The sequence below is a fragment of the Colias croceus genome, chromosome 8 (assembly GCF_905220415.1).
Source record: "Colias croceus chromosome 8, ilColCroc2.1".
Lineage (NCBI taxonomy): Eukaryota > Metazoa > Arthropoda > Insecta > Lepidoptera > Pieridae > Colias > Colias croceus.
Genome location: NC_059544.1, coordinates 2,789,456 through 2,861,544, shown reverse-complemented (window position 1 = coordinate 2,861,544; position 72,089 = coordinate 2,789,456). Strand labels below are relative to the sequence as shown.

General features: G+C 31.5%; 5 protein-coding genes across 5 annotated transcripts in view; all 5 read right to left on the bottom strand.

The window, feature by feature from the left end:
• Positions 1 to 1,264, bottom strand: part of LOC123693945 (facilitated trehalose transporter Tret1-like) — a 12,199-nt gene extending 10,935 nt beyond the window's left edge. Inside the window, exons 1-2 of the mRNA XM_045639212.1 lie at positions 977 to 1,264; positions 549 to 658 (exon numbers count right to left, since the gene is read on the bottom strand). Coding sequence (XP_045495168.1) covers positions 549 to 658; positions 977 to 1,040 — 174 coding nt within the window. The 5' untranslated portion in view covers positions 1,041 to 1,264. The remainder of the gene's footprint in view (positions 1 to 548; positions 659 to 976) is intronic.
• A 2,889-nt stretch (positions 1,265 to 4,153) lies between these two features.
• On the bottom strand, positions 4,154 to 12,547 carry LOC123693604 (nose resistant to fluoxetine protein 6-like). Its single transcript, XM_045638781.1, has 12 exons — positions 12,266 to 12,547; positions 11,810 to 12,161; positions 11,180 to 11,362; positions 10,451 to 10,530; positions 9,981 to 10,174; positions 9,283 to 9,400; positions 8,839 to 9,053; positions 8,015 to 8,305; positions 7,167 to 7,353; positions 6,433 to 6,575; positions 5,640 to 5,748; positions 4,154 to 4,501 (listed from the first exon to the last, which is right to left on the bottom strand). The coding sequence occupies exons 1-12, from the start codon at positions 12,453 to 12,455 to the stop codon at positions 4,353 to 4,355; spliced, it is 2,211 nt and encodes a 736-aa protein (XP_045494737.1). The 5' UTR covers positions 12,456 to 12,547; the 3' UTR covers positions 4,154 to 4,352.
• A 3,775-nt stretch (positions 12,548 to 16,322) lies between these two features.
• Positions 16,323 to 27,069, bottom strand: LOC123693646 (O-acyltransferase like protein-like). Its single transcript, XM_045638831.1, has 12 exons — positions 26,892 to 27,069; positions 26,391 to 26,661; positions 25,815 to 26,000; positions 25,280 to 25,356; positions 24,794 to 24,898; positions 21,201 to 21,415; positions 20,611 to 20,801; positions 19,730 to 19,865; positions 19,034 to 19,220; positions 17,180 to 17,322; positions 16,660 to 16,765; positions 16,323 to 16,366 (listed from the first exon to the last, which is right to left on the bottom strand). Exons 1-12 carry the CDS (start codon positions 27,067 to 27,069, stop codon positions 16,323 to 16,325), a joined length of 1,839 nt encoding a protein of 612 aa, XP_045494787.1.
• A 6,039-nt stretch (positions 27,070 to 33,108) lies between these two features.
• Positions 33,109 to 55,572, bottom strand: LOC123693645 (O-acyltransferase like protein-like). Its single transcript, XM_045638830.1, has 13 exons — positions 55,383 to 55,572; positions 51,819 to 52,104; positions 50,523 to 50,702; positions 49,897 to 49,976; positions 48,849 to 49,042; positions 48,420 to 48,534; positions 36,243 to 36,457; positions 35,638 to 35,831; positions 35,063 to 35,198; positions 34,500 to 34,686; positions 33,981 to 34,123; positions 33,486 to 33,594; positions 33,109 to 33,245 (listed from the first exon to the last, which is right to left on the bottom strand). Exons 1-13 carry the CDS (start codon positions 55,570 to 55,572, stop codon positions 33,136 to 33,138), a joined length of 2,139 nt encoding a protein of 712 aa, XP_045494786.1. The 3' UTR covers positions 33,109 to 33,135.
• A 4,442-nt stretch (positions 55,573 to 60,014) lies between these two features.
• LOC123693643 (O-acyltransferase like protein-like) lies at positions 60,015 to 71,726 on the bottom strand. The gene is made up of 13 exons (XM_045638829.1): positions 71,540 to 71,726; positions 68,085 to 68,346; positions 67,358 to 67,549; positions 66,684 to 66,763; positions 65,702 to 65,895; positions 64,813 to 64,927; positions 64,414 to 64,628; positions 63,962 to 64,155; positions 63,465 to 63,600; positions 62,925 to 63,111; positions 62,381 to 62,523; positions 60,391 to 60,499; positions 60,015 to 60,124 (listed from the first exon to the last, which is right to left on the bottom strand). Exons 1-13 carry the CDS (start codon positions 71,724 to 71,726, stop codon positions 60,015 to 60,017), a joined length of 2,124 nt encoding a protein of 707 aa, XP_045494785.1.
• Positions 71,727 to 72,089: the final 363 nt, after the last annotated feature.

Here is a 72,089-nt window from a genome sequence, read left to right as displayed (position 1 = left end):
ATTATTGTATCAACGGTATATACTGTAAATCAATCTGGCAAATTTACAGGAAATAATCCATGCCATGTTTTCAATGACTAAGATCTAGGATAAAATTTGTTTAAGTTGTAGAAAGTAACTGTCGACAATAAATATTATTAAAGGAATACATAATAAATCGGATTCGTCGAAATTTTTATAATTTAGTGACTTTTGACTAGCTTCATTGTTACTCCTAAGGATCGAATTCAGGCTAATAGTATACTTATTACTTACTAGCTTTCCGCCCGCGGCTTTGCCCGCGTTTTCAAAGAAAAACCCGTTCCCGTAGGATTTCCGGGATAAAACCTACCCTATGTCCTTTCTCGGATATCAAAATATCTCTATACCAAATTTCATGCAAATTGGTTCAGTAGGTAGGCGTGATTGAGTAACAGACAGACAGACAGACAGAGTTACTTTCGCATTTATAATATTAGTATGGATTACTCTATCAATGAGACAGCAAGTTGAACAGTATCCAAGGCTGAATAGGTAGTGAATAAGTTTTTAATATGAATCTAAATTACCTCAAGGTCTGTGAGAGGGGTGCCTCTGAGAGACTTATCTGACTGCAAGAGCAGAGTCATTGGGGACATCCATCCTATACTCGCTCCGTATGCGAATACGGGTAGGTTTACTAGAAATATATAAATTTTTAAAAGATTTTATGAAAGATAAAGTAGATGTAGATTGGTAGTAGTAACAAGAGACTGGAAGTGTGAAATAAATATTCATTCAGTTTATAATTCACAAAATATATCCAATTGATTATTCATGTAAACATCGATGTGATTTACATTTTCTTTTATCTTTTATTTTATCGAAAATTAACACGAACTGTAGCTATTACTTAAATGATTTTTTTTAAATGTCTAATTAATATAGTTTTTAATTGGATTAGAGACACAGAACATAATTGCTTAGAGGACTGAAAATATTTAAAAAAAGTACTTACTGAAAAACGCGCATATTATTTGATTGACCTTACTGCCTTCTTTGAATATTCCATACACTCTCATATTTATCACATGTAATTACTACGTATAAAAGAATCAGATCACTTATTCGCAACGATATTTATTTTTATAATTTCCTTACATATCTACGACCAATTTATTCGTGTATCGAATGGAGCCCAAACAAAATGATACTACGCTTCAATATTAAGAAGTTAAATGATCTTAATGAACACAATAAGGACGTATACACAATAGTTATTTGTCGTACAATTTATTTGGTAAATCTCATCACACGTCTATTATCAAAACACGTGATTGAAGATTCATATAAATGCAATGTTTAAGTTACTCGTAGGTATGCACTATGCATAAATTTTATGTCAATCCATACCTACTAATATTATAAATGCGAGAGTAACTCTGTCTGTCTGTTACTCAATCACGCCTTAACTACTCAACCAATTTGCATGAAATTTGGTATGGAGATATTTTGATACCCGAGAAAGGACATAGGCTACCTTTTATTGCGAAATATGTACCACGGGCAAAGCCGGGGTGGACCACTAGTTAATAATATATTGGCTTGTGTAATAAATAGGTATCAATCTGTAAGATACAACAATAAAATACTTATCTAATATCTAATATTGACATGCTTGTATAGCATGAATGTTTCAGGAAAATTGTTTCCTAGTTCACAATCCTGCTCTAAACTACTTTATTTAATGCGTCATGTACAAAAATTAACTATATTAATTTTTATAAGTATTAAGGAAAATTAAACATAACATGCATTTTTATATACTTAATCTGTCAAACAGAATCTGTTAATTCACTTTAATAGATTCAGAATAACTATAGGCATATGTAGCCTCTTAATATTATCCTAATAATAATACCTATACATAGTTAAAAATAACATTGTGAACACATTCATAATAATATTTGGCACTTTTCAACAATGGAAATAGAACACTGAAACTGTAACAATTGTTTAACTTTAAACAGATGTTTTATTCAGTACTGTATTTAGTGGGCATATACCTACCATAGAAATCTAAATAAAAAGACACTGGAAGTCGTAAGCACGCGTGACCTTGTCGCCACTCAGGTGACTTCCAACTCCAAGCCACCAGGCACCAGTGCGTTCGTCGCTATTCAGTTGCTCTCGAGACGTGCGTGTGTAAACATAGTGTGTTTCATCATTTCTCATTGCGGAAATTAATCCTGCTATACTAATAAAGTAATAACATTTCATCGGTAATAATAATTTTTATTAGAATTTAGAAATAATGCTGTTTTTCCTTAAAATTAATGAATATTTACAAGTAATACGAATGTCACCATAGTATTAACAATGAATGACACATTCGACCGTTCTGATTATCACGTTTAACAAAAATTTCAACCTTATTTTCTATGTGTTTAGGTTCAAAGTTATATGTATTGATAATTAACGCCCTCTGTTGTAGAAAAGCCGAATTTGTATTTTTCTGAGCAAAAAGAAACAAAACATCTCATGTACCTGGGGATGTTATTCGAAAATAAACCGTAAAACCGTGTGTTAGGGTACTTAATAAAATGCTGTATTAATATCGGTTTAAATGTGTTGATTTTGGTGACAGTGGTTTTCATACTAATTATGACAATATTATAGCACTTCTATAGTGTCTTGTTATTTAGATTTCTTTGGCATATACTTCAGGTGACCCTCAATAATTTATGAAATGAAGAAATACATTAGTATAAATTGATTTCACGTAATATATTAAGCGATTCTTTGATATATCTTACTTTATATCCATTGCATTAGACTAATACACAAAGTAAGTAGGTTTCGTAAAATTATTCGTTGATTATTTTTTAATATCAAGACTAAAACAAGAATCCTAAATTGGTGAATAGGTGCATTCGTATTCTTTCCCTACATTTAATCAATGCGAAAGTAACTCCGTCTATAAGTCTGTCTGTCTCTTCTTCATCCCTTAACCACCTATCCAATTTTCATAAAATTTGATACAAATATAGAAACTGAGAAAGGACATAGGATAATTATTATCTCGACTCCCACGAAAACGGGAAATATTTTAAGAAATGAAAGAAATTTTACGCATATATTATAATCATTTTAATAGTGAAATCTCACAAAATATTTTATAAACACAATTTCACAAATAAAGTTATCACTATTATATCTATTATAACCAAATGAATGTATGATGTTGCTCATTTGCATTACTAACTAATAGGCTGGTGAAATAATTAATATTTTAATGTTTTGAGATCTACTTACATTATTATATTTACTAGCGGTCCGCCCCGGCTTCGCCCGTGGTACATATTTACATCTCTACATAAGAACAATCCTCGTACTTCAAGGAATGTAATAAGAAAAGAATTATCGAAATCGTTTCAGCCGTTCACACGTGATGCCGTGACAACGTAAAACGGGTTCCATTTTTATATAATATACCTCAATAATATACCGGGTATTCCAGGAAATATTATTGTCATGCGTTGGCTCAGAGTTAGAGCACCCCTCGAACTACCCGAATCTTATGCTATTTTTATTGTTTAGAAATAAATCTTTTAGAAAATTTTCTCTTATTTTACAAGTCAATTTTAAGCATATTGAAGTGGTTTCATTAAAAAAAAGCAAATTCTGAATCAATTTAAAACGTTTGGTTCGTTAATTCGATGTACCATAAATAAAAAAATCAAAACTTATAAACTAGGTACGAAAAATACATTTAAACAAACAAGAGGGTAATTTGGGTAGCCCAAGGGGCGTCCTACATTTGGAACATTCTGTATAATAATTATTATTTGATTTGATGAATTACTACACTATAATAGCTATTATTTGCAATTTACTGTTTAGCTAGTAAATCTTTAAATAATTGAAACAAAAATGTATAGTTTTCGTCAGATATATTTGCATCTCTTATTCGATATTATTTTCAGACAATTTTTTTATTTTTATTTATTAATTTGTCAAATTTATGAGTGTTATCATCTTCATAATATTTATGTTATCACTCATAAACGTTATTCAAAACTGGAGGTTACTTTAAAATTACTTAGGGCTGATTTTTCAATCCTTGGCTAAAATTTATTTATCGAACGTATTAAACTACCATTTCTAAAATGTATTCTAATTGTCCGTATTTGACAGTTTACAGGTGACATTTTAATATTTTCGTGTAATACTTTATTGGACGCATAAAAAACCAAGGATTGAAAAATCGGCTCTTAATATTGTACAATCAAAGGTTTCCTCCTTTTTTATAGTTTTAACTATAATATCTAAATAAATTAAATTGCAGCAATATTATTTCTCTTCTTTTTTCCTCTTTCTTCAAATAGAAACTTTCAAAATTTACTATTTTCCGGTTTCGCCTTTTCTGCGTCATCTGGCACAAAACCATCATTACTTGTTCCATTTATGTTAATATGTTTTTCATCTATTTCGTTATGAGGTATAATTTGTTCTTGTGGTTTTGTTGGAGGTTTCTTGCCGCCTGTAAAATAAATTTTTCACGTAAGACAATGCTAAAATAAAAGCGTGAAAATAAGAATTTCTTAAGAAATACATTTTAACATTGACAATATAATATATTAGGAACTAGCGGTCCGCCCCGGCTTCGCCCTTGGTACATGTTTACGTTTCCTCTACATAAGAACCATCCTCGTACTTCAAGGAATATAATAAAAAAAGAATTATCGAAATCGGTTCAGTCATTCTCGAGTTATGCGCTTACCAACACATTTTGCGATTTATATATAAAGAAGATATTTAAGGCACGCGTAAAATACCGTTCTTATAATAATATATCAATATTATACTAAATTCAACGTTATTACCTAAGGTTATTACAAAATCTTATAGTTACAACTCTAAGTAAAGTACGGAAAAATGAGCTTGTTTCGCAGTTAAAACAGTTTTGATGTTGACGTGTTTCAAGCACATCAATATCATAATATTACATTAATTTATAATAACAATAAATCTCAAATGCATTTCATTCATGAATAAGGAGCTAAATTTTCTGTTGTAGGAATTGTCGGAATAAATGCGTAAATAAAAAAACTTTTAAGTCATTTAATTTCATTCATTATTATCAATCATAACACAAATCTACGTCAGACAATTTAACTGATTACATATCTGATAATGAATTAAATAACATAAAATAATATTAACATTATCATAATATTTAAATTACTTGATAGCTCTATGATGCACTCCTGACCAACTTTCTGTTATTGTTAATCGATATTTAAAACAACTTCGATGTATTTGATCGGATAAATTAACTCTTTGATAGAAAAACAAGAAAGACATCTTTAGATAAAACCTAAGTAGGCAATGGCATATAGCTGTGAAAATCAATGAAGAAAGTAAAGTGAAATGTCCCCTGGTACCCACCAGGGGACATTTATAACCCTATAAGGCGGATAAATTATTCAGACATAATATTATATTTCCCTGATCGAAGTTCTTTAAGGACAAGTGGGTCATCAGTCTTCTGTATCCTGCCAAACACGTCCTCGTGTCCGGGATTCGAACCCAAGACCCCACGGTTCTAAGGAGGCGGTAAATCAATGAAGCAAATAAGTAATTAATTAAAACATAAAATGAATATAAATAGGTTTTACCTCCTTCCACTATTATTTTGAAAATCGCAGAAACTGGCATATCTATAAGCGCAGTGATCAGAATAGCTAGTACTATGGTTATAAAGAGAAAACCGCAGAATCTGAAAAGCTGAAAATAAACAAATATTAGAAACAAACAAGAGCGTGTGTGTCAGAAGTGAAACTTCTTTGGCAATATTCAAAGATACAAAAATTGTCGCCTTACTCCATGACATGACGGTATTGCCATGACGCGAATTTGAAATTTAACTCTCCACGTACCTAAAAATGTTATACCTTAAAAACTACTAAGTATACAAATTTTAGTGCGTGATTTCTAATACATCTAATCTAATACATCACTATTATGTACCTACAAAAAGATAAGAATTTTATACAAAATTTCGAGAACGATACCTATTATAATTAACAAAAAATCTTTTAAATATTGATAAGCAATATAAATATTTATAATCAATACTGAGAAGTGTATACTTGTGTCACTCACTGTACCTCATGAATCATTGATCAAAGTCCAATAAAAAACCTTTTTAAATTAATAGACTGAAGTATACCATATTATCATATAGATATTAGATATGTTAAGGTAATCAAACAGTAATACAAAATTAACTTTTTCTAACTTTTCCATAACTTAGACGTTATCTTATTTTAAAAGCTTCTATTTTTCATTATTGTATTGATTTACTAATTTTCTGTGTAGATCCATTGCATCAATGATTTTGTTTCAAATTATTTTTTCCATTTAAATAAAATTCTTGAAGCAAATAAACATTATCTATATATATCTTACCCCTGAACCAATACTGAAGTAAACTGGTTCAACTGCAGACGCATAATATGCGACCATCAAAGAGAAATGTACTAAATACATTCCATAAGATATTCTAGAAGGAATCTTCCAAATTCCCATGCTCAGAATGTAATTTATGGGACCTAAAAAAATTAAAAGTTTTTTAATTATATATTGATAAATACTTGGTATAAGTACGAATTATTAATAAATCTTCTACTGCTAATGAATATTGTAAACGTAAATTTAATGTAAATCTTAACGGTATAGATCTGTGGTATAGATATTATAATTTTTGACCAATGTACCTAACTTACTAACTGTCAAAAGACGCTTTAAAATGTTGATCTTATATCAGACTAGCAAACCGGGCGAACTCCGTTTCGATACCAGAGACACCTTTTCTTTGCTATAAACCTCACGGAGCCCGAGACCTTTCCAACGAATGCAAAACCGTGGATATCGGTTCGTGCATTCTGGAGTTATAGCGTCAGGAAGGAAAACCCGACTTATAGATTACCGATAATATAAACCGATATATTATGATGATAAAATATTAAATCAAATTAAAGATCTCTTATTTCTAAACGTTCAAGATTAGTCATGCAAATCAATCAAGATAACGCGTGAAAACCGAGAAATCCAAATGACTAATAAAAATAATCGTAACAATGATTTGCCTCTACATTGATTTAAAAATGACTAATAAGAAGATAATATTAATTAACATTTACCTCCATATCCATTAACACATACAAAAATAATCCATCCTAAACTCGCACACCATACAGAACGAGTAAAAGAATCTATCAAATTGCCAAAAACTTCATGGTCCCAGTCGGATAGAGATTTCAAGAAGTTCAAGTATAAAACGACGGATGTTAATCCAATAGCGATTATTGTGACGATTGCACTGAGTATCTGAAATTATAAAAAAAAATATTGTTATATCTGAAATTGAAACAAGGTGTATAACGTTAAAATATATTACATAGTAGTAAGATTAAGTCAGGTGAACTCTACAGGGTTAGTTTTCAATGACCAGCCAAAATTTAAAATTAAGATCTAGATATTAAACCAAAGGCACATATTTTGAAATATTATTGTCGAATAAAAAAAATATAAAATAATAGTATTCATTTGAAAATTTCCTAAATCGTAAACACGCGATATTCAATGCACTTGTGTGCGTGCGCGCATCGCCAAATGTATGTGTGTTCTACATAATATCTAGGTTTTTGAACTGAATTATTGTGCTTTTGTAATGTTCACACGTTCGCTTTTTCGTTCGCTAACTAAAAAAAAACGTTTTTTTTTTCATTAGATCGAAAATGTTATCGATTCTGAACCATTTCTGAAAATTTGGCCGGTCATTGAAAACTAACCCTGTATACGGACTATGAAAACACTTTTTTGTGTGATAAGTCGTCTGGTTTTTCTCAAATCTAGTCTACAATAATTATTAACGCACACTTATCTAAAAGAAAATAGACATATAGTTCTGTAATTCGGGCTAAATGGAAAATATTTTATTTGATTTCCATTCTACAATACCTATTAAATAAAAAAACAAATAACTTACCGCGGACATTTTGAATTCCTTATTCCTATAAACACGCAAGAAGTATCCAACTATCATTCCCACGAAGAACGGTGGGGATCGAGTCAAAACATTCACATAATAATAAGTATAATAATCTGTAATATCCGCGCAGAAAATATAGCAGATTGTTATAGTCAAAGATACGATCATGCCAAATGTAAGAGCTGACCAAGACGATCTTTTGCCGGTTCCTAACATCCAATATAAAACTAATGGAGATATTATATGCAGTTGCATGTCAATTGCTAAGTACCACGTTACTCCCAGACACTGAAAGAAAAAACGATGATATTTAATTTGAATATATCTTAAAGTAAGCAATTATTTAGATGAAAAGGAGAATGGCGAACTAATTAATTAAGAGATTAATGAAGTAATTGAAGAAGCAACATGAACTATAGATGATAAAGATAGATGCTAGAAAGATTAATATTATTATTAGAAGGAAACGTTTAGAGGCTAGAACATTTTTTGTATAAAATTGTGGAATATTAAAATGTCAGTTTATTTTTATAAAGTATACTAGCTGCGCTTTGCGGTTTTACCCGTGTGGCAGTTTCTATTGGTCTTAGCCTTCCTCGATAAATGGGCTAACACTGAAAGAATTTTTCAAATCTGACTAGTAGTTCCTGAGATTAGCGAGTTCAAACAAACAAACTGTAACTGATTGATATCTGACGATTAGGATTTTCCTTTCCATCTTCGAGAAATACCTACTATCCCACAATAATGATTTTTCATATCGATCATATTATTTAAAATATTTTCAATCATATTATTCAAAGCAATAAGTAAATACTCACCGCCTCTTGTGGATTAACAAAGTTCTGTACATACAATAACGTCGACCACCAAAATGCTCTACACCTGTGGACATTAGTTCCAGCCAAGTCCCAAAAAGGACCATCTGATATTCTGTTATACAACGAAGCTTCAAAAAGTACCACCGTAGCTAATATTGGAAACATACGTACTAATCTATTTAAGTAAAATATATGGAGATTCTTGAGTAATGCCACTGAAAAGAAAGATTTTTTTAATAATAATAAAAGAGTCCAAAAGACTTCAAAAAAGAAGAAATTGAATGGAGGCGGATTTACAGTTAGACGGCTAGGCGTTAACTCGGTTTGGCAAAAAGACGCGCGTTCGAATCACAGCTCGTGAATATTTTTTTCTGTGATTTCAAAAATTTTTCAATAATCAAAGAGTTAAAAGATAGATTAGTGTTTGGGATATCTAATACTTACCACCATTTTTAAATTTGGCGACACTTATATAAACTAGTAGGAGACCACTGAGCATAAAGAATGTGTCTACAGTATGAAGAGCCCCCGTTATCCAAATACCTTTTACATTTTCTTGCCACTAAAACATATTACATTTAAAATAATTAACCACACACTACATATTACATAATAATTAAATGACGTATTTATAAAATGTTTGAAAATATATTTTTACATATTTCCATAATTAATGATCTCATAGATACAAAAGTAGTACCAAGCTGATAAAATCAAAACTTTACATTGAACAGTGAATCGATTGTAATGTTTTGATTTTATCAGTGATTACTGTTACAGCATTAATTAATTAAAATTAAAATTCAATTTATTAACCGACTTCAGAAAAGGAGGAGGTTATCAATTCGGCCGGTATGTTTTTTTTTATGTATGTACACCGATTTCTCCGAGTTTTCTGAACTGATTTACGTGATTCTTTTTTTGTTCGATGCGAGATGGTATCGAATTGGTCCCATAAAAATTTTATTCGTATAGACCCAGTATTTTTTGTTTTATGAGCATTTTTGTCTGTATTTGTAAATGTTGCAAGTGCTAGTTTGAAGTCGGTTGTTTTTAACGCAGTTATCACTTGTTTTTTTTATTATTAAGATAACATCAAATAATTAATGAATAAAACAATTGTAATATAGCTATTAATTTACCTCAAGCAAATCTAAAAGATTAGCCCCTACTGGTGGTATAATGTAGTATGTATGTCCAAGAAGTACCCAAAGCATAGCCATAGCCCTGACTCCATCTAGACATTCCAATTTACCTGGCTTATCGGGAGTGTCTAATAATATGGCCATATTACTATACGCAGAGAATATTCGCAGTGGATGCATTTGTTTTGGATCTGCAATGTTTATAGAATACATTGATGTTAAATACCAATACAAAAATCCTCATGTGAACATTTATTCAGAAAATGTTTAGATATTATTGTTGTGGCAACTTTGTTTAAAAGCTTTCGCTCCTCGAGCGAGAACTTTCAACATGCGTTTTAGACTTAACAAGATGTTGACGGTAACTTTGGAACATATTTAATTGAATTTGTTGTCAAATAAACGTTCACAACGCATACGGAGCAAATAATACTTATATTTAATATTGAAGAAAACTGGTAACTTACTTTTCTTGAGATAAAATATGTGGTGTACATCGTAACAAGTGCTGACCAAAATTATGAATCCAAGAATTGAAAAAATTGCTCTGAAAATAATTAAACATATATTTTATTTTATTTTTTTACTGTTATTATTCTATCCGTTTCTAGGATATAGATGATAAGATTAAAAGCTTAATTCTATCCAATTAATGATCAAAGATAATATAAACTACTACGAAATGTTTGATTTACACTTTAAAGTAATATTATGTGTCGATTACAGAACTCTTCATCTGAGGACTGAGTTACATTGTGTATTTTACTATTGACCTGTTTGAGAATAGCTTCCGTTTAAAAGGTTTTAAATATTAATATTCAGAACTTTTACAATGATTGGTTCCCTGGCCCGGATGAGAGATAGATAATAAAAGGTATACCTATTCATAGTGAAACTACATAGAATTCATTAGAAGTCCCAAATACATATTTTTTTCGAGAAAGTACTAAAGCTGACTGTTATTTATTGATTCGAAATGTATTACGATCAATGTTCTTCTTCTAGTACGTCTGAACGTTTTAGTATTTCTGTAGTATAATGAATGAAGAGTTGAGAAATAACGATTAAGACCATGTAGCAAGAGTATCCAGTATCTGCAGTTGGAGTATCTTTCAAATTCCACACAATGTTTGAATTATGATTACCGAAGGTTTAGGATCAATTCTATATACCGTAAAATGCTCGTCAAAACTTACATTGCAACATAATCTGCAGTAACCCAATTCTTGTCGTTTGGAAGACGACATAAATCCTTGTTAATCTGAATAACGCTGCTTATATTCAAAATGCTGTTAACTGCTTCATCTACCGTACAGGCTTTTGGTATACATATTCCCAATGTAAACTGTAAACCAGTTAGGGCACCGGCATCGCCAAGCCTAAAAACAATGGAATTAAATATTATCCTGAAAGACTATACCTGACCGCCTCCTTGATGCAGTGTTTGACGCGTGAGCGTAAAACTAAGGGGTCCTGGGTTCGATTCCGAGAGACGAAGAAAAAAAAATGTCTCGGTTTGGTAGGACACAGAAGGCTGATCACCTACTTGTCTCTAAAGAAAAATCGATCAGTGAAACAGATGTATGCATTATGCATGTGCCCACCCCACTTGAGGATTACTACGGGACGTCACTCGCACTGAAAGACTAAAAGATTACAAAGTAAAAACAATATAATTGACATTCCAGCAATACCATTGTAAATTATAATTCACGAAGCATAACATTTGGAAGAAGTAATCACTTGTGTATCGCAATCAATAATTATAATTATGTAGTGTTTTGTTGAAATATAGATATCTACGAGTACATAATACATAAACATACCTGGAATCACGATTATTTCTTGTTGATCCTTTAAGGTCAGGTCCAAAAACTAAATAATCTCTAAGACTTGAATGTTTTTGTTCTAAATCTTTTAAAATTCTTTGGTCATCTAATAAAAGGGTTTGAGCAAAAATTTGCCATTCTTTCGTCCTCTCTGGCAACCAATCAATTTGTGGCAGAGAAATAGTATTTGCATTCTGTTTTAGACCAACGTTAATTGTGCAATACTTTCCTTCAATTGTCCTAGTATCATCCATAGATCTACTGATTTTCAAGCATTGGTAAAAGTTTCCCAAACTTTTTAAATTTCCAGTCAATATACCCTTTGGTATTCTGGGCCCAGCATCAAAAACTAGAATAACGAAAGGCGTTAATCAGCACAACGGAGATTAAAAAATAAATGAAATTTACTTTGATGCAGAAAATACATAGAAATGAATCAACAAATAGACTTACATTGTAATAGTAATGCAGTATCATTAAACAGTATATGATTCAATTGTTGTCTGCACAGTTCTGAATCCAAAACACTTTCATGTAACTCTCTGTCGAAGGCATAACCACCAGGATAGTCACTTACATATAATTTAGCGTGAGATTGAGAAATAAATAATAAACTAAAGGAAATAATGTGGAAAGCCTCCATCGTACGCGAATTATTCACAACTGGATTAATTGGCGATGCCCCCGTATCGAACGAGATAAATTATTTATTGAAGTGCTTAATTTTTGTATTGCGACAGTAATACTGACCATATCTTATCTTTCATAATCGCATGGTGTACGGCTGCTACATTTTTTAATTTTTTGTTTGAATTACATTGATTTTATCATACTCAATGAGGTGTTTCCTCGATAATTTATTAACTTAAGAAGGTCAAATGTAGTGATTTATACAGACTAACCTAATGGGAGCTAAATATTAACATAATTCTTTAACGAAAATATTTATTTAAGACCTGAAACACAGGTCTGTTTTGATTTGAATGTAATCCATCATCCGGTGCAGTGAGGCGGCTTGAGACGTGTTCCGCTCATGCCGCCAACGGGAGGGAAGAGCAGGCAAACAACCTTTCCTGTTCTTGGCTTGTGTCTGGCCTGGAGACGGGCTGCCGCCGAGGGGTTCGCGGAAGAATTCCAACCAATACACGCGGCCCCATCATTAAAGCGGCTCGACGGAACACAGTGGGGTATTAGTCGGTAAGAATCCGACATTACCCACGCCTCCTTCCCTGGGGGCCGTGGGTATATTTGGAAGATTTCCCCACTATAAAAAAATGTCTGTTTTGAGTTGTACATAAATTTATCTGTCTGTAACATCATTACTCTAAATTTTGACACTTATTTCTATCCATATAAATTTTATAACAATATTGTAATTAATAATAATTATTGCGTAATTATAGTACCTTTGCATCAGCATGAATTGTAAAAAATCTGATGTTTTCTATGAAATTACTTTTGTATTAGAAACGAAATAAAGGTAATAATCATGTATGTATTATGTATTTTAATGAATTAAAAAGTTTAAGTAATTGACTTATGTTTACACATTACATACAATTTTTTTACTATCCATACTTATATTATAAAATATGCGAAAGTAACTCTGTCTGTCTGTCTGTTACTCAATCACGCCTAAACTAATGAACCAATTCGCATGAAATTTGATATGGAGATATTTTGATACCCGAGAAAGGACATAGGCTACCTTTTATTGCGAAATACGTACCACGGGCGAAGCCGGGGCGGACCTCTAGTGAAACTATAAATTAATGGAAAAATACAGTGACTAAAAAAATAAATATTTTATTTAATCATTTAGTTCTGATTGTCCAATTGATAAAACTAAAGTAATTATTAATCCTTAGATAAGGCAGTGATTCTTTGTTAAAACTAATGTACTACCGGATGTTATTCGGTTATTTTTTAGTTAACGATATATAGATAATCGATAACTGATTTACTGGAAGACAAGCTTGGACAGTGTTTTTATTTCATTGCATTTATTAAGAAGGGAAAATAAATTATGGAGCTAGGCCGTACTTTTTTAATGGGTTCAGTACCTAGTATTTGCGAGAAAGAGTAACAAACATACACATACACACCTCACATCCTCACAAACTCTCGCATTTATAATATTAGTGGGATGGAATAGATTAAGTAGAGGATACATATTGTAAAATTTTTAAAGTGAATCTTTTTATTCAATTTAGGAAAAGAACAACAAATGTATTAAAGCAATTCTATAGATATGAATGAAGTTTCATTTTACATTCTGTAGGATATATTTTTTTAATTCTTGTGAATTTTGATATATAAAATAAACTGAATTATAGGAACTACCAAAATATTTGACTTTATAAACAAAAATAATGATTAAAATAATGATAAGATTTGTGTAAGTCAAATAAATTGATTTAGTCATAATATATTATAAAATATCGTGTGACCTACCACAAACTGAAGCTATTGAACCTATCCACATCGACACATCATTTTTAGATATAGACCGGACTCTCAGTGGAGTTTCGTTTGCAAAAATAGCGGACCTAAATCTGACTTCAGTTCTGATATATATTGTATAGATCCCAGACATCCTATAGACAGATGTTGCCAACCAGTTTTGTGGTCCCCCTCCCCCCACCCCGGTAATTAAATATGGCATACAAAGAAAAAAATAATAATTTAAAAAATATATTCATGAGTTTTCAATCTATAGCGGTTTAAAGTTAACTCAAAAATGGAGCATTTTCGTAAATTTTCTAAAAAAATCTTAGAGAAAGTGTAAGCAATGTTATAGTATGCTATATATTCGTGATCTTCTCAATAAGTTCTTTCATTTGATACCCCACACGACATGTTTTGGAAATTTTAATTTTTTTCTTTATATGCCATATTTAATTACCGGGGTGGGGGGAGGGGGACCACAAAACTGGTTGGCAACATCTGTCTATAGGATGTCTGGGATCTATACAATATATATCAGAAGTCAGATTTAGGTCCGCTATTTTTGCAAACGAACATCTCCTTGGAGCCTGCTCTAATAGTATATAAGTAGGTATAGTCTTAGATCAATTCAATTGACATTTTTATTTTTGACCAAAAAATTACAATTTATAAAAGGCAATGAATAATCCAGTAGTATGTTTTTATGATTATTTCACATGATAATAGCCATTCATTCGTCCAGTAGGCGCAGTTTACACGTGTTTTTGTACTTGTAGTCAAGTATTACTGATAAACAGTAATGTAAAGATTACTTCAAGGGGCCAGTAATCGCTAAATAGAGCACCTCTTTTAAAGGCTTTGTATAAATTTAAGTACCTACTTTTTTCCGCCAGATACACCTATATTATTTTTAAAGTTACTTTGGAAACAATGTAAATATAATATTGATTTTCTATGAAGTTGTATTCCTTCAAAATTGCTCTTGGTATATCAATCTTCTAACGATGCATTTAACGAACATGGAGCTAAAGCTGGAGCAAGAGCATTCTTTCGTGATCTTTTAGTGTAAACGAAAACTCGTATTCAGTGTTGTTCAGTGTTGAACATTGCATAGAATCGAACTCACTAAAGAACAACGAAAGAATGTTCTACGCCTGTTTACACTAAAATAATTATTACACATCATGGGGTTAGAATGAGCATTCACTCGTTTGATGTAAATGCCGCGTATTAAGACATACTTTTTTATAATGTCGATTATTTTGATTCGAAATATTTTGAATAATTGAAAATGAAAATGAAAATGAAAAATTTCTTTATTAATAACAAGAAATGTTACATAATATAGTTACATGTGCTGCATTGAACCCCACACTAGGATCCCCTGTGTTGTGGGGCTCAATCTCTTTCGCCGTATTAGGTACATACAAATATTTCAAAGTTTAATTGCCATTTAAATATTAAGTGTGCATATGTGCGTGTGTGTATGCGTGCGTGTATATGAGTGTGTGTGTATGTGTGTATGTGTAGATGTTGTATGAGTGATTATTTTAATAGTCAGTAAATGTTTAAATTTATATTTTAATCAAGATATTATTGTAACGAGATTTTCAGTTTCTAAGTAGTCTAGATTTAATAGCCAATTTGTAACATATTTTTTACAGCGGAACTTGGTCATAGGAAAGATATTTAGTTTTTTGTTCATTATGGAGTAAAAGTGAGGTCCCATGAATATAAACGCCTTGCTACCGAAAGACATATTACAGCTATGTTTCCTCCATGCAGGATTTCTTCGAGTGCGTTCGTTCGTTATAATTGTGTTTGGAGCTATTTTATGGAATTTTAGAATTACTGCTAGTATGTATAGCTGACGCACCGTTAGTATACCAGCCTCTTGATACAATTCTTTGGTTGGATATCTTAAATTCTATGTATAAAAAAAAAACAATAGGTATCTGTCTCATAAGAACAGGGTGTTGGTGTTGTTGCAATAGCATAAAATAAAGACAATATAAATAAATATAATTTTATTCAGTCAGCAGTTTTATCACTTTTGGTGGAGTCAGGTTTCAACGGTACGACATCTTTTTTCTTTGGCGTAAGTACCTAAAAATTTATAATTAGTTTTCTTATAAGTAACTAAAAAAATATGAAATAATAAAATTTCCATTATTTTCAACATGAAAAGGCAGGCAATAGAAATACCTACATAACAAATTATATTGACGTCAAGAAATCTCAACTGTAAGATATTCAGAAATTCCATAGTTTGATAAAATATGTTTTATGAAACTCTAATCGATGATATTATAAACAGAGTTTTTGAGCCTTAATTACTACAATCACAGACTAATTGGTAATAATATACTACGTATACAACTACAATGTTATGAACTTACCTCTTAACATAATTCTGAACAAAATAGAAAAAGGCAGATCTACAAGAATACATGCGGCAATCGTGACAAAAGCACACACAACTAGATAACCACAGAAGTAGAACATCTGAAATTATAAAGTACATAATATTATTGTATCTGATTTCGTGTTTCTTAGAGGTATATCACTTGACACCTTTAATTAAATAAAAAGTACTTTGAAATCTTCGTTAAAATACCGTAAAATTTAAAAATCATTAGAATACAGAATACAGATCCAGAATAATTATTGGATATTAATTATTTATTAATTAAGGAATTAAGAATATAATACATATTATCGTTATCAAAAGTATAATATACATTAATTTCTTTATAATATATTTTATAAAGCTATCGAATAAACAATTTAAATATTTAAAGTGAGGTAAAGAAACATTGCTCATATTTTTTTTCAAGAATTGCAAATCTTTATAATTTGAATTTATAAATTTAGACCTATTATTTTATTTTACAAATATATTATATAAAATTAACTTACAATATTCCCAACTGTGAAGTAAATGGGGGCAACTCTGCTAGAATTGATAATGACCATAATGGAATAGTGCATTATGTACAAAGCATAGGATAAACGGGCTGGTATCTTCCACATTTTTAGAGATAGAAACCAATTTATTGGTCCTGGAACATAAAATTATAATGAATAAAAAAAAATACAAGATGCATTTATCTCATCTACATGTCTTTTTGAGAAATAAAACTACTTAATATTATAGTAGGAATTATACCCTTAAAATATAAATTAGAATTTGGATATTGTATCAATCAAACTAGATTAGCGTCGTATGGACATGCGCAGGGCCAGACTCCGACGACAGGCAACGGAGGCATGGGCCAGACGGCTAGCGAACGCGCAATATGGCATGATGTCTATCCATGCCATTTTGCCTGTATTTAAGGAATGGATGACAAGGCGCCACGGCTCGCTCTCATTCCGTACGACACAGATTCTGACGGGGCATGGTTGCTTCGGTAAGTATCTGTGTCGAATAGGAAAACAGCCAAATGCTGCTTGTCACCATTGTGACTGTGAGGAGGATACGGCTCAGCACACCTTAGAGTCGTGTCCAGCGTGGACAGCAGAACGCGATGCACTACGTCCTATGGTTGGATCTGACCTCTCACTTCCGATCGTAGTTGGTGCCATGTGCGAAAGAGAGGACGTGTGGATGGCAGTGCTGTCTTTCTGTGATGCAGTGATGTCACAGAAAGAAAGTGCTGAGCGTGACCGGGAGCGTAGGAATCCCGTGCGTCGCAGAGCACGCCGCAGGGGACGTCGGGTCACTTAGTAGACCCGACGAGCTCCTGCCTTTATCGTTGCAGAGTGTGTGCGGTGGGGGCTGCGCTCATTCAATAGGCGCGCGAGGGGTACCGTGAGCGTTCCCACCGGAGATCCCGGGATCCCCTCTTTACTTGCGCGGAAGTAGGCCACCGTGAGGTTTTAGTCAGTATGAGTCTGACATAACCGTGCTGCTGCCCCCGAAGCAGCCGGTATTCATGAGAATTTCCTCACGTTAAAAAAAAAAAAAAAGATTAGCGTCGTCGTAAGATTTTTGAAATTTAAGTTTGAAATCGGTCCACCCGTTTACGCATGATGCCGTAACCAAGGAAAAACGGGTTTCATTTTAATATATTATACATATATATACTAGGTTTCCGCCTACGACTTCGCCCGCGCAGTCAAAGAAAAACTCGCATAGTTCCCGTTCCAGTGGGATTTCCGGGATTACGTCATTTTCCTGGGATAAAAAGTAGCCTATGTCCTTTCTCGGGTATCAAAATATCTCCATACCAAATTTCATGAAATTTGGTCCAGTAGTTTAGGCTTGATTGAGTAACAGACAGACAGACAGAGTTACTTATACAGGGTTACTTGTAAAACACCGGCAACCTCGCAGGACAAGATAGGTAACATCATAAGCACCAACATTTGTTCTACGACTTTTGATAATTTGTTAGATTTTATTTTCATACAAAAATAAATATTCATTTAATTTTCCGTTTGAATATTATAAGCTCTACGCCTCCCAAAAATTACGTAAACAAGAAGCGAACGAGAGGGGGAAAGGGGTGTCCCGTCGTCCATCCGATAATGAATAGAACATAGACTTACAAATGTTAGAAGAGTACAATAAAAGTTTAAAAAATCATTTAGAAATAATTTATTGCGTTATGCCAAAAGTCGTAGAACAAATGTTGTTACTTATGATGTTAGCTATCTTGTCCTGCGAGGTTGCTGGTGTTTTACAAGTAACCCTGTATATAGATTGTAAAATATTAATACTTACTAAACAATTCAACCTATATACAAAAAAAAACTATTTCAACTCACCTGCATACCCATGAACACAGGAAAATATAACCCATCCCAGTGCCAAAGCCCACGCGGGTCTTACAAACGAATTGATCAAATTATCTGCTGTTTGATTATCCCAAGTTGACTGCATTATGGGATATGAACTGTAGACTGTTAGTGCTTGTACAGCTAATACTAAGAGCCAGATAATTATGTTCATTATCTGTGAAAGAAGAGTTATTTAAATTAATAAACATAGAAATAAAGAGAAACGTTGATTTTCTAAAGGTTAGATTTGCATACAACCTAACTCAAGAAAACATTCTCTAATGTAAACCTCAATTTGCTGTCGAAAATTAACCTAAAATGTATCATTTAATTTTACCAAAAAATGTTTAATTAGGCGCTTAAGAAAATCATAAAAGTTTTTTAAACACAATAAATTAGATGACCTAATTAAGCTTTGAAAACTTCTGAAAGGTAAAACTGGAAATAAGGTCTATGCAATATAATAATCATTTGGACAAACAACAAAATTACTAAAAAAATCTCTGAATCACCCTTAAAATTTATCCGTCCAATAAAGTAGGTACACGAACATTTTAAAATGTCACCTATAAACTGACAATTAGAATACATTTTTGAAATGCTAGTTTAATACGTTATTCGATGAATAAGTTTTAACCAAGGATTAAAAAATCAGCTCTAAAACAACTTTTCTCAATTATTTACCTTTGATATTTCCACTTTTTCATTCCGCCACACATGGAGTAGATATCCAAACACCATTCCCACTAAAAATGGTGGTGCTCTTGTTAACGTATTGATGTAATAATATATTGTGTAGTACATAAATTCGTCTGTACGACTGAAAAGTAAATATAATATTATAAGAAAATAGTTTTTTCAAGCTAGCTGAGTTTCGGGTGTAAGGCAATCCCTAACTATTTTATATTGAATATTTAACAAATTATTAAAATAACACAACTTAAAATCTCGTTTTTACTGTAAAAATAGCATAATATATTTTATATTTTTAAAACCAATAATAATTAAAAGAAGGTAATAAAAAAAACGATTTCAAGGGTAGCAAATTATAACATAGGTCAGTAAATTACAAGTGGAAATTATTCATTTCTTATATAATTTGCCAGTTACATACCAATCGATTCTTTGACTATAAACAAAATATTTGATCAATATATTTATCAAGCAGCATAACAATATTAACAAAAAAAAGCATTGGTGGTTCAGTGGTGAGGACTGAGGACTTCAAATCGATAAGTAGAGTTCGAGACCAGGCGATCGTGAAGGAAATAGATTTTTATCTGCGCATATTATAGATGATGATAGCAAAAATAATTGACAAAAATTATAATAACACTAGCTGTTCCCCGCGGTATCACCCGCATTGCTCCGCTTCTGTTGGTCTTAGCGTGATGATAATATATAGCCTACAACCTACCTCGATAAATGGGCTATCTAACACCGAAAGAATTTTTCAAATCGGACCAGTAGTTCCCAAGATTAGCGCGTTCAAACAAACAAACAAACAATCAAACAAACAAACTCTTCAGCTTTATAATATTAGTATAGATAATAAAATTCCATACTTAGACATCATGCTAGAAGGAAAGTTCTTAACGAAGTTATAAATAGTGGCCGCTGTTATAGAACCAAGCAAACCAACGGTTAGACCAATCCATGCTATATTACGTTTACCACTAAGTACCCAAAATAGTACGAGAGGTGATAGTATGTGTAGTTGAACGTCTATCGCCAAGTACCATGTTATTGAGACACACTAAAAGCGAAAAAATACTATTTTAAACTAGTTACAATAGAAATAGAAGTAGAAAAGATCTTTATTGAAAAAGTTTAAAAATAATACAATTTATATTAAAGAGTAGAGTTAATATTTGTGTGTTGGAAAACTTAGTGATCGTTGAAATTCTAGTAAATTCGGAACATCCTGAATTAAGTTACATATTAACATTTATTTTTTAGATTACAGATAAAAGTTTTAAAAGGACGAACTGTTACTGAAAAAAAATGATAAAATCATTCTAATCTTAAACATCACATGGTACCTATGAAATTAGGCAAAAAAAATGTAAATAAAGTACCAGATCATAAAAAATCACTCCATAATCCATACCTACAATTTTATTATAATATATACATTCATATCAAGAATACTTACAACATTTTCCGCGTTCAAATAATTCTGTACATACAAGAAAGTAGACCACCAATGCGCTCTACAATTTTCCGCACTTTTAGCCACAGATTCCCAAAATGGACCATCAGATATGTGATTAAGTAATGTGGCTTCGAACAAAATCGTCAAAGCGAGTAATGGAAACATGCGCAAAAGACGATTTAGGTAAAACTTGTGGAGATTTTTCAAAAGACCGACTGAAACAAAAACCTTATCATAAATGGTACAAAAAGAAAAAAAATATAAATAATTATGTACATTGTACGTATTTTATATTAAATTAAAACGTAGGGAAAAAATATAAAAAAGCACCGTGTCACTGATTTATTGTTTGATTTAAAGTACAATCACAGAAAAGGATTAAAGTATTAGAACTTGCAACATTTTTATCATGTGCATTAGGGAGTGATTCGTAACAATTATTTTAATTAACTTATTGCTTATCTAAGAATGCTGTTAGTCACTAGTAAACTATTAAAAAAAATGTTTTCAAAGACAAAAATTCTTAAACACAAATCAAGAAATTACATGTTACAGTTACACAGTTTTAAACATGTAATTTCGTGTTCATAATAAAGACTCATTTAATCACTGAAAATATAATTATTATCTAAGTTTTAAATATTGTTCAACCTACTAGAAAACAACATACAGTAGCCATAACCAATATCAGCTCATAAAATAGTCACTACAATCTCAAGGGCAAATTAACGAAATCACAAGAAATTCTCTTATCTGCGATTATACATTCACTTTAACACCTTCCTACTGAAATTTCCAAAGTCTATCGAGATAGTGAGGTAATAAAGATTAATTATATGACTTTTAATACTAAATCGACAGCAACATTATAAAACTATATATTACGTTTAGTTAAATAAGAAACTGTTGAATTACATAAAAGTGTTATAATAATACTTAATATTATTGTCTTCGTAAATTTTCTGCGTCAAAAGGATGCATTCTTGATGCTTTTCTCATTTAAAAACTATGGAAAAGATTGTGAATGACAAAAATGTTATTTATTGAAATTTTGTATGATTGGGAAAGAAATGAATATTAAATAAAATTAATAGAAAATAAATACATAATTCATAAATTAAATGACAATTTGGTTCCTAAAGATTCTACATCAGAATGAAGACCTACGCTTTCCATAGACTTTCAACATTAAGTACCTTTGTGATTCCGTTAAAGATTGGATATAAATAAAGGTATACTTACAACTATTTGTTTTACCAACAATGCAATAAACCGCAAGCAAACCACTGAGCATAAAGAACGTATCTACAGCAAGATGCCCTGCAAATACCCACAATGATTTCGCAGACGAGATCCACTGCAACGAAACATTTTGATATTTAGTTTTATAGCATTTATATGTATTTTATACGCTTTATAAATCAGAGAGCAGAGACAAACGTCGAAACGCAAAAGAATAGAATCCGCTATCGATACTTATTGACGTAAGTGTATGATGTTTCGCTAAAGATTTGGTTATCCTACCAACGACGACGACGCCTACGAAGAAAATTTTCATGGAGTCGAAATTTAATAAAATTAACTATTTCACGTAAAAAGTCCACTGTGTTGGTAACTGTCAAATAACATCATAACAAAACGAAAGTGTAGGTAATTTGGATTAGTATAATACCCGATAAAAACTTAAATACTAAAAGAATTGCCAATCCGCGTGGACCCCCAAGTTTTTAATATAAATAATATAACGTCATTCAAACATTAGATTTATCTAAGATAATTTCTATGACATCTAAATAGCCACTTATCCACAACGAAGCAAAATCATGTAAAAAACAGGTAAGATCCTTGCTTTATACAGGGTGTCCCAAAAAGTAGTGATGAACGGAAGCTGGGAAGTAGAGGACCCAGAGGGCTATCCGAATCACCCCCATGTATGTTATGCGATTTTTCGTATTTTCTGAGTTATGGCGTTTTTTTTAATTTTTCACCTATCGCCGAGTACGATGATATTTTCACTCATGGTGACGTCAATTATTGCGCTAGATGTTTGATTTTTTTGTGTGCTAAGCTGAAAGATAGGCCAATTCACTATGGTTACATTTACTATCGTTAGATCTTCGAATGAAATTAAAAAAAAAGAATTAAATGCCAAGAAAGATAAAATTACCCAGTATGTTCACAACTTCAAGGGCCCGTAAAAAAATAAAATCACATAAAAAAAGTTTTCCATTTTGCTTTTAAAAACTTGCTCTATCTATCAGAGAGCTACTCTGAAAATTTCATTTTATTATTCAGAAGGCTTCAATCGAAAAATTGAAATCTAAATGTGGTAAGTGCGAAAATTGAATTAACATGATGATTAATAAAAACAAATTAAAACCAATAATAAGGTGTTTAATTACCAGAAATTTTTAGAAGGACCCCGCTGTTGCTCAGTGCAAGTGCGACATCACTGTAAAAAGATGTCTTTTAAATGTCTGAATGCCCTTTTATCATTTTTAATGGTTTCTTCTGCTACTATGAATTTCCGGGTTATTTCGTCCAAATTGTGGCAGTCTCTCGTCTTTGTAGTATCCCCACGGAAAAAATCAATAGGTTTTATGTCTGGGGACCATGGAGGCCAGGCTAAAGGGCAAAGATACCCTGAAAGATGGATTGGTCCTTGCAGCCTGCGCATGCGTCGGTGACGACTGCCTTAAAAGCTCGACCTAAACCCCATAGATTCGTTTCAATGGAGATACTAAAAAGAGCTCGGCTACTTAAAAGAATGCCGCAATTTGGACGAAATAACCCGGAAATTCATAGTAGCAGAAGAAACCATTAAAAATGATAAAAGGGCATTCAGACATTTTTACAGTGATGTCGCACTTGCATTGAGCAACAGCGGGGTCCTTCTAAAAATTTCTGGTAATTAAACACCTTATTATTGGTTTTAATTTGTTTTTATTAATCATCATATTAATTCAATTTTCGCACTTACCACATTTAGATTTCAATTTTTCGATTGAAGCCTTCTGAATAATAAAATGAAATTTTCAGAGTAGCTACCTGACAGATAGAGCAAGTTTTTAAAAGCAAAACAGAAAACTTTTTTTATGTGATTTTATTTTTTTACGGGCCCTTGAAGTTGTGAACATACTGGGTAATTTTATCTTTCTTGGCATTTAATTATTTTTTTTTTATTCTATTTGAAGATCTAACGATAGTAAATGTAACCATAATGAATTGGCCTCTCTTTCAGCTTAGCACACAAAAAAAAATCAAACATCTAGCGCAATAATTGACGTCACCATGAGTGAAAATATCATCGTACTCAGCGATAGGTGAAAAATTGAAAAAAACGTCATAACTCCGAAAATACGAAAAATCGCATAACATACATGGGGGTGATTCGGATAGCCCTCTAGGTCCTCTACCTCCCAGCTTCCGTTCATCACTACTTTTTGGGACACCCTGTATATCTATTATATAATAAATTAGTAAATAACAAAATTATACAAACCTGACCAGCTTCAAAAGAATTCAAAGTAAACGGTTGTGATGAAAATGAATGGCCCACAAGTACCCATAACATAGATAATGCTCTTATATACCATCTACACATTCTAAAGAGCCAGGTTTGGTGGATATATCAAAAAATGTTTTGGCATTTTTGAGAACTGAGAACGAAAGCAATATCTCATTTGATTGCTTTGAATCTGAAAATGGTAATTTTAAATGAAATCTGAATGTAATTCATACAATATTTACTATTCATACACGTAGAATTTCAAACTTTATGAATCATTCCTCTTTAACCAATAGAATACATTATCATTATATTAATGCTTATTTATATATAATGAGCCCTAAACCTGTAATCCAAGTTGATCTATTTATGTTTTAGTATACAGAATTATCTTTATATCTCAATACTACTATCTTATATTCAATAAATCGATCTATATTATAGGTAAGTATTACATTCTACTGTTTTTCAGGAAGTCGTCATTAATGTATAGAAAAAAATATTTGTATTTAAGCGGAAATTATATAGTGCTTAGTAGATAAAATGTTGTTTTGTTTCCTGTAAGTCTTACCTGCACTTTTTTGTCTAGTCACAATATCGTAAGTTGTACTGATGATTGTCAATAAACCAATAAGGCTAAGAATTGTTCTGGAAAGATAAGTTAAACACTAAATAATAATCACACAAAACAAAAACATATCATAATATACTTCACATTAGGTGCCCCTTTGCTTGCTCCGACATAAAAAAAAATCTTGGCATGTCAGGTCGAAATTAAAAATATTTGTAAACCTCGAAAACAATTTTAAGTAAAACCAAATTAATTAACCGACTTCAAAAAAGGAGGAGGTTATCAATACGGCCGGTATGTTTTTTTTATGTATGTACACCGATTACTCCGAGGTTTCTGAACCGATTTACGTGATTCTTTTTTTGTTCGATGCGGGATGGTGTCGAATTGGTCCCATAAAAATTTTATTCGGATAGGCCCAGTAGTTTTTATTTTATGAGCATTTTTGTCTGTATTTGTAAATGTTGCAAGTGCAAGTTTGAAGTCGGTTGTTTTTAACGCAGTTATGACTTGTTTTAATAAATTAAATACATACACTGCAACCGTATCTCCTGTTACCCAAGGTTTATCATTTGGTAAACGGCAAAAATCATCTTCATATTGAAATCCCAAAGAAGTAATATTGAATAGTAACCCATCTATTGCCTCTTTTGTTGTGCACGGCTTTGGTATACATAAAGATAATCTTAACCTAGTGTTCGTTAAAATAGATATTACATTCCTGAAACAAATTTAGTTTGTATAAACTTTTTCTACCTTTTTTACAGTATGAGTGCAATTGTAGAAGGGAAATTAGAAAGGCTTATAAACCTCTCAAGTAAATGTTGAATTAGCCATTACATAATTATTTCAATAATTTGTATTATAATATAAATTGATGTGCTTGTAAAATAGACTACTGGTACCTATATAATGGAATGGAATCTGTGTTTAAACTCAACACAATTGTTAATTATTAATTGTTATATTATTATTTATATTTTCAACAATATCAACCCCTTTTTTCTTTGCTTCTTATTCATCTTCTAACAAATTAAGTTTAACATAGTTCATATTTAGTAATCTGTAGTTTAAATAAAAGCAATAAATGTAATATCAATCTACAAATTACCTGTTATCAATCCCATTACTCATCTCATATTGTTCAATAGGTTTCCATTCATTTTCACTCAATCCATGTTTTATAGGATTAAGCCATTGTGGAATATTCCTGTTTCTTTTAGGCTCCAAATTTGGAGTTGTTCGTATGACACAGTATTTTCCACTTATATCCATTTCATTATCTACATTTTGATTTATTTCGAGGCATGCAAAATAATTTCCCATGTCTAGTGTGTTTCCTTTTAATAGACCTCTTGGAATTCTTAAGCCAGCATCTAGAACTGAAAATTATACGAGGTCTTGATAATTATCGTTAGCGAATTTCCTTGTGTATTAAATTTAGTTCTAATAGGTGTTCTATTAACGTTATCTTCTTAAGTTTAAGACGATACAGATATATAATTACCTACTTTCATTTTTACACCAACTGACCTATATCATGCATAACATTAAGCAATTCTTCACTTTAGTTATAAAAAAAAAAGTTATGAAAATAGTATCTAGGACTCACATTGCGCCAACAAAAAGGAATCGTTCGTAACCAGATAATTTAACTGCTTCTGACATTCTTCCGAATCCAATACTTCTTCATATAAATGTTTATCAAACCCCGTTGTAGGAGGATCTAAATTTAATGATATATGACCACTAACAGAATGCGATATTAAAATTAAAAATATAATTAACATTGTGACACAATTATCACTCAGTATTGTTTTCTACTTAATGAGAAGCATTGATATATTATTATGCAATTACCGTTAATAATAAAACCGAATTTATCAGGCTATCGATAACCATGTAAAGAAAAATTCCGCAAAGATTAAATCCAACAAGACAAAGGGTAAGTGCACTTCGTAGATAATAAAAAAACGCTAAACAATCAGTAATTCATACTTTTCTTTCATTACATCAACGAAAACGACGTCTTTTCCCCCACATAGAGTAAATAAACGTCGGGTTGAATTCCATAAGTAGGTATGTACAACAATCAAAATAATTAAAAGTAGGTAGGGTCCTTAGTATATCTATCCTATATCACAGCCTATATGTAGGTTCTAAGGATAGTAGTAGTAGTAGTAGTAGTATATACCTAGTAGTAAATAGTAATATATTTTTACATTTTTAATACAAAAACCAGCAAAGGAGACGGCAGACGGCTTTATCGTGATCATCGTAGCCTTTATGCAATTGCAACGTCAGGGAACATTACCATTGTTTTGCCGGGCTTTGAGAGATGCGTAGGCTCTTTTTTTTTAAGGTATCCATATTATCGTCTACAGATGGAAACACCCACAATGGCAAACTGGTCTACAAATCAAGAGAAGTCAGTAGGAGGCTCGTCATAGAAAGAAAGAAAGAAAGAAAGAAAGAAAATACGTTTATTTGGCAATCAGTAAGACACAATCATCACAAGACATTAATAAAAGCAAAACAAAAACATACAAAAAAGAAATGGAAACAATAAAAAAATAAAACAATGTAATATGAAAGTGCCCCGGTATCGCCAAAAAGGATCAAGTTCAGCATGTGCCAGGCATATTATGCCTGGCGCTGGTTTTCAACAAGATCCCTTTAATTGTCTCTTAATTTGTCATAGAGTGAGAAGCTTCGCGTAGCATTTAGCTCGGTCAATGTGGACGTGCCTTCGTAATCGCTGCCTTGGCATAGTGGTTAAAGCGTGAGCGTAGAACGAAAGAAGCAAGTTTGAGGTTCGATTCCCGGTGGAGACGAAGTAAAAATGCCTCGGTCTTGCAGCACACACTAGGCTGATCATCTACTTGTCAGTCACTTGAAACAAATGCAATACATATAGACACGGGACTTCACAAAATGTGGACGTGCCTTGGTCGAGGAAAATGACGACATGTGTGCCGTCATTTTCGTATGACTTGAGTTTAAGAAGAAATAAGTACTTTCCGGGCTGATGATGTTCGTCATTACTTTACAGTGTACTGATGGCGTCTCATATAATAATATTATTTATCAATTAATTATCACGCGATCATACGATTAAATTTCGTTTCCAGGGGCGTGGTATTTCCCAAGAGTATATTGTTAATACAGTAGCACCTCTATAAGTCGAACATCAAGGGAGACGCCAAAAAATTCGAGTAATAGAGTTTTCAACTTATGGAGGATTTCGACTTAGGCGGATTTTAATTCGACATAAAGAGTTTGAAGTTTGTATAAGAATAAACTTTTGAGAAAAGAAAATTTTGAGTTAGAGAGGTAAAGTACATTAAAATTCAACTTGCAGAGGTGACAAACATGTTTTTATTTATTACAAATCAACAGTATTTCAAATCATTTTAAAATAAAAAATATGTCATTAAAAAAAGTCAGTATATTTTTTTGCTTTAGATAATTTAGTTGTTCTCTATATAGAGCATTGTCTAATCTATAAAGAGCAGAAAATTCTTCTTCTTCAGAGATACTGGTTTGCTCTATAAAATTTCGTAAGGTATTCAATGCGGTTCTGGCCTCTTTGATGGAAACCTATGGCGCGCATGTACTATTCACGTCTTCTATGTCATCTTAATCATTAGTATCGGTTTTCTGAGCTACTGAATCGATAATTTCGTCATCAGATACTTAATGCAAACACGTGTTTACGTGAGTCATAAATTTATTAGCGTATAAGTACTCCTAAAATGTTTTCTAAGAAACAATAGTGAATAGTGTACTTACGTTATCGGCACGTTCTTAAAGTCGGTAACTTATTTTTGTTCGAACAATAGAGGTAATAAATTCCTAATTATCAACTTGTAAAGGTTGTAAAATAAAACTTTGCTATGTGCGAGATACAGAGGTCAAATTTAATTTTTCGAGTTATAGAGTGAAAATATGTACCAAAATGGCATTGAGGGACTCGGTGATAATTTCGACTAACAGAGGGTCAAGATTTCAAGTAACGGAGGTTTTCAGGTTTGAAGGGAGGGGAACAAAACATTTTTTCGAGATTTGGAGGTTTTCGACTTGTCGAGGTTCGACTTAACGAGGTGCTACTGTAATAATAATCATCATTTTATATAGATAGTGCTAATGCTTAATCACAATGCGTAGATTTTTATTTGCTTGTTTGATATTAATTGATAAACGGGGTACCTACGAACCTATAGACGTAAAGAATGTTATGAATACACGTAAAACTTAATCTGATATTCGAACGAGTTTAAAGTAATCTGCTGAAATCGTTCTGACATAAAAAAGAAGTTAACAATTATTTCTACTTCTCAACATTGTTATCTTAAAACCAAAATGCAACTCCAAAACAAAAACAACACATTGATAAATCAATCATCATTTATTTTATTATACCTTAGGACCACCTATAATTTATGGGATTTTAAAAGAAGTCGAGACAAGGAAAATAAGATTCTGAAGATTTCGTATTTGAAGAAATGTAAAATATTTAGGTACTTACCTACTTACAACTTACAGGTTACAATCCTGGTTTTCCATTTTCCAAAGCTTGATTTCGTCATTTTAATTTCCCAGTTTCCAGCACCTATAGGTATTTTACATTATAATAATAGGTATAATATTCTGGTGTATGTATTAGTTATTACCAACTAGCGGTCCGCCCCGGCTTCGCCCGTGGTACATATTAACGTTTTCTCTACATAAGAACCATCCTCGTACTTCAAGGAATATAATAAAAAAAGAATTATCGAAATCGGTTCAGCCGTTCTCGAGTTATGGAATTACAACGAAAAGTGGCATTGATTTTTATATATTAGAAGATATAATAAAAAAAGAATTATCGAAATCGGTTCAGCCGTTCTCGAGTTATGGAATTACAACGAAAAGTGGCATTGATTTTTATATATTAGATTATTATTACTGAGGTTAGATTTTACGATAGCTCCTACGCGCTTACAAAATTAAGAAAAAAAAAGTTACCGCCAATCAGAAATATGGCGCCTGTGTATGGCGCCTATTATTTTTTATGCCAGGATTTATGTTATGTAGGTAATGATACAAAAAAAGAGACAATATTATTTCAAAATTATTTTATTGCCATAAAAATAGCATTCATAAAATAGGGGAGCTTTATATTGTATATAATATCTAGAAAAAATATAAATAAGTACCAATAATTATTGTAGAACTTAGCAAGAAATTGGCATTATTGATTATAGATAGGTATTTTAGTTCTTAAAAATATTAGCAGATGTCATTATACACAATAACTTAGTAAGAATATTCAATCACAGATGGCACTTTATACAAAAATAATAGGTGACTTTAAATAAATAAAATATAATAATACTAGCGGTCCGCCCCGGCTTCGCCCGTGGTACATATTAACGTTTTCTCTACATAAGAACCATCCTCGTACTTCAAGGAATATAATAAAAAAAGAATTATCGAAATCGGTTCAGCCGTTCTCGAGTTATGGAATTACAACGAAAAGTGGCATTGATTTTTATATATTAGATATACATAATTATAAAGATAAGAAATCGCTATTACGATAATATTTGAAATTATTCTAATAAATTAAATGTATTTTAAATTAAATAACACTTTAAAAATAATAAATTACAATAGTTTATTCAAATGTCAATAGATGTCGCTTAACTAAAAATGAAATGATAGTTACAGCGTTACACCAGAGATGGCGTTGTTATCAAAAATAAAAAAGTACCGATTTTTTAAGGAAAGAGAGAAGCACTGTAAAAAATACTACAATGTATTATTAAAATAATGCTTTATTTAACAATAACAATAATAAAATAATTATGGACGTATAAAATATTTACAATAACTCATTGAGATTACCTTAATTAATTTGCTTCAGTATACGTAGGTACATATTTTAGGTACCAAGTAATAAAAATAAGTAATTAGGTATCTATTTATAATTCCTATAACAACTAGAAGTAAGTTTATTGAATAATATGCAGTTTATTTCAACCAAATTTCAACGGAGAATAATGAGCTTATGTTATAAAAATGTGAATGAGGTAGGTAACAGGAGGTAAGTACCTAGGTAACTATGACAATAATAATAAAAATTTCTTAATACATTCAAGTGCTATTGACAGAGAGCATGATTGAGCAAATTTTCCCTAAATATTACATTCAAGAAGCTTATAATATCTAATACACTGGAGATTTCGGTATGAACATTGACGTGTAACAAGAAAATATTGCCCAGTTCATGTTTTTTATCACTTTCACACCTAACTTGGTATTGCCACTGTTAATACGAAGTTTTCCCAAGGCTACTACCTATGTATGCTGTAATATTCTGTGCAAAAGGTTAGTTTTTGTATATGAGTTTGTTGATAAATTGCCAACAACGTCATTCAGAAGCATTGTTGGATGAGACAATTATTATTTATGCTAAATAAACTAAGTATCTGAACCAATTATTAAAAAGCGATACTCCCTGATTATGGGTAGTCACCATAATAAAATTGTAGCAACTCTCACTTTGTCAATATGGCATGTGTGTCAAAAAAATTGCGTCGCTTCGAATATTTAAGTTAATATTGTTGCTTATTTAATGAATATTTTCCGAATATAAAGAATGCATTGTATTGTGCAAAATTGCAGAAGTGTTTGGACACCAAATTCTGGCATAGAATTTCACAGGCAAGTGTATATTTACGTTATTTACAATATTCCTCAATACTCCTGCATTTACTTGTTTAGAATCATTTCAATGGCAAAAATTGTCTAATTTAGCATCATTTTAGTAAGCAGTCATGTTAAATTTGTTATTTCCCTAATACTTTATCATTTTTCAACAAGTTTTCAATAAACAGATTTAACAAGTAAGGTAACCATGATGACGAGTTTTTATGGATAGCGAAGAGAATATATTGTAATAACAATATTATGATGAAAATTTAGAACACCATTTTAAAGATTGTTACGAGTAATGAAACAACACATGACATCGGTATTGCACTCACATGTAGTTATAAGATTGTTCGTTTTTACATTGAAATTTATACTTTTTTAACTTACCTCATATTTTTTTGTTTTACGTATTTCAGCTTTCCAAAAAGTAAAATAAAAAGAAATATATGTGCCCATCAAGGTTACTGAGGATTACGACCCAGAAAAAAATACCTTTTGAAAAATAAACTTTGTAAAGTTAGCTGAAATTTGTGCAAGGCTGCTATAAACAGTTTTTCTTTGATGATTCTGGCTTGAAATTGACCCGTCGAAGCAACGCGTTTAAAAAGAAGATCTGAGTAGCTAACAATTTGGTAAACAGCATCTGATGCAAAACACAACTTTCCTCTATTTACAAAGGATGTTAATGCTAAATATCGGTTCATATCCAAGCTTTGTAGCCAAAAGTTATTTATAACTATCATTCTATACCAATTAAAATTGTATGTACCTACCTATAAAGTATGACCATAATATTATAATATAAATACTGTTAAAAATATATGTCGTTATTATTTATAGACCATGATTTTTAGTTTTTTCTATTTTGAAAAATCCTGAATTTACAAACCAGCGTGGTCACTCGACAGAAAGAGACAAAAAACATGACTGACGTCATTGAATGTCATAGTAATTTCTTGTTTCAAGTTAATGGTCATAGTGCAATCTCCAGTGTAATAGAGGATATAAGCTTCTTGATTACAATATTATACAAAATATATTTAAATTGTTAAATAAAATATTAACCTAATAAGTACTTATTTCACTATTATTAAATTATCCGTAAGATAATTATTTATTACTTGTATAATACCTAGTAATTTTTTAATCTGTACATTTTATATTCGCGTAGTTTTTTTTTCTGTGGTGTCTGCTTCTGCTCCATTTTCAATTTGGACTTCAGCTGTGGGTTTGACCTCTGGTGAAGGAGGCCTTTTCTTCTTAGGTCCTAAAAATAAATTAAAATTTCTGTATTCTTATAGTTTACAGTGAAGTAGGTACTACTCTACTTAATAATATGAGTGTTTGATACATTTTCTCAATACTGGTTTGATAAATGACGGTAAGAACACCTTATGTACCTACCGTGTTAATCCATTTTGTACCTATGATTGTAAATATTTTACTTGGTGTGGTATATTAAATTGATAAATAAATAAATAAGTAAATTATTATCGAATTTAATTACCTCCTCCCATGATGAGTTTTGTGACAGTTGAAAATGGAGCATCGATGAGCACAGTCACGCAGAAAGATACCACGAAGGTCAGTGTGAAGTGGCCGATGAAGTCAAATATCTGAAATTATAAAAATGTAAAAAAGAATCTAGAACAAATAGAGCTAATTCATATTATTCTGATAACATGATAGGTATTATCTACAATATATAATATTATACATATATATTTGTAATTCGCGGATAATTACATTTTCAAAATATGTCAAATTATTGTACATAAATAAAATAAAAAAAAATATTACGAACTTAATAATTACCTACGAAGACAACTAAAATTTAAGTAAGACTAACACTTTCCAAGTTAAGCTTAACAATATTAAATTTATAAAATGAAATTGAAATCGGGTCAGTAGTATTTTCGTGATACAGAATACACATATTATATCCATTTCACGAACTATCCCATTTATAATATTAGTAGGAAGGATTAAGGATAAGACATACCGATTGTGCTGGGCTGAAATATATCGGTGATAATTGCATTCCCGCAGCTATGAACATGAAGGAGTAGTGGTACAGGTACATGGCGTAGGAGATGCGGCTGGGCAGCTTCCACATTTGATGCGAGAGCAACCAGTTTACGGGACCTGGTGTTTATTGAAGTGATTAGTAAATAAATTAAACAGCATAGTACCTACAATTAATTAACTTTTTGAGCAGTTTTCCATATTGAATAGAATATTTGCGGTCTCTACAGCTTTTATTGAAGCTTCTTTCCCAATGAATTTTTATTTTAAGAAAAATAATTAAATTATTAAATAAATGTTCTCTTATGTTTTACACAACACCACCTAATCATATAAAGTAGATACCTATTATGAAACTTAAGCTCTGATAAATTAATTAATATGAACAGTGAGCATGAATGATGAACAGAAAAACATGTTCATCAAAAATATTGTTCAAGCTATAAAGGACAAACCAACATCAAAATATGACGTAGGGTAAATTTATATATCTAACCTCCATATCCATGAATGCAAGCGAAAATAACCCACGACAGCGCTAAAGCCCAAATCGGTCTTCCGAAAGAGTTGTAAAAGTTGTCAACCATTTGGTCATCCCAGTCCAGTTGCATTATCTTATACGTTAAGTAGAAAATTACACCGAACATCGCTACAGATAGGATCCACATTACAATGACGATCACCTGAAATGTTGAAACAATAATGAAACTGTAAGATATTGTGGATAAGGTGATAAAGAGTGATAATGTAGAGCATTGTGTGGTGCAAGATGAAATAATGTTCAATGTCATATTGTGATATTGAAATTAACGACTTTAAGAAATTGAGATTTTTTTCTAGAAAGTAAAAAGTGAAGTTCATTACAAAGTATAGCATACCACATGTAGGATGTACCTATATTACACATAATGAAATTGTATTTAAATTGTATACGACGAGAAGTTTTCTTACAAATTACTTGACCTTATAATTTGGCTATTACATCTCGCTAATAATTTTATTATTGTTAATTACCTATATTAGTTATATTATTATTAAAAAAAAATATTATGTACTCACCCAGTTAATTTTTATTTTCTTTCCCTTTGTAATAGTCAGCAAATATCCAAGTGCCATACCAAAGAAGAACGGGGAAGCTCTTGTTAGAGTATTTTGGTAGAAATTGTTCATGTAATAGCTTTGTTCATCTAAACGACTAAAAAAATGATAACTTTATATTAATACAAATACTTTATATAATTGTAAAAGGTTTTGATTAAACATTTTACAAGAGGAAAATTATTAAAACCAAGAAAGTTTGGCATTTAACTCTACATCAGAGTTAATAATATAAAACAAAGTCGCTTTCTCTGTCCCTATGTCCCTTTGTATGCTTAAATCTTTAAAACTACGAAACCGATTTTTATGCGGTTTTTTTTTTAATAGATAGAGTGATTCAAGAAGGTTTTAGTTGTATACGTAGTAAATTATAGTCTGTGGTTTTAGTATATAATTTATTAGGTTTTAGACAAAGCGGGCGAAGCCGCGTAAGCTAGTTATTTAATATAATAAAGGAAAAAAATTCGTTTTTAATTGTTTTCACTCAAATATCAACTATTATAATATTATGTATAACAATATTATTAAATACTTACACAATACTGGCATTAGTTGAAGGCATATCCTTGAAGAAGTTAAATATCGTGGACGCCGCCAAGATAGTCAAAATACCCCCAAACAGAGCTGTCCATGCAACCTTCTTTTTGCCAGACAAAACCCAGTATAATATAAGTGGTGATATAATATGTATTTGCATGTCTATCGCCAAGTACCATGAGTGGGCAATGCACTAAAATATAAATAATTATTGAATTTAAAAAGTTATATCAAGAACACATGCAATAATATTCATAGAATTATTTATCACATATTTTCCCGCCCGAGTTAATTCAGCTTAACGTAGTTTATCGGCTCGTATTTAATGGTGCATTTACACATTCTTGCGAATAAATAGCGAGGTGAATAACGAACATGCGCTACGTTAACAATGCATTCGCTATTCGCACAAGAGCGGTTTTTAGGGACAGTGTTTCGTAAAGACACACGTCACACATATTATACGAATATTTCGTATAGTGACGAGGCGAAACACAAAAGTGTAAATGCACCATTAGATAGATAGATGAATTATTTTAATAAAATCTATCTATCACAAGAATAGTAATCTTGTTTTTAACTAATAAATTACTCATATACTTACAATATCATCAGGATTCACATAATTCTGTACATATAGCAGTGTCGACCACCACCAAGTCCTGCATCTCTCTGTATTTCTAGCCACAGTCAGCCAATACGGTCCATCTGCTATTCTATGGAAGAACGAAGCTTCTAGAAGCACGATTGCCGCCAAAAGTGGGAAGAGGCGGAAGATACGGTTCAAATAGAACGCGTGTAGACCTCGGAGGAATGATCCTGTGAAATATTATAGGAATTAATTGTATGTTTTTTATTAACTATTAGGTTTTGTTCGTTATCAGAATATTTATCTTGTTAAATATTTTCTAAAAGAATATTTTTTTGTAATTTGACTAGAGCGATTTCACGCGCGGACTTTATAAGGGGAATTTTTTTTCAATAGTTTATAGGTTACTCTGATACCTATTATACATTACCTACTGTCAAATATTATCAAAAGCCGCTCAATAGTTTTCGCGAGAAAAAATAACAAACGTATTTACAACTCTACATTTTTAGAAACTTTCGCATCTTAGAATACCACCAACGCAAGTTAATAAATAATATATTCAATACACTTATACATTTCTGTTCTCATTTAAAATAATATCTATAGATAAATAATTCTGAGATAATTAAAAAAAGTTATTTTTTAAAAGCATCTTAATTTTTTTTCGGAGACGTTGTTATTACCTATACTTTACTGAAAACATTTTTTTTTAGCACCAAATATGCATTTTGCATCAAAGTTGTTGTCATTATCTATATTTATTTTAAGGAAAATCTATATTTAATAAAATCCTTAAATATTTTAATCGTTTTATCAAAACATGAGAATGATGGTGTTAATCCCTTTTATCTGACAAGAAATAATGACGGATAATCTGCATTATATAGGTATATTTTAATTATCTTATTTTACGTTTTGCCCCATTTTGAAAAGTTTATTCAATAATTTAGTAAGTACTATCTAAATATATATATATATATATATATATATATATATATAAATACCAACTATATATATATATATATATATATATATATATATATATATATATATATATATATATATATATATATATGGAGATATCTATATATATATATATATATATATACAGGGTGGCCCGTTTACAGTGGTCCAAAAATTTTTTTCAGCTTGAGAGCATCATGAGTAATCATTTAAAACAAACTTTAGTTAAGCGAAAACTTATGGTTTAGAAATTATGAATTTTTTTTTAAATAATCCGAAGTTTCAATGTTTTTGACACAAAACTACTCTGTTATGAAAACTACTGGACCGAATTGAATGAAATTTGGTGTAGGTATAGCGCAATAACCTACCTATCGCGCTATAGGCTCATCTTGTGTAAATAATTACACTGAATTTTTTTAATTTAACTTTTTCTGTAGTTTTTTGAATTTCTCGGCAAAATGTCGATTTTTCGAAAAAATCCTGTGAAAAAAAAATGTACCACCAAGGTTTTGCTGGTACTGCTAAAAACTTCCTTAACATAAGGTTATTCTTTACACAAAAAATCATAGTTGTCCTTCGATTGTAACATCTTCAAAAACAATATCATGTGCATTCAACACATGAAAATCGAAAAATTACGAAATTTACCAAAATTCAATTTTAATCATTTGGAACGGCCAATTTTTGGTTAAAGAACCATTTATTGCCATAAAAGTCGTTACAAATCAGTATTCACATGGCTATAAAAGTTAAAAAGAATGAAATAAATTTTTTACCTACTAGCCAAGATAACTTTACTTTATTCTAATGTCAATTTATAGAGTTTTTTTTTTGTTATTTAGTTATTAGGTTTAAATCTTAATAAAAGGTTTGGAGAATCAATAAAACAACATAAATATTAATTAACATATTGTTTATTTTTTACAAAAGGTTTTCGAAATGCCGTCCGCCTTTCGCTAAACATAATCTGCATCTGCGTAAGAAAATTTATTCGCAGCCTATTAAATGGCTGCCGGCTTTCTTTAATGGCTGTTATAGCCACTTGAATTTTCCTCCAATTCTTGCTCCGATGTGCTCTCCCGTGCGTACACAATCTCCTTAATGTATCCCCAAATGAAAAAATCAACGGGGTTCAAGTCGGGTGAACAGGCTGGCCAGTGGATGGTGCCACCGCGACCGATCCTCCTCTCCGGATAGGTATGAACCTATGGTATTAAATGGTATAATACCATAAACTGGTATACAAATGTATCTATGTATAATGAATTTATGGTTATTTATAGGCATAAATTCAAATGGCTATATCAGCCATTAAAGAAAGCCGGCAGCCATTTAATAGGCTGCGAAGAAATTTCTTACGCAGATGCAGATTATGTTTAGCGAAAGGCGGACGGCATTTCGAAAACCTTTTGTAAAAAATAAACAATATGTTAATTAATATTTATGTTGTTTTATTGATTCTCCAAATCTTTTATTAAGATTTAAACCTAAAAACTAAATAACAAAAAAAAAACTCTATAAATTGACATTAGAATAAAGTAAAGTTATCTTGGCTAGTAGGTAAAAAATTTATTTCATTCATTTTAACTTTTATAGCCATGTGAATACTGATGGCAATTACTTTTATGGCAATAAATGGTTCTTTAACCAAAAATTGGCCGTTCCAAATGATTAAAATTGAATTTTGGTAAATTTCGTAATTTTTCGATTTTCATGTGTTGAATGCACATGATATTGTTTTTGAAGATGTTACAATCGAAGGACAACTATGATTTTTTGTGTAAAGAATAACCTTATGTTAAGGAAGTTTTTAGCAGTACCAGCAAAACCTGGGTGGTACATTTTTTTTTCACAGGATTTTTTCGAAAAATCGACATTTTGCCGAGAAATTCAAAAAACTACAGAAAAAGTTAAATTAAAAAAATTCAGTGTAATTATTTACACAAGATGAGCCTATAGCGCGATAGGTAGGTTATTGCGCTATACCTACACCAAATTTCATTCAATTCGGTCCAGTAGTTTTCATAACAGAGTAGTTTTGTGTCAAAAACATTGAAACTTCGGATTATTTAAAAAAAAATTCATAATTTCTAAACCATAAGTTTTCGCTTAACTAAAGTTTGTTTTATATATATATATATATATATATATATATATATATATATATATATATATATAGATATCTCCATGGGCACTATGTTGATCAAACGTGCCATATAGTTAGTAATTATTTGATCCGTTTTCACTTGTTGATCCGGTTGGTATTTGTGGATCCATTGCCACATCACCGTCCGTATGTGGATCCGAACGGAGCCACAAGTGTCACCATCAGTAATAATAATAATTACGTGCTTTTTATACAAATCCACCTTTTTTGCGTTTTAGCTCTTGTTGATCCGATTCAAATGAGCCAATCAGAGCCCACCGAGCTCATCCATTGGTCGCTTGCGGCCTTAGCCACTTGAAGGTTTAAAGACATTTATTCCCGTTATAGAAACGTATGTTGCCGTTCGCCTTCCATAATTTGTTCGGATCTTCGGGAGGGCAAGATAGCTAGCTCGTCTATTAGGATAGTGAGGACTATTAGGACTATCTATTAGGACTTGACAGGTGTCAACAGCAAAGTTAACATCAGCTGTTAGATTTTAAAATATAAAATTATTTAAAACTAATTGTATATAGTGCTTAAATAGAAAATATTATTAATTATTAACCATTACATTGATGTACAAGTGAAAATTATTGTGAAACACACCTTCTATGGGATCTACGCAACGTTTAACTTTTTAACGCGGAGGTCAACGTGTCAACGGTTATCCCAATTCAAATATCTTCGATAAACCAGGGGAGTACTAGTTTTATAATTTCATATTTAATTATAAACAACACCTATATTCATTTGTATTACCAACACCGCTCATATTTAATGAGCTACGTCACAATAAATACATTGGCACAAAAGTTACCGTCTCACTTTGCTTGACAAGTTGGAAGCAATTTAGAAGACAAAAACTTATCGCCCCAGACAATATTATTCTTTACTCTTTACTACATCATACCGTTAATCACTTATCAACATTCAGTACTACCATAATAGTATTCAAATATAATTATCTCATACATTTTCTTTCATCTGTTTCAGCAACTACAAAATACAATATGCTGACCCGCAAGGCAGTAGCTAAGGACATGGAGAATAAATTAAAAGCTACACTCCATGATTTGAAAACATCACAATCTTTATGTGAAAAACTCATACAAGAGCGGGATGAAAGTGAATTAGAGATTCAAGAAATAATTAAAAAGAACTCTCTTCTAAAGGCCGAGCTGGCAGAACTACACATGAAATACATTTATAGTGAAGACAAGTGCAAAGCCCTCCAAGACATTGTGGACAGCTTCCAGCAGTGCTCTAGTGACCATGAGATGGCTCTTAGCCGTATCGCTAAGTTGGAATGTAGCCTAATGGAAGTGCAAGAGGACAATCCCAAGCGGCAATGCAACACACCAAGTAGTCTTCATGATGAATTAGTTGAATGTGGACAGTTAAGTGGCTCTGTAAACTTTAAAAAAATCAATTTCTCTTCACATAAGAAGTTGAAAAAATACCTTAGATTAAGTAAGTTTATCAAGCGTACCCAATCAATTGTTAGAAAGAGTTCTTTTAAAAATGTAGTTCAATTAGAGAAAGTCAATAAAAATCTGGTTCAAGAGTTAGACAAATATCATAGGGATCTAGAATATTATAAAATCTTGTATGATGTAGAAACAAATGAATTAAAGGAGAAGATAGACTCTTTAAGTCAAATGTTAAATGATGTCAACCAGAAGTATTCTGCTGCCCAAATGCAAATAAACGAGCATATACAACAGGCAGATGACTTAATTAAGTTGAGTAATGAAAATATGGATCGCTTTGAGTCGCTGACCAATAAATATGTATGTCAGTGTTCAAAAAGTGACAATGAGCAAACGTCGCCCCATAAGCTTGACTGCACAGACATACATAGTGTTAAACCCGTGACAACAATTTCAACTAGTAAAACTAAACACCTTTCCGAGCAGGAAATTATTGTGTTGTCAGATAGTATTGGTCAGGGTTTTGGCGCTATGCTCAACAATTTAGGGCTTAAAGTCACTAATATTTGCACTCCTAACAGTTCATTTAATTATATAATCAAATCACTTGATCATTTTAGCTTTAATAAGAATAATATTGTAATTATACTATATGGAGATAGTTTAAATATAAAAAATAAGGATATTGATGTAGGATTTCAAAAAATGTTGGAAATTAGTAGTCAGACTAAATGTAAATTTATGTTGTGTACATTGCCGTACCTACCTGGTTTGACACAAGAACAAAATAGATTAATTCATAATATGAATTTAAAATTGTATAATGTAACAAATCATCATCGTGATGCATTTCTTTACTTTGACATTAATTTGTGTATTAAATCTTTTACTTTGACAAAGAATACAGTGTATCTGCCATCTAGATATAAGCGAGAACTTGCTATGTTAATAGCATATAATATTAACCAGTCTGGTACATGTTTGTTATCAGACCCTGGATCTACTATAATTTTATGTAGTAGTAATAATAATTATATACACCAACCTTGTGTTGACAGAAAATCTAGCCCTAAGCTAGATTTAAACTAGTATATAAGACAACAGCTAAGCAGACTTTTTCTATTGTACATCAAAACATTCAAGGCTTGGCTAGCAAATTATTAGAAATAGAATTATTTTTAAATCATAATAGAATTAAGGTTTTTTGTGTAACAGAACATTGGCTTAAACAATGTCAGTTGGTAATAAATATTGATAATTATACATTAAAAAGTATATACTTCAGGACATATGCTATTCATGGAGGTTCTCTTATTTTTGTACACAATAGTGTAAAATGTAAAGAACGAACTGACATTGTTAGTCTTTCTGTAGAACGGACCATTGAACTGTCCTGTGTTGAACTGGAGCGTTACATTATTGTTTGCGTTTATAGACCCCCTTCCAGTGACTATAATATGTTTGAGACAGTCATGGAAGAAATATTAAAGCGTTTAAGTAGGAGTAAAAAAAAAGTTATAGTATGTGGTGATTTTAATATTGATATACTTTTACAAACACAAACGGCTACACGAATTGTTAATTTGTTTCAGTCATTTAATCTGTATAAACTTTTTAATGAACCCACACGAATTACACCTACTTCTGCAACCTGTATTGATAATATATACTGCGACTGCTTCTGTTTAGAGAAAAATATTCTCAATACACTCACTTCGGATCACTGTGGCCAGAAAGTAGTTTTTGAATGGGATTGCTTACCTGAATTTAAAAGAATTAATGTTAGGCCTATAAGTAAAAAAGGCATTAATAAATTTAGAGATAATATTAATAAAAACCTGCCCGTACTGAATGATCAATCCTGTAATAATAATCCTTGTGAAATGTTTAAAAATCTTTTCAATTTAGTTCATAATGAATTTGAAAAAATATTTAAAGTTAAATCTTTAAATATTACCAAGGATTTACCATTTAGTAAATGGGCGACACCTAGCATACATAGGTGTAGGATCGTTCTTTATGAGTTATATGGTATGAAGCAATATAATAAAGACCCATCTTTTCTTAGTTATGTTAGAAATTACTCAAAAACTTTTAAAATTGTTTGTTTTACTGCGAAGCGATTGTATATCAGAGATAAAATACGCGAATCGGATAATAAAGTTAAAACAGTTTGGTCTATTATTAATGGTGAAATGGGTAAAAGCAAATCAAGTAATACTATAAAACTTGTAAATAATGACAGGGTTATTGACAAAAGTGCTGATGTTGCTCTTGCTTTTGAAGAATTCTTCAGTAGTGTCCCTGTTACTATTACTAATAGTTTAAATTCGTCTTCAGCACTTGCAGAAACCTTTTTGAGGGACCATGTTGCGGGGTGCAGTACATTATTTGAATTACGACACGTAACTGCTAGTGATATTGTTACTGCCTTTAAGACGCTTAATCTAAAAAATACTTGTGATCTTTGGGGAATGTCCGTAAATTTAGTTAATAATATCATAGAAAATATTGCGAAAAATTTAGCTTTTATATTTAATAAGTGTTGTGACTATGGTACATTTCCTAATTTACTAAAGCTTAGTAAAGTTATACCTCTATTTAAGAAGGGCGATCAAGAAGACTGTAACAATTATAGACCTATCTCTATTTTACCAACATTAAGTAAGGTATTCGAGAAGTTAATATTAAACCAACTGAGTAGTCATTTTGCATCTAATGATTTACTGCACACCAAACAGTTTGGTTTCACAAAGGGGCGCTCAACCACAGATGCTGGGGTTGCACTTCTAACACATATATATAAAGCATGGGAAAACTCAAAAAATGCTCTGGGGATATTTTGTGACCTCTCCAAGGCATTTGACTGCGTTGAACATTGTACTTTGTTACGTAAACTTAATCACTATGGAATTAAAGGAAAAGCACAGAACCTCATAGCGTCATACCTGCATGATAGGATACAGACTGTAGTTGTTAATGGAGAACGTTCTAGCGGTGCGTCAATTAACATTGGTGTTCCACAGGGGTCAATTTTAGGTCCCTTCTTGTTCTTGGTATATATCAATGATCTTCCCTATTATTTGCAGGATAGGTGTGAAATAGTTCTGTTTGCAGATGATACCTCATTAATTTTTAATGTGGATAGGCATGACCCAAATGTTGACGAAGTGAACAGTGCTCTTTTACACATATCTGAATGGTTTAATGCCAATAATTTATTATTAAATGCCAAAAAAACCACTTGTGTTGAATTTCTACTTCCTAACGTAAAAAAGTTGAACAGAGATATTACCTTGAACGGGGAGGTATTGCATCCTACTGAGTCTACTGTATTTCTAGGGTTAACATTGGACGAGAAACTACAGTGGGGAGCCCATGTCAACACCGCTGCAGGTAAGCTCAGTTCAGCTGCATATGCAGTCCGAAAAATAAGGCAACTCACCGATGAAGATACGGCTAGACTGGTTTATTTCAGCTACTTTCATAGCATTATGTCCTATGGAATTCTACTGTGGGGCAGGGCTGCAGATATAGAAACTATATTTATCTTACAGAAAAGAGCCATTCGCTCTATATATAATTTACGTGCTCGGGATTCACTAAGAGATCATTTTAAGAATACTGGTATCCTTACTGTACCATCACAGTATATATTTAATAATATTTTGCATGTACACAAAAGCTCCGACTTACACACAAGAGTAGGAGATAGACACGATTATGGCACAAGGAACAGGAATAGAATTGAAATGCCATTTTTCCGATTAGCTAAAGTTAAAAATTCATTTATGGGTCAAGGTATACGCTTTTACAATAGAATTCCTCACAATATTAAAGAGTTTAGTAGTTCTAAATTTAAAACTTATATAAAAAATGTATTAGTTCAGAGAGCGTACTACAGTATTCAGGAATATATGGACGATAAAAACCCATGGAGGGTTGTCGCGTAAAAACCACAAGACAGTTCATTGGCATATTATGTAGTTAGATATAAGTTTCATATATTGTAATATTTACATGATTTTAAAAGAGCAACTATGGAGTTTCTTGCCGATTCTTCTCCATAGATCACTGCTTTCCGAATCGGTGGTAAATGTTAAAATAATTATGTAATGACGATTCGAAAGTGCTACTAAATAGTAGTCTAATTGAATAAATGAATGTTTGAGTTTGAGTTTGAGTTTGAGTGGCGATTTGATGTTGAGAACATAATATTTGTATTTATGTTTTTATGTAGCGCTTTGCGGATGAACATACACGTATTATAAAAGTATAATTGTTTTAAATTCATTATTTTAGTGTCGTCGTAGATTTTTTTTAGTTAAAAGAGGATAGTAAAAGATAGTTTTAATGATTTTATTTTGTAAAATTTGGAGTGGCGCTAATTTATTTTTGTAAGCACTCCCCCATACTTCTATTAAATACATTAGGTGCGGCTTTACTAACGTGTTGTAGATGGTGTGGCGTAATTTATGAGGAATGCAAGAAGTAATATTACGCAGAGATCTAAGAAGTGCTGATAATTTATTTTTTAGGTGGTCGATGTGATGATTCCATTTTAGAGAGCTGTCGATTCGCAAACATAGTAGATCGGGAGTCATTGACACAAAATTTCGAGTCATTTGTAACAGGATGGCGGTTCTACAGGGGTCTTAGTACGCAATGACAGAAAGAAAAATGATGGTGTGAACGCTGGTACCGGCGGCTTAGTCGCGTGGGCGTTAGTCAAACTCGTCGGAAAAATAGCGAAAGTCAAACGATTTGTAACACAAAAATTTTAGAATTTACCGATAGCCCATAAAAAAGATGTAGACGGTAGTGTCATGCCATACTTTTCCGGTGTGACATAAAGCCCGCCATACCGACGCGAATGCGTTGATTTAAAAAAAACAATTCAACCATTGTATTGTGCAATTCAAATCGTATACTTTTATTTTCTTAATCATTTACTTTGTATCCTTTATCATTAGTCACTAAAATTTATTTTGTTAACTTGCCAAATATAATGTAACATGGAATTTGCAAGGGAAGGCACTGCCTTCTGAGATATAGGAATTACCTAGTTCAGAAGGCAGAGCAATATTGTAATGTTATATTTGAAGTTACTAATAAATTTTATTTTATTTATTATTTTATTGGTACCAGGCTAACTTTTGCACAGGTAACCATCGTCGTGCAGCCATTTACGAAAATCGCCATGCATCGCCATAGTTTTCAGACGATTCTAAATGGTCGCCATACCGCCGAAATGATTTTGTTTAATTGAATGAAATGTTGAAATGAATGTTTAATTGAATGAATTTTGTTTACTATTTGTTCATTTGAGCATACATATTTTTCAAATAATGTACTAATACGGCTCAACTCCGACCGAATATCCTTCATATCATCATTACATCGGCAATCTTGTTCTAGCGGTTGTTTCCGTTTTCTATAAGTAATTTAAGTATCAGTTGGCGTAGAACTCGTAGAAAATGAACTTAGCTTCGATAGATCGGGATGCGATCCACCGGCAGTACCCACTGCACCACTGCTGGTTAAACGTGTTGGCGATCTGCGTACACTCATATTTACTCCGCAATGGATAATTTGTGCAAGAATATGAGTCGTCATTTGTTTTTGACCTAAATCTAACATTTTAATTATTTTATCAGATTGATATCAGAATCAGGGCAAAGGCGAACGCTACACGTCAATAAATATTATGATAATTATCTTGATATTTACTGATGTATCTTGGGAGGGATCACAGCACACCCAACACCATCAATACGTATCGTGTCAGTACTGAAACGTTCTTTGTATGAGCCAGACGTGATGACGGCAAGATAAATATTGCGATGTAGGTCCTGGGATCAGATCACAAGGAGTTCCAGAAATCCAGCGATATACAGGGTTAGTTCTCAATGACCGGCCAAATTTTCAGAAATGGTTCAGAATCGATAACATTTTAGAACTAATGACAAAAAAAAACTTTTTTTTTTTAAATTAGATTTCATTCCTGTCCACCACTAAAAAGCGAACGTGTGGACATTACAAAAGCAACAATTCAGTTCAACAACCTAGATAGGTAGAAGTTAGCACACTCATAAATTTGGCAATGCGCGCACGCACACAAGTGCATTGATTCTGGGGGTGTTTACGATTTAGGAAATTTTTAAGACATTTTCAAATGAATGCTATTATTTTTATTTAATTTTATTCGACAATAATTTTTCAAATGCACCTTTGGTTTAATATCTAGATCTTAATTTTAAATTTTGGCTGGTCATTGAAAACTAACCCTGTATTGTGATCCGTCAATACACTACCCTACACGTCAATAAATATCGTAATCCGATAGTAAATATTGACGGATCACAATATGGATCTTACGTGTAGCGTTCGCCAAAGAGTTGCCCTGATTCAAGAGGTAGTTTGTTATTTGTAGGCTGCATACTACTTGAGAATTATCACCGTCACTGTATGACGAAAGGTTCGTCCAAATCTATCTTTTTAGGGTTCCGTATTTTTAGTTTCACAACGTTTTCTATAAGTTTCAATTGAATTACGGTCGACTTCTTCAACTTCCATAAAACTCAGGAGATTTTTTGCTAGCCCTAATTTCATATCCCCATGTCAATGTCATGCAAGTGCATATAAATGGAACAGATCAACATACGACTTATGATTTGGTATATAAAACGGAGTCAAGAAGTGTTTGAGCATTTCAAAATTTGAACAGTTACGGAGTCGAGTTCGTCTAGTCTAGGCGGATTTAGCAATGTATGGAACATTAACTAACTATAATATGTTTGTGTACGGAGCCAACAAATACTGTAGAGTTTACGGAAAATTAATCTACGTTACTTAATATACAGTTTTGTTTTGTCGGATCAAATAAAGCTGTAATTTTGATAATATAAACGAATCTGATCAACATACGACTTTGGATTTGGTATATAAAACGGAGCCAACAAGTGTTTATGGGTTTCTGAATTTCGGCCGTTACGGAGTCGATTCAGTTCAAGATCTTAGCAATAAAAAGGTTGAGTATATCAATTTCTCCATGAATACGTTTGGCAACGTCGCTCAAATATTTGCGCCGTTGCCACTCCGGGCAAGATCTATGCAACCGGAGTCGAGTAATATCGGGGAAAAGGTGGAGTCAGGAATGCACGGCAGTCGGGCTGGATCAACTTAGTGCCCAAGTTGGTATTTATATATATATATATATATATATATATATATATCTCTATGATAAAGCGGTTTTACACGAAGAAAAAAATAGAAGCCTATAGATATCTATCTATAGGCTTCTATTTTCTTCTTTGTGTTCATATTGATATTGAATTTCATATTCATATTGAATTATGTTTAATATCTTTTCAGTACATTTTTCTCGTTTAAGACAAAGCAGATAACTAATTATATAATCAATGTATTACGTTGTAGATTATGTACCAGAATAACACCTACATATCTACCATAAAAACACATAAGCTGTAGAAATTAATATCTCTCTTTATTATAATATTATCTCTGAGCTACCGCTCATACCCATAATTTTGCCTTTGGTGAAAATTTATCAAACAATCACACTTCATGATATTGCATTGTAAAACTAGCGTGTAGAACACCTAAAAAGGTAGCAATACTTACTTGAAGTCATTTTTCCAACTGAAGTGTATACAAGAAGAATGCCCGACATAGTGAAAAATGTATCAACTGCGAAGACACCAGTTTGAATCAAAGTTGCTGGCTTCGAAATGAGGAACTAAAAATAAATAAATATAAATAGGTTTAGGTAAAGTTGGCGCCGTGATGAACTTTCGAAGCCAGTGATGTTGAAGGATGTATTGAGAGCCGAAGGTATCTTCATCGTAATTTTAAAAAACACGCATATTAATTGAAGGTAAGTGTATAACGATATACAATAAAGAATAATCAATACTCATAACTATAACACCGCTGTCAAAAAAATTCATTCATTAGACGTGTTATATCAAATTTTGAAGTAAATAATTAACCAACTCTAACACTGTGTTATTTATTATCTCATACAATAACCACAAACAATATAATACTTACATCTAAAACATCTAGAAGGTTCGTGAAGTGGTTATACATGGAAAACGTATGGCCAATGATGACCCACATCATGGATATCGATCGTATACCATCCAGGCACTCTAGAGCATCGCTGCTTTTAGTAAATGTGGTGAGTCGACGAGCGTTTGTGTACACGGAGAATATTTTGAAGTTTGGGTTCATTTGCTTTGGATCTGAAAATGAAAATAGAATTAAGATTTCGAATTTTTGTTATGAACATTAACTTTACATGAGAAGGGAAAGAATTCGCTTCGACTGACCTTTGGAAATGATAGTTGTGTATTATGTCTTATTTGAGAAGCTGACGAGAAAGATAACGATGTATTTTATGAGAATTTAACGTGAAATATAAGTAAGTCCTGTGGTTTTTAAAATTCAAAAGCCTGAATTATATACAGGTTTAAATAGTAGGTAGGTGTTTTCTTTTGCTCTACATTAGAGATTTTCTATTCGCAACTTGAGTGTATAAATACTTCATTTTAAGACTTTTTAATTCATATTACATAATATTCTGAATCCCAAATTAACTTTTAACATCAAACTGCGCAGAAAAATAATCAGCACACGTTTCAAGATTACACCTGATATGAGAATAAGCATATAGATAATTTACCATCATCATTGCTTCACGTTTTTATAATTACAAGAAAAAAACCCCTAAAATAACTGGATTGGACTGATATCATAATCTTCGTCTTCCGCTGATTAAGATTGATTCAGGGATTATTAAATTCAGCTTATATTATATCAAACTGAATTATTAATAGTTATTAAGCCATAAGGATGTAATGATATGCAAGTATCCTCTCTTCTTCGTCTACTCTTTACTTAATATTTAAGTGTTAGAATGTTTTTTTTAAATAAGGCTATTGTTTATTTTGTATTATTATTAACTGACGGAACAATGTTTAAAACGTTAGATTTTTTATTAATTCTCAACTTTGTTAGTTACATAAAGCGCTAACTTGAAATGTGAAAATAGAATGAACACTGCTCTACATATTTTTGAAGGTGGTTTAATAATTACCTTTTTTTAGTGTAAACGTACAGTGGAGATCATAGCTTGTACTCAATATTGTAATCACAGCAAGTATTGAGAAGATAGCTCTGAAACAATGATAAATATTAAATTCATATTTTGTTTATTTTCACCGATATTTGAAACCACTTTAGGGATAAAAAATTTTTACTTCAAAATAATCATCAACCGTCTACTGATAAAACAAATTAGGATTCTATTGAAATATTTTGCAATTTATATTCAGTGATACACTATGCATAAATACTAAAAAAAAATGGATTAAGGTTTTTGTAACAGTAACAGATTCGTTATTTATAATTACACGTATTGTGGTTTTAAAAATAGTACCTTGAATCCTTGATATTATTTGTTAAACTTTGCTTTGGAATAAATCCATGCAGTACTTTTTGAGTTTAGCCCGAACATAGTTCTAGTTCAGAGTTTTTAGATTTTTTGTCTGTTTGTACAGACAAACAGAAAATCTTAAAAGTATATTTTGGCTTTGATAGCGACTGTCTACACGCCCCAAGTATTCTTTAAAAAATTATTCAATGTACCTACAGTTTTGACTTTCCTACGATTTTATTATACCTAGATATTATGTATAGGTGGTAGCCGTGGTAAGTACTTACGTAGCGACCCAGTCCGCTGCAACCCAAGGTTTATCATTTGGTAGACGACAGTACACCTCTTCAAATTCAAAGCCAACATTTCTCATGGCACTTGCTACCCATTCCTCGGTTGAACATGTTTGGGGTATGCATATACCATATCTATAAGATATAGCGTCTAGGAATTCTAGTAACCCAGTTCTGAAAATGAAGAGGTTGTTGTATAGTTAAGATCATTAAAGTAACACACAATTCACTCAGTTGAGGTTCTTGTAGTTTGTTAATTAGGCAAATATCTTAGGCCACGAAGAAGTGGCAGTGCCCACAGGTCAGAGGGTATAAGGCCTGGCTGTTAACCCCCGCTGTTCAGGACGAAAGACGGCCACCGTTGGATTTTACTGGGCATGGCTACGTCCGAGTCCCACATACCCCCTTGGACAGCAAAACTGCTGAGGGGGATGCGTAAATGCATTTCCTAACGTTAAAAAAAAAGGCAAAGATCTTAACGCCTACGCAATATTAATGTAATTTTATATGGTGCCTATAACTAGCTGTTTAACGGCAGCTTCAACCGCAAAATAAATTATTTCGATAGCTTATAGGTTATACTAATCTATAACATAATATTATATTAGTGTAAAGTTTCATCCAAAACCGTTCAGTAGGTAGTCTTATCGTGAAAGATTATCAAACATACATAGTCCATTCATCCCCACAAACTTTCACAATATTAAGTACTGAGGATTGTAATTTTATTACAATAATTGTTAACAGTTATTCAATAATTATTGCACAATCTTTTCATTTTAAATACAATATTAGCTTAACTTATCGTTAATAATGTTTTTACACAATAAAGGGATTACATAATATTCTCATCGATTCATTTATTACCACACAATTCTCTTAAAGCTTTGATAGCAAATGATATCAAATGGTACTAAATCTAGACGAAATTTATATGTGATAAAGTCTAATAATTCCAAAGTTTTGTTTTATTAACATTATGAAATACATTTTTAATAATTTCAAACGTAAATTTTAATTTTATTAAAATATCTCAATGTTTTATCTTTAATGACGGGTCTATATTTTCAATCTCTCTTAAAACTCATGTTAATGCAATTAATTTAAAACTTTTATTACAATCTAATCGACACTCTCAACTTCCCGAACCTTTTAAATTTTAATCATGTTACATTAATCAGTAATTTTTTTTAGTTATGGAATTTCTAAACCATTCACACCAGTAAACAAAAGGGCAAACGATAATCCTAGATTCTAGAAAATTAAAAAGTGCCTCTTAAAAGTACTTACGGTCCATTTTCTCCACTCTTCTCTAAAGCTTTCAATATAACTTCTGGATCCTTTCCCCTTTTACGTATTTCATCTGCCATAACCTGCCTTCCATTGACATTACCAAATTGTGTACCAGGGGGAAATTCTAAGGATTGATTCAAAGGCACTTTCAATGAACAGTATTTGCCCTGTATGGGCGGGTCCAGAGATTCTTCTCTTATTGATAGACATTGGAAGTAATTGCCCAAGTGATTGGTACTGCCTTCGAAGATACCGGTCGGGATACGGGGCCCGGCGTCCAGGACTGGAATAGAATATTGATGGTATTATACGTTAATACGTTCCTATTAAAATTAATTTTAGCAAACTTTCTGTAATCAGTGAAGCGATATTGTTATTTGATATACTATGAATATTCTAATAACTATTAATAATGATGATTTTTCATAACAGTATTTATGCCTAAATTCTGTTTTTCTTTCTATAATAATATAGTAATTTATACCTAATATTTTCGATACAAAATCTAAATAACAAAACTATGATATTTGATAAGGTTTGATTACTATTATTCAATACATATTATACACAGTAGTAAAGATAAAATCTTTGATACCTAGTCAAAATATCCATTATGTTTAATTGGCGTCATAGATTTATGATATAATAATAGAAAGATTGTACGAAAAAATAGGTATAGGGTGTCGCAAGTTTCAGGTTGAATTCTTCTTTCGTTTATTTATTTATTAGGTAATTCAATGAAATGGCAATTATTTTAAACTAGAATTCCCGATTAACTTAGTCTAAGGCTGGTTGCAGAGCTTGACCGACCGTCAGTGCGTGTACGTCAGTCGCGCTTGTCATATGTATGGAAATTCATAAAACCTTTCATAGCTAGACCGGTCATACGTATTGTCATGCGCAATAGTGTCATAGTCATACAATTATTGTTGATGCGTATCGTCAGAACCGACGGTACGCACTGACCGTCGGTCAAGCTCTGCAACCAGCCTAAGCCGTTATTTGTATTCTATTTTTACCGTTTAAACCTTCCCTGGATTGCAAACATTTCAAAACTAAAATCAGCTAAATCAGCCCAGCTGTTCTCTTTAAGGGTGACTAACGAACAGAATTTGATTTCTATATAAAGTACATGTGTAGGGTGACCGCCTCCTTGGTACAGTGGCTGACGCGTGAGCGTAACACCGAGGGGTCCTGGGTTCGATTCCCGGTGGAGACGAAGAAAAAAAAATGTCTCGGTCTGGCAGGACACAGAAGGCTGATCACCTACTTGTCCCTAAAGAAAATCGATCAGTGAAACAGATCTATAATGCATCTGCCCCTTACCCCACTATAGGGGATATGGGACTTCACTTTTCACATGTGTAGGTAGATAGATTTGCAAGATTGTTTATGGATATCTACATAGAAGTAGTTAACAAAAAAGAATCTTAGACTATTTATTATTATTTACTCGTACTGTTTATTATCTTTATTCATATCATTAATTTACTGCCAATGGAAAATGTAAATAAAAATAAATATTACAGTTTTTGTTATAAATTCGTAGTAATTTTTTACATTCATTCTATGTAATCAATGATTTTGTGATTGATTATATTGATTAAAATCATATCATATCTGATCAAAAACGTGAAGACACTGTATTTAAAATGATTAAATTTATATTGAAAACAAAGCAATTTCAAAAAATACACAGAAACATCGTAGAGTTAATTTAAATATTTGACAGTGTGAAAGAATACTTCAAACCTTTGTTTTATAACCGTTTTTATGTTATTAAATGTTAAAAAAAAATAAACATTTCTACTGAAATTAAAACTTTCTTTTATTTTTTTTTCGTAGTACTTGTGATTTTGCCGAAAATTGAGAAAACCCATCTTTTTTATAATTAAAAAATGGGCCCTTGTCTCTCCACTTCCTTCCTTAAGGAAGGAAATTAATTTGTATTTTTTCTTCCTTTTGCAATTAGTTTCATTCTACTTTAAATTTATTGCGATTTTTACAATGAACAACTCAGGCACTGGTGAAATCAGATTTTTTAAAATTTACTTATGGCATACTATATTAAATGGATATGATTTTTGTTGCATTGTATTATTAAGTCATTTTGTACACTACTAATAAATATTTTGCACTTACATTCAAGAAGCATCATTTGATTTTCCAGCAACAAATATGTTATATCCCTTAAACATAATTCAGGGTCTATTACAGACTCGTATCGATCGTCATCGAACAACGAAAACGGTATTATTTTAGAAGCCTTAACTTCCTTTCCTATTATAATAAACATAAAAATTAATAAATACTTATAACTCATTTTTCACAGCACTTTCACTTTTAATTACAAATTTATTTCATATTCACTGAACGGTGCGCGAATTCGTCAATGCGTACAGAAACTGAGATTTAATTAAAATATCAATTAGTTCCTAATCTTATCTAGGGAATTGTATATTATCGACATTTATGTGACAAGTTCCTCGTAGTATGACACGAAGATAAGTGAGATCGAGTTTTTTTATCGGTAATTAAAAACAGATAAACTTTTTAACTTTCATACCGTCTGGTAACCATCTTATGAAATGTAATTGTGCAATATAGTGTTATTTATTGATATTATTTATTATACTGTAAAATTAAATAATAATAGAAAGAAATAAAAAAAACATTTTTTAAACACACTCCACAGCAAATAGACAAGTAATTTGTCTGATGCGGGAAAACGATAAAAATAGAGAAGCTTTTATGCAAACTAATTGAAACATAATTTCATATTACAAAAGGTCTTTGCACTATTAAACATTGAAAATGAAACGCCATTCGATAGTGTGTGAAGAATAAATGTCACAGCACTGATTTTCAGCTTTTTGAGCTTTTTTAATACATCGACTGTTTGCAAACCTCCTAATAACGTTTGCAAGGTTTCACTGAAATCTTTTCAAAATTCTCGAATTTCTAAAGTAAATACACTTACCTATAACATGTTCATTTATCATGAATTCTTGCTTCTAAGTATGCTCAAAAAGTTATCAAAGTATCTTTTTGCATTAAGTTTTTGTTTGAAAATTATTAGAATATTGGATTTATCTCCGCTCGAGTTAGGATACACACCTAAATTATTTTGTTATTATAAGGTCCCTTTACTGGCCGGTACGATGATGATTCTACGAATATATTGAGATAATTATATGTAAATTTTGTGAATAAATTAATAATAATAATATAGTAGGTAAATTGATACTTTACCCTACTATAATATAAAAAATAAAAACAGATTTCTTATAAATGAAATTGTAAGAGTTATTTTCCCTTTGCTACTTTTTTGGGTGTACTAAATGAAATACTCGCTTACGAAGCATACATATTTTATTGTGCGCGGCGTAAACGTCCGGCAACGACAAGTAGGAGTTATACACTGTATATGTATAATACATAACATTTATTATTAAATTATGTGTTTTGTAAGTCAGCAAAACCCCTACATGTACCAACTTCTAAATACTATCGACTAATATAATATTGTACATATCTGAATTTTTATATTATTGCACTTACATTCCAACAACAACAATTGTTTATCCATAATCATGTACAAAACTTCTTGTCGACATAATTCAGGATCCAGCACGGATTCATACAAGTCTTGATCAAACGAATCCCTGGGCAAATCCGATGGTCCATGAACTTGAGCTTTTGTACTAACTATAGACCATAATATCAATCCACTTGTAATATAATTCCACATTCTTATACAAAACTTGTATGTATGTACCACTTTTACTACTAACACTAAGCTATACTGCTACAGTACTATAGGTTTAACATCTGGTGTATTAATCAAGAGGACTAATGCCTTTATCGGTGTTTATCCTTTTATCAAAAACGTTCCGCATTTTTGTGCGAACTGTCCGAGTTTCTATATTATGGTAAAAATGTAGGTGCGTTTGTTTGTCACGACGATGTTTAGATTACTTTACATAAAATAAAGATTTTATAAAATCTAAAGAGACCGTGCTGTCAATTCACTTGCTCGAATTTATGTGCATCGTTTAAGGCAGCTCAAGACTAGTGCCGTGTATTCACACTCGCGTATACGTCTCGAATTCACGGCATAAAAAGTATTTTCCACATTCGTAGGATCCTCGCTGTCGTTCATGAAACCCGTCGTGAAATGAACGTAGAAGCTGAAGCCAAAACCACTTTTTTATTAGGTAGGTATAGATTAGTATGGCACGGAGTCGTGAATGCAGAACGCATGGACGCCGCGTGAAGGAGGCGGGAATCTTTTGTCGCAGAATACAATACCGACTCATGGGCCATATTATGGCAAATTCACATTATGATCGCAATAAACAGTCAAGGTTAATTATGGTATTTTATGAATTTGCCAGTCAGTTCAATTCACGGCGTATTCTGTATGGAAATAACAGGTCATAATATGGCCCCTGATCGAGGAACAAGCGCGAACGCGCGTGAGCAACGCGAAAACCGCACGTGAATTCACGGCACTATAATATTACCACACAGAATAAATCAAACTTAGTTACCGCTTTAACTATTTTGATCCTTTATTGGAGATTATTATAAAGTAAGATTTTTAAGTAAATGTCTGGAATGTGTGTATCGTTTCATTATGATGTTGCAAACTTTTTACGTTACCATCAAAAGATGAGAAAAGAGCGTTAATCCCTCAAAATATGATAAGTAAAAGGTTCTAATAGTCTGATCCATATAAGTGGTATTCACCACACGTGTACAAAGCTATTTCTACCTATGCTATAATCTAATATATAAAAATCAATGCCACTTTTCGTTGTAATTCCATAACTCGAGAACGGCTGAACCGATTTCGATAATTCTTTTTTTATTATATTCCTTGAAGTACGAGGATGGTTCTTATGTAGAGAAAACGTTAATATGTACCACGGGCGAAGCCGGGGCGGACCGCTAGTAGGAAAATATAAGTGAATATCCGAAAACAATTAAAACAATTGTCCTAAATGCGTTGCTCAACTACATTCGTTAGTAAAAACAGATCTAACCTAAATAATAAAGTGTGTATAAATATTGCCAAAAATAGTATAGGTAATTCATGACAAAAGAGAAATAGACAACAATGTTGTAGCCACGTACCAACTCGCGTATGTCTGAAAAGCAAAGCGATACGTGCTCTCGTTGGGAGAGTCAGGTCGTGAATGACGGGATCGAGTTTGCAAATTGCGCGATAATTTTCAAATGTTTTTAATACATCGAGAGTAGATCACATATTTGTGATGTATCATCAATCAATCATCATCATCATCAATCATCAATTCAATTTTCAAATGTGATTTAAATCTTTTGTATATTTGTGTAAAACGTAGCCAAGCATGTCTACGTCGTTTCTATTGGCATAAAAGTGTTCTGGGTAATATGAGCAATTGCCTAAAGGCAATTAAGACCTCATTATTAAAATATATTACCTATTAAGTAAAATGATCTTAAGTTTCTTAACCCATCTGAAAGATTGAGAATATGACTTTTATTGTCTCCAAAATTATCGTCCATGTTCTACTTATTTTCGCAAATGGTGATCAGAAGTTATTTAAGTTAATACTTAATAGATTTTTGGCACAGGCTCTTATTATTATTATTTTTTTTTGTAAAAATGGTACAAAATAAAAATACAGTGTTCATTCCATGATTTATTATTTCCAGCAGGTTCACAAAACAGCATCATTACAGTTCACGACTCATTAAATTATATAAAAATACAAAAGTATCACAATATAAATATTATAAGACCAGGTGCATTGTTATAATCAAACATTGTAAAAAGATAACTTATAGTTAACGATAAACTAAAGTAATCGGCTAAAGGAAGAACCAGATTTGCTGCTATCTAGTCAAAACACAATAAAATATAACTTAAACAATAAACTAATATCTGGACGATAAAAATCATCAACATGATAGTTGTTAGGCATCCAATGAATTTAACTACTAAGTAGTTAATTATTTTACATAATTTAAAAGTTTAGTAACCATCAAGTTTCATGCTCATTTTCTCGACACAGTAATCAAAAACCAATGCATAAAGACTTATAAAAGTTTACATGACAAAAAAATTTAACCTATACAAAAATGTACGTTATCAGAAGCAAAACCACGTTGTACTACTAGTTCAGAAGTAACCATAAATCATACGTGTATTAGCATAACGATATCGTTTCAATATGTTGAATTTAATCAGGTTATATAATTTTTATTGCCCTTCTGACTTCACTCATATTTTAGGCCATAAATATCTACTTACGTAGACGTAGTTTCCATCAATGTTACTACCGTATTGATAATTCCATAGTCGTAAAATTTTATTACTTGTTTCCATACTTCACATTTATAGTGTAATACAGATATATTATCAATTCATAAATAAAAGTTACTTATATACTTACCTATTTTTAAACTTAAGTAAATGAAAGTAAATCTTTGTATTGGGAGGTAACTTATGCATTTATATTTTTCAGATGCATAGCAGTAATTGATATATCTACAAACGTGATTTCTTAATAAAATATACTAAAGACTAAAAGCAGCATTAATAGTAGCTTTCGTATGTAAATTTAAATGTAAGCAAATCCTGTTAATTATTTATCATCTTTATTAGGTTCTTTTTTATTAAAGTATCACGTCATACGAACTTTGTACAATTTCTGCGTAAACTATCTAGTTACACGGTTGTTTTTATAATCATATCAAAAATATTACAAGCTGTGATTTTATCATCGCTTTGATTACAAACAGGTTAATAATTATTTACGTCTGGACTTTTAAAATTTTTCTGCTTATATTGAATATTATACAAAAGTTGCGCGAAATTTCTACGAACTTCATACATGCATCTAAAAGAATAAATATTGCCTATAGTTGTTCTATATACATGGTATTATTGGCTACTAAAATAGGCTTGGAGTATCTTCATTAATTTACATCATACACAATTTAAATTTGAATTTATCTTTATCACAATTTCAAGAAATACCCAAATCGGAGACGATAATCAATTTTGTTGCACATGACTAAGCCATAAGAAAAGTATTACACATTTTTAATTATACAAAATTATTTACTTTCGAGCTGATAAAAAATCGTTACAATTTCTTCGAACTAATCAATATAAACTATCTTATATTGTAGATCTGGACATACATATACTTATCATAAAATGACTAATCGTGAATCAAAGGCAATTGACACGATTATGACGTCATATAATTGTGAATAATACGCCAATTTAGATGAATATCTTAAATAAAATATGCACTAAAGAACTTTGATTCGTATGTACTTATTCCGACGTAGACAGAAGACCGATTATTTTAATCATATTATCACTGAACTGTCTGGAAGTCATGTAGATTTAGGTCAAATTTGCTTTTATTAAATTTAATATGTAAACACAAACAGTTTTTTTATTACATTCTATTTCTCCCACAATAATATGAGGTAGTATCTGTCAACAATCTACGTATATATATTATAATATTAAACTCAAAGGTGACTGATATAGTGATCTATCAACGCACAACCCAAACCACTGGACGTATCGGGCTGAAATTTGGCATGCAGGTAGATGTTAGGACGTAGGCATCCGCTAAGAAAGGATTTCCCAAAATTCTTGCGGGAACGGGGAAAAACGGGGATGCACGTACAAAGTCGTGGGCGGAAGCTAGTAAATAATATGGCGTAACGTGTAATGAACAAAACGTCTATCCGACACAAAATTACTTATCTATTATATCGTCTATAAAATCACATTTCTACAGTAGGTATACAATATACATAATATATTAACCTCCGCGCACTTCAATAGGAGAAACAACCCAACTTCAAGTGTGAAAACTATTACAGTATTTCAAAATTATAATTTTATAGCTAATATACAATATTATATACATTCTATACTCACTCGTTTTTCTTTGATAACTAAAACTAATAAGGCTAGGCAATTAACTAGGATAAATTAGGATTTGATTTCCTACTTTTTAATCATATTTATTATTACATTGAAATAAAAATTTCAGAATAATATTTATACTCGTCATACTGCACTGAGAGTTGCATGAGTTACACTCATAGAGTCATTCTCATCCTGGGCGGTATCCTTCTTACTTATTCTTATAATCCTGTCCTATACATTAGATATTAATTAGATTTATCTTCAGCCTTAGTCTCCTTGGTAGTTTCAGGTACACCTTCTGGGTCCTTTTTTGTTTCAGGTTCTATTTTTTGCGGTGGAGGCCTTTTCTTTACTCCTGAAAATAAAATCCGATTGTAATAAAACATCTTCCTAAAGTGTTCCACTTTATTGTGAATTATTATATTGATTTTATTAATATTTTTAAAAAGTAACCGCAAGGAAAATTTCATCTATTTAAATTAATTATTGTTGCAGTTAAATTCTTGCTGCTCGTCATTAACTATTTTCTTCTGTCATCTTAAATTTTAAAGTAAAACTTTGTTTATCTAGCTAATATTAAATGATTCCTCTGTACATGTGTTCATATGTTTAAATACTAACCTCCTCCTAGTGCTGCCTTCGTAAGAGTCGAGAATGGTGCATCAATAACGACGGTTAATGCGAAACAAATCAGAAAAGAAAACGAAAAGTGAGCAAGCGTGTTAAACAACTGAAAAAGAAAATTAACAAAATTTTAAATAAATAATTGTTAGATATAAATAACCTAAAATAAAGTTTTAATCTTTTTGATAGAAACAAAAGGTACTAATAATTGTCAAAAGCAATTAAATGAACATTACATTAATTTAAATAAAGTATATGGACACAGCTTCAGCTAAATGCTAAGCAATTCGCATCAACAATTTAACATTAATCAATAGAAATATAATATTAAATCAATTGAGAAGTATACAGATCACTTAAATTTTAAGTATACAATTGCATAGATAGATAATTAAATAGATATGCTTTAATTTTTATATTATATCATAAGATAGATTCAGGTTTATTGGATCGCAGAGTGAAAAACCTTACAAATATGGTCAAATTACGAATATACTCTTCAACAAAGAAGTTTCACTTACAAAAATCTAAAGGTTTTAGTCCATTGAAATGTTACATTTTTTTGGCCTGACCTTGCATTTTTTAGAGGACGCAATTTTATTTTTTGGATGTGTAGGGGGGTTCAATGTGAAGCTAAAACCAAGTTTGTGGGGTCGCCACCCTTGTCCCACGGCCGCCATCTTGAAAATAGTGGTTGAAATGGTTTTTACGATATATCTCTTAAACTATTTATCTGATAAAAAAAATTTTTTAACATTATTTGTTGCAAATTAAATTCTCTACAACTTTGCTCCAGTAACTTTTTGTCGTAGAACTATAAATAAAAAATTTATAAGCGAAAATGTTCAGAAATTAGAGCTATTTAAATGTTTCGATAAAATTGTTTTTATCATTTTACAAAGAAATAATATCAGACCATTTTTGTAGATTGTTTTTCGAGGAACAACAAACAACATTTTTTCATTACGTCAATTATAGCTAAGGTTTTACAGCGCTCTGAAGTGAGTACTATTTTTCAGTACTCTTAGCTATACGTTATACATATATTATGTGTGTACTAATAATTATTTGTCATCAGTAATTGTTTTTTTTGTTATTATAATATTTTTAATAATTAATTTTGCAATATTATTAATAATTAATTGTTGACTCTTTTCCCTACCACCCAGGAGGTAGAGTCTGGAAGCACGTTTTTTTTTACGTCGAAAAGCAGGGCTGAAATGTTCTGTTCTTGCAGTGCTGCATGGGAAAAGAGCCAATAGCCAATATATGTATAATTGTATAGCTTAGAGTACTGAAAAATAGTACTCACTTCAGAGCGTTGTAAAACCTTAGCTATTGACGTAATGAAAAAATGTTGTATGTAAAAGTTGTTCCTCGAAAAAAAATCTACAAAAATGGTCTGATATCATTTCTTCGTAAAATGATAAAAAAAAGTTTTATTGAAAAATATAAATATCTCTATTATCTGAACATTTTCGCTGATAACTTTTTTATTTATAGTTCTACGACAAAAAGTTACTGCACCAAAATTGTAGAGAATTTAATTTGCAACAAATAATGTTAACAATTTTTTTTTTATCAGATAAACAGTTTAAGAGATATATCGTATAAACCATATCTTCCGCTATTTTCAAGATGGCGGCCGTGGGACAAGGGTGGCCACCCCACAAACTTGGTGATAGCTTCACACTAACCCCCTCTACACACCAAAAAAATAAAATTGCGTCCTCTAAGAAATGCAACCCCAAATGTAACTTTTCAATGGACTATTTGTAAAATAAAACTGTCTGTGGTCCGCGGTTTCATCCGTATTACTCCGCTCCTGTTGGTCTTAGTGTGATGATATATTATAGCCTATAGCATTCCTCGATAAATGAGCTATAAAACACCGAAATAATTTTTCGAATCGGACCAGTAGTTCCTGAGATTAGTGTGTTCAAACACAATCCTCTCAGCTTTATTATATAAGTATAGAAAATATTACCGCTTTTTCTGGTGTGAAGTAAAAAGGTTCAGTCTTCGTACCAGCGGCGATGAACAGAATGGAGTAGTGGTAGAGATACATTGCGTAAGATATCCGAGATGGCAGCTTCCACATTGGAAGTGATAGGAACCAGTTTATCGGACCTGAAAAATAAAATTTCGCGGTGACTTTACCATTTAAATATTAATGAATGTAAAGAAATTTTACGGCTTCATCTTCAGATACACATAAAATATAATCTTAATATATATAAATCTCGTGTCACAATGTTTGTCTTCAATGGACTCCTAAACCACTTAACCGATTATAATAAAATTCACACACCATGTGCAGTTAGATCCAACTTGAGAGATAGGATAGTTTAAATCTCAAATCGTTTTAGAGAAAGCGGGCGAAGCCGCGGGCGGTAAGCTAGTATTTTATATATAATCAACCACATAGTATGTTTTTGTGAGTACCTAATCTACCATACAATTATATTTTACATCATTGCGTCTATTAAATGATTTAAAAATAATTATCTATTATAGAAAAATATTCATACCTCCATATCCATGCACGCAGGCAAAAATCAGCCATGACAGTGCCAACGACCAAATTGTTCTCGAGAAAGAATTGAATAAATTATCAAATAGCTGGTTATTCCAATCCAACTGCATTATTCTGTACGTAAAGTAAAATATAACAGCGAACATCCCTAAAGATACTATCCAAAATATACCCGCGACATACTGCAAAACAAAATAGATAAATTAATGTTACATATTGAAACTATATTAAGCGTCTATTTTTATTAATTTTTAACGGCTTTTTAACTCGATACGCGTGGATACACGATTTAAATCAAAGAAAATACTAAAATTATTTATTTTTTAAGAAGTAATAAGAATGAACCAAGTTGAAAATCACTTAGATATATTATGCCTTCTCATCAATACAAAATTATCAAACATAATTTAAAAAATTATTTGAAAAATTGGTTTGAGTTTCTAATTCACATACCAGAATGCATATCACTCATTTGCTTAAACCTTATTTAATAGTTAAGAAATAAACATTAAAAAAATTGTTCATAAATGCTTACCCAACGAATTTTGACTTTTTGACCTTTCAGTTCACTGAGGATATATCCCAAAATCATTCCGTAGAAAAATGGCGAAGCTCGTGTTAATGTATTTTTGTAGTAATTTGTCATGTAATAATCCATTTCTTCCACACGACTGAAAATAGAGAGTTTGTATGATAATCACTACATAGCATAAAACAAAGTCGCTTTCTCTGTCCCTATGTCTCTATGTAATAATATTTGAAACTACGCAACGGATTTTGATGCGGTTTTTTTTAATAGATAGTGGTTCAAGAGGAAGGTATACTAAGTACATAATTTATTAGGTTTTAGACAAAGCGGGCGAAGGCGCGGGCGGGGTGCTAGTATTTTAATAATTTACGAAATACAAATACCTACCTAGGTGTTCTGAATAATATTTGTAAAAAATTTAATCAAGCTAACTAGTTTATCAGAATCTAATAAGTCCAATGCAAAGTACAAAAACAAAAAAAAATTCACTGAAATATACTCACATAATACTTGCGTTGCTTGACTGCATATTCAGCATAAAGTTGAAAATAGTGGAAGCAGTTAAAATAGCTAGAAGGCCACCCAATAGTCCCGTCCATATCAGTTTTCGTTTTCCACTTAATACCCAGAATAAAACTAAAGGCGATATTATATGTAATTGCATGTCTATTGCTAGGTACCATGAGTGCTCTATGCACTGAAAAGAAATATTAAGATATTTAGTTTTATAGCATTCCAATTCTTTATAAATATTAAAAAAAAAAACCGTTTACGAGGCGCAAATCGAACTTCTAACTTTGAAATTCGATTTTTTTAATCTTGAAAAATGTTTAAGAAATAATTAATTTTCACAAATGTCATTTTTACAGGTTCATGCATTTCAATTATTTAAAACATTCATTTTATTATTATTTATTATATATTTATTATTATATAAAGATAATTTTAAACTTACAGTTTCTATAGGATGTACATAATTTTGTATATACAACAATGTAGACCACCAATTAGTTCTACATCTATCCGTATTTGTTGCAACAGACATCCAGAATGGTCCATCTGTAATTCTATGGAAGAACGAAGCTTCTAGAAGAATGATCGCGCCCAATAAAGGAAAGAGTCGCAGAATTCGTTGTATATAAAACATGTGTAGGCCTTTTAATAATTGCACTGAAATCAGAAAGAAAATTAATTAGAAATTGTATTTAGAAAAGCTTTAAAAGAGTAAGTGAAGGAAGAAAATGCATTTATTAATTGAAAATGCAACCACATTTTCAGATAATTGATAACGTTAAATTGAAACCAAACTAGGTATTCTATATTTTATTTCCATTGAAAACAAAAGCCAACTTACTTGATTTCATTCGACCAATAGATGTATAAACTAAGAGAAGACCAGTCATCAAGAAAAACGTGTCCACAGCAAACACGCCAGTCGCAATCCAAACTGAATTTTCAGAGACTAAAAACTGAAACGAAATAGTATGAAGCTAAAGTAATGCCATTATAGTAGTACTCGACTGTAATTGCTTTAAAATATTGATTAATTTAGAATGAAAAATTAGAAAAAATTAGACTACAAGCCCGCATAAGAAAAAAATATGGGTCAATTGAACCACCAGGGGACATAATATCTAGAACGATAGAAGAGCATAAAATAATCTCATCAATCATAAAATAGCATAAAATAATCAATCAATCAACTCTCGATTTTCCCCTTGTCCCCATGATTTTTGTACGGCGTTGCGGAATAATGGATTAAAAGCAGTATTGAAATAGTATGACACAGACGCCGTACATGGTCAAATGACCAAATTTACCCCCGGTAACTCTCGGAAATTAAATAAAAATTCCGACTTTGTGGACCAACATTTTTGTACGGCACTGAGCGGTTTCTTATTATTTTTAATGGATCTATCGATGGTTAAGAATGCCGTACAAAAATATATGACCAAAATTTACCGAGTCTACCTGTACTTTTGAATTCTCATCTGCACTCAGTTGGACAGCTTACAAGTGACGGCATAGTGATGAATCTTATTATTTTATGCTCTTCTATCGTTCTAGATATGTCCCCTGGTGGTTCAGTTGACCCATATTTTTTTCCTATGCGGGCTTGTAGTCTAAATGAAATGACATAAAAACAAAAACAACAACAGAACATCAAATTTTAATAATAGTAAGAAATCTTAACAAAATCATAATATTTACTACATTATCAAGTTAAATAATTTGAGACTTACATCTAATATATATAAGAGATTCACAAAATGGTTTGACGTGGTGAACGTATGTCCTAGGATGACCCAAATCATAGAGATTGCACGGATTCCGTCCAAGCATTCGAGAGCGTTGCTACTTGTTGAAAACGTGGTTAGACGCCTTGCGTTTGTGTACACCGAAAAACTGCTGTATATTGGATTTATTTGCTTGGGATCTGTAAAGAAATTGAGTGTTATAAGATTCTGATTTAAAGTATAATTTAGTACAAGTAATCTTAAATAGATTGAAAAAATACACAGTAAATGTTAGCACAAAAATCACCATGAGTAAGTAAAAAAATCTAAAACAAAACCAGTAATATTATAGTAATATTCAAAATTATAATAATTATACTCGAGTATCAAAGCTATAAAAAAAGGACAGCTACAATGATAAGACTTTATTTTGGTCTTATTGTAATTGTAATCTAACTAAGTTTTTTAAAATAATCGTATTAAATTGAGTTATCTTTATGACCAAAATTTGATATATCTTTTCGGGACATTTTTGGAAAGGTAATTTTTATATTTAACTAACTTCCGCCCGTGACTCCGTCCGCGCGGATGTCGGTCTTCGCGTGGATGGTTTATTTCTCTATTTTGAGTAACTCTGACAATGACATCTTATAAATAATATCTATTATACTCAAATACGCAACGTGTGTTCGCGTTTCTACAGAAAAACGTCTATGGATAAAACTGAAAAATTAAGATTAATTTTTTTTCTACGTATTTTTCCAGGATAAAAAGTATCCTATTTTACGCCCAGGATAATAAGGTATAATCATACCAATTACCAAGTTTCATCATATGTATAGATTTTTCTCTTAGCTTTTAACTGTAGTTAAAAGAAACTGGAGGACTTTACTAGAGGAAGTAATTAATATAGTTACTACCTATTGGAAGGAAGGAATAGTCTTAAAATAATGAGTAGGTATTTTATGGAATGTTTACTTAAATTTACCTTTTTTAAGTGTAAACGTATTGTGGAGATCATAACTCGTACTTAGTATCGTCAGAACAGCAAGCAAACCAAACACGGCGCTGAAATATCAAAGAAGTTGGTGATTACTCTAAATAAACTGATTTTTATTCGTCGTCAGCCATTGGACGTCCACTGTTGGACATAGGCCTCCCCCAAAGACTGAATAGTGCTAATACTCGCCACGCTTGGCAGGCGGGTTGGCGAGCGCAGTTGATGGTGAGGGAGATAATGCATAACGCTGTTGCCGTTTGCATGTAGTATAAACCCTTAGTCGTCTTTTACGACACCCACGGGTAGAGATGGGGTGGTGCTATTCTAGGCCGGCACCACACGGCTCATTTTTTATTCACCTACTATAATATCATTACTAACTATCATGGTAGATTTAATGGATTGTATAGCATTAAATTTAAAGCATTAAATGCAATTTTAACAATTGTAAAGAATAGAACAAAATAAAATCGAGATGTAAATTATTAGTAATTTGGTCGCCCAGTGGTCAAAATTGTATGAAACATAACCTTAGACAAAAGAAGCGGCTATTCCATACTCTTATCATCTATATAGTTGTCCTTATAATAAATAATATATCATGTCATGCTGCTTAACCGCCTGGTACCTAATATAAAAAAATATTTATTTCATATACTCACACGCCGACCCAATCTGCGGCAACCCACTGCTTGTCGTTTGGTAGACGAACAAATTCTTCTTCAAATTTGAAACCAAACATCGTAATATTGAAGAATATATGAGTCATCCATTCCTGAGCTGTACAGGAGGCTGGTATACATATTCCGAATTTTAAGTAAACACTCGCAGCCAACTCTAATATTATATCGAGGCTGGAATTAGAAAAAAAATCTTTAAAAGTTGAGATGAGTTTGCATTTTAAATTATCAACAATTCCAGAATCATTTGCCCCATACATTTCAAACTCAAACTCAAACTCAAACATTCATTTATTCAATTAGACTACTATTTAGTAGCACTTTCGAATTGCTTAATTTACATAATTATTTTAACATTTACCACCACATTTTATTCGTGAAAATAATAAATGAAGCTCCCGCTTATTTTTTTACTTTAATTTTTGCTCTACATATATTTTTAATACCTAATATTTACGTGTACTATATTTTTAATGACAGACACAAAGGTGACGGGGTCCATCGAAACTTGGATTTAATGTAGATTAAATTACAGAAGATGCAATAAATAATGAAAGTTTTCAATCTCTAGTACGCACTGCCTACGTCATCATCTTCACACTATCTTCGTCGCAACTGCGCTCATTGCTGAAGGAAAACAACACGACAAAATTCGCATGTCCATAATACATGAGGACAATTTTTTACATAATAAGATAAATAAACATACTCATCCAAAAGCCTTGACGCTTTGTCTGGGTTTTCGCTCATCAAACGCAGTTCATTTTCCATTAATTCTAAACCATTTGTTTGACCAATGAACGGTAATTCAAAGTTCTGGCCAAGAGGGACCGCTATGTATGAATATTTCCCTCTTATAGGGGGACGCCCCTCTATCTCTTTGTATATGTCCAGACATTGGTAGTAATTGCCTAAATGGTGCGCATTGCCTCCTAAAAGTCCGGACGGTAGTCGAAATCCGGAGTCAATGACTGAAAAAAAATTGTATTATGTGATTGTGCTATTATCAGCTATTTAAAGTTTAGCCAAACATTGAATAAGAAAAATAAATATACCTATAAAATAAAAAGAACCTACCTAACCCTATCTATACGAATAAAACTGCATTTTTTTAAGTACAGTCATTTTAAATCATTATTTCGACAACTATGATAGAGTTTTTAAATAATTTAAAAAAGGTTCAAAGACATTTATTCCCATTAAGACATTAAGTCACTTACATGAGAAACTTAAATTTTAAACATAGGTATTTATAAAAAATATAATTCGTTAGTTAAAAATTTAGAGTAAGTTACATACTATAAACATAAGTTTAGGTTAGGTAGGTACTCATTCATTGCATTCAAAGTTTGAGCGTGTGGTCTTCCAGGATGTGTTTCGCTAATTGTTTTTTGAATACAATGAATGAGTTTACACTTTTTAATTTGCTTGGCAATCCGTTATAGAAACGTGCTCCCTCGTATGTTGCCGTTCGCCTTCCATAATTCGTTCGGATCTTCGGGAGGGCAAGATAGCTAGCTCGTCTATTAGGATAGTGGCGATTTGATGTTGAGAATATTATATCTGTATTTATGTTTTTATGTAGCGCTTTGTGGATGAACATACACGTATTATAAAAGTATAATTGTTTTAAATTCATTATTTTAGTATCGTCGTAGATTTTATTTGTAGAAGTTAAAAAAGGATATTTAAAAATGGTTTTAATAATTTTATTTTGTAAAATTTGTAGTGGCGCTAATTTATTTTTGTAAGCGCTACCCCATACTTCTATTAAATACATTAGGTGAGGTTTGACTAACGTGTTGTAGATGGTGTGGCGTAATTTATGAGGAATGCAAGAAGTGATATTACGCAGAGATCTAAGAAGTGCTGATAATTTATTTTTTAGGTGGTCGATGTGATAATTCCATTTTAGAGAGCTGTCGATTCGCAAACCTAGGTATTTCTCGTGGGTTTTATGTTCTAATACAACACCGTTAATTTTAAGTGGAGCGTGTGGTGGAATAATTTTGTTCTGAGCTTTGAATTTAATATAACACGTTTTAGATATATTTATTGTTAGTAGATTGTATTGAAACCATTTATTTAATTTATTTAAATCATTTTGTGCTTGCTTTATCATGTCATGTATAGAGGGACCAAAATAAAACAGACAGGTGTCATCCGCATAAAGTGTTAGATGACCATTTAGTTTTAAATCTTGTAAATTATTAATATAAATTAAAAAAAGCAATGGGCCTAAAATCGAACCTTGTGGTATGCCACACGTATGGTAAGGGAATGCTATTATAGTTATCTATTTTAACGATTTGTGATCGATTTTTTAAATATGATTTCAGCATGTCTAGTGCTTTACCAGTAATGTTAATGGATGCTAATTTCTTTATTAAAAGTTCGTGAGAAACGGTATCGAAGGCCTTTTGTAGGTCAATAAATACTCCCAAAACTAAATTTTTTGCGTCAATGTTCTGTTTTATTTTAGTAGTCAGGTCTATAGTCGCTGACAGAGTGTTACTTTTTGGCTTAAAACCGTATTGACGCTCTGAAATAAAATTAAATGTGTCTAAATATTTTTCTAATCTCGTGTGTAAAATTTTCTCTAATATTTTTGACAACACTGGCAACACCGAAATTGGCCTATAGTTACCAGGTTCAAATTTTGAACCACTCTTATAGATAGGAGTTACCTTCGCTATTTTTAACGAATCCGGAAAACGTCCTTGACTTATAGCTTGGTTGAAACAATCGCTTAAGGTATGATTTAATTTTTCTTTAATGCATTTAATTGCTTTTGTGGTAATACCATCAAGACCTGTACTACAGTTTGAATTAAGGTTATTTATAATTTTTAAAATTTCATTAGGTGTACAGGGATCAAAAGTGGATAATTCGTACTTTTTTGATGGTGATTTAGGTAAGGTTGAGGAAGAGTTGGTTTGATATTGTAGGGGTATTAAATTTGCTAGACGAGATCCTATTGTAGAAAAATATTGATTAAATATCTGGCATATTTCATTTGGCTCGGTAATATATTCAGAATTTATAAGTAATTTAGTAGGTAAAGTACATTTAACAGTTTTGTTATTAGCTAATTTATTTACTAAAGTCCATAATTTCTTGGGTTTTTTTATATTCCTTGTAAATTCTTGGTAATAGTAAGAATCTTTTGTGTATTGAATAAATTTTTTTACCTTTTTAAATAATTTAAATGAAAAGCAAATATTATAATTTATTAAAAACAACAAAAGTCCACATTATCTATATATATTATATAGTTTTATCGTGGGTTTAATAAATCACTGTGCAATTTTTAGGCTCTATCTTGCTGACTATGTGAATTTCATCCTGGAATGTTTCCCTCATGTGTCATTTTAATTTACACATTCTAGTATTGAAAATATAAGTGTTTTATAAAGAACTAGCTTTCTGCCCGCGGCTTCCCCCACTTTGTCTAAAACCTAATAAATTATATACTAAAACCTTCCTCGAGAACCACTCTATATACATATTAAAAAAACTACATCAAAATCCGTTGCGTAGTTATAGATTTAAGCATACATAGGGACAGAGAAAGCTACTTTGATTTATACTATGTAGTGACTAGCATTTCGCTGGCTACTTCGCCTGCATGGTCAATGGAAATTCCTATGATTATGATGAAAACTTATACCTTATCCTTAATACTTTTTATCAAATCCTTCTTTCGTTATGTAAATGAATCATCGACTTACTATCAAGTATACGAATATAATATACAATCATGTATTCAGGACCAAGGTCAATTCACAATAAACACTTTTTATAGGAAAAATGTTACGGATATCATTTTTAAGTAGATATGTATTTTTACAAAAGAACATTATGAAGAGCTTTATTTAGTTTGGAGCTTAGAGTTAGTGTGAAATGACCAGTAATATTTATTTTATTTATTTACTTAACTTGACCATTCTATATGTACATATTCGCCAAACTTAATCCCGATCCCGGAATCGGTTTACGTTTAAAAGTCCAAATTAATTTTCGCTTTTACAATATTTAGCTTTTAATCACCCACGAGTACCTCACTTTTCTTTTGTAAACCAAATGAAAATTTTGAACGAAAAGACCGAAAGACAGACAGACATACAAACAGACGCGGTGGAGGATAATTTACAAGAAACTTACATTGGAGCAACGTAAGCTGTTCTCTCCACACCAAACGCGCTATTTGCTCTTGACATAATTCAGAATCTAACACAGATTTATACAACTCCTGATCAAAGGGCGCCGTCGGTAGTCTTTGTAATCCCAATATCTGTCCATTTACACAAACACACATAAACAACAATCCCAATATATGTTTGATCTCCATTTTAGATCCACTATACACTTTCTACCAAACTTATTTCCACATCACACGGTCACACCAATGCTAGTCACTAGAAATCAGAACCGGAATAAACTATGCATACAATATTTATATAAATAAATATATTGTTAAATGTATTGATAAGATAACTTTTACAGCTTTTTAAAAATCTTTTAAACCTACCTATAAATTTTGTTGTTACTGATAGCAATGATATTTTGTGTCATTTTATTATACAGATGTTACTGCAACTTTTTGATTATCAATATTTTATAAGCACCATTGATAATTTTATTCAATACTCGATAAACCTTACAGTAAATTTTAGTTCAGTTTGATGTGTTTATCCTTAATAGTTGTGTGATT

What these genes read in the sequence shown, in the direction of transcription:
- LOC123693604 (XM_045638781.1), bottom strand. Translation starts at nt 12,455, where the DNA reads ATGGAGGCTTTCCACATTATTTCCTTTAGTTTATTATTTATTTCTCAA. An exon ending in ACTGCAGATTATGTTGCAAT is followed by an intron (nt 10,531 to 11,179) that starts GTAAGTTTTGAC and finishes AATTATTTTCAG; the next exon opens with AGCAATTTTTTCAATTCTTG. An exon ending in ACTTCAGTATTGGTTCAGGG is followed by an intron (nt 5,749 to 6,432) that starts GTAAGATATATA and finishes GTTTATTTTCAG; the next exon opens with CTTTTCAGATTCTGCGGTTT.
- LOC123693646 (XM_045638831.1), bottom strand. Translation starts at nt 27,069, where the DNA reads ATGTTAATTATATTTTTAATTTTAATATCGCATTCTGTTAGTGGTCAT. An exon ending in CTCTTTAGAATGTGTAGATG is followed by an intron (nt 21,416 to 24,793) that starts GTATATAAGAGC and finishes TTTTTGTTTCAG; the next exon opens with TCGGTCTTTTGAAAAATCTC. An exon ending in AAAAAGTGGAAATATCAAAG is followed by an intron (nt 19,221 to 19,729) that starts GTAAATAATTGA and finishes CTTCTTTCACAG; the next exon opens with ATAATGAACATAATTATCTG.
- LOC123693645 (XM_045638830.1), bottom strand. Translation starts at nt 55,572, where the DNA reads ATGTGGAATTATATTACAAGTGGATTGATATTATGGTCTATAGTTAGT. An exon ending in ACCTTCTAGATGTTTTAGAT is followed by an intron (nt 48,535 to 48,848) that starts GTAAGTATTATA and finishes ATTTATTTTTAG; the next exon opens with TTCCTCATTTCGAAGCCAGC. An exon ending in ATGTGAATCCTGATGATATT is followed by an intron (nt 35,832 to 36,242) that starts GTAAGTATATGA and finishes TTTATATTTTAG; the next exon opens with TGCATTGCCCACTCATGGTA.
- LOC123693643 (XM_045638829.1), bottom strand. Translation starts at nt 71,726, where the DNA reads ATGGAGATCAAACATATATTGGGATTGTTGTTTATGTGTGTTTGTGTA. An exon ending in TCAAGCAACGCAAGTATTAT is followed by an intron (nt 63,601 to 63,961) that starts GTGAGTATATTT and finishes CTCTATTTTCAG; the next exon opens with TCGTGTGGAAGAAATGGATT. An exon ending in CTGCGTGCATGGATATGGAG is followed by an intron (nt 62,524 to 62,924) that starts GTATGAATATTT and finishes TTTATTTTTCAG; the next exon opens with GTCCGATAAACTGGTTCCTA.